The sequence below is a fragment of the Moschus berezovskii genome, chromosome 7 (genome assembly GCF_049115385.1).
Source record: "Moschus berezovskii isolate FMDL1 chromosome 7, NW_MosBer_1.0, whole genome shotgun sequence".
Taxonomy (NCBI): Eukaryota; Metazoa; Chordata; class Mammalia; order Artiodactyla; family Moschidae; genus Moschus; species Moschus berezovskii.
The window spans coordinates 39,629,401-39,701,489 of record NC_142466.1 but is presented as its reverse complement, the minus strand read 5'-3'; the positions used below and the strand labels follow the sequence as shown (position 1 = coordinate 39,701,489).

The 72,089-nt window shown below is 36.7% G+C and overlaps 1 pseudogene; it reads left to right on the top strand.

Annotated features, from left to right (window-relative positions):
• The first annotated feature begins 33,991 nt into the window (after positions 1-33,991).
• Positions 33,992-44,124, top strand: LOC148777309 (protein CFDP2 pseudogene; annotated as a pseudogene).
• The last annotated feature ends 27,965 nt before the right edge of the window (positions 44,125-72,089 follow it).

Sequence of the window (72,089 nt, the reverse complement as noted above, 5' to 3'; positions counted from 1 at the left end):
TCTCAAACCCAAGACAATAAAGATATTCTTCTGTATTTTCTTCTAAAAACTAAAAAGAAGTTTTGCATTTAAGCTTATGATGAGTAATTTTGAGTTACTATCATGAAAATTGTAGGTGTATGTCCACATCCTTTTTTTTCTTTCCATAAATAGTCCAATTATCCCAGCACTTTTTGTTGTAAAGAATATCCTATCTCCCTTAAATTACCTTTGCTTCTTTGACAAATACTAGTTGACTATATTTGTGTTGGTGTATCTCTGGATCTTCATTCTGTTCCATTTAACTTATGTGTCCATTCTCTTGCCAGTACCATTCTGTGTTGTTTATTGTAGCTTTATAGTAAACTTTGAAGTTCAATTGAGTGAGTCCTTTGAATTTCCTTGTCTACTTTAGTTTTGTGTTGTCTTTTCCTTCTTTGTATAAATTTGAGAATCAGTTTATAGGTATCTACTGAACAGCACGCTGGGATTTTGATTTAGATTGCCTTGGAATACATGCATCAAAATGGAAAGGTTTTCCTAAGTTTCCCAGTGTATAAGTACAGAATATTCCTCCATTTAAGTCTTACTTAGTTTCTTTTATTTGTTTTATATTTTTCTGGAAATATATGCATATATTTTACTATTTCCATACTTAAATACTGGGTTAGCCTAAAGGTTAGTTCAGTTTTTTTCCCCATAAGATGATTTTGGCAGTGCTTAGTTGTCTTAAACTTCATTTGAAACAATTTTGCTAGATTGAATTGTGAAAGCTGTCATATTAGTTTGCATTAAGAAAAACTTACAAAACTGGTGAATTTTCACTTGGCCTTTTGAATATTGAAGGTGGCAGAAAAAACATTTTCTATATGTTAGACTTTATCATTTCAAGAAAGGTAAAAATGCAACTCAAATGCAAATGATTACATATTGGGAGAAAAGACACAATAAAATAATTGATAAAATAATCAATAAAATCAAATTGTGATAAATAAAACAAAATAAATATGATTACATGATAGACTTATTTGGAAAGGGACTATTAACTTGAATAGAGCTTCTCAGGTGGTTCAGTGGTAAAGAATCCACTTGTCAGTGCATGAGATACAGGAGATGTGGGTTTGATCACTGGGTCAGGAAGATCTCTGGAGGTGGAAATGACAACCCACTCAATATCCTTGCCTGGAAAATCCCATGGACAGAGCAGCCTGATAAGCTGGAGTTCATGGGATCACAAAAGAGTTGGACACAACTTAGTGACTAAACAACAATTTGCTTGAGTCATTTTAATAAAACCTCTTTGTGAAGGTAATTTATTGAGTAGAAACCTGAGGTATGAGAAGGAACCAGTCAAACAGAGTACTGGAAGAAGAGTACTCTGCTCTAGTCTCAGTTCCCCCCTAATTTGGGATTGAGAGAGAGAATTCAGTTTTCACCCAGGTATGCAATAAACCGTAATGCCATACAGTTGATGTATCAGGCAGGGTTATTTGCAAGGGTTAACAAAATGCATGCTTCCCAGGTGGTTCAGTGGTAAAGAGTCAGCCTGCAATGCAGAAGTACTGCAATGCAGGTTCCACCCCTGAGCTGGGAAAATACCCTGGAGAAGGAAATGGCAGTCCATTCCAGTATTCTTGTCTGAGAAATCCAAGAGCCTGGTGGGCTACAGTCCATGAAATCGCAAAATAGTTGGATACAACTGAGTGACTAAGCAGCAATATTTCATTTTAGGCGCAATGTTGAATCTTATTGTCTTTATTTTCAAAATCCTGTTGTTATTGTTATAGAGAAAAGCAATTAAATTTTGTACAGTAACCTTGTAAATTGCAAATTTGTTGTAATCACTTATAAGCTTCAGGAGTTTTTTGTTGTTGATCCTTTAGGATTTTTAAATTTATATATGATACATCATCTATCAGCAATTTTTTTCCTTTTTATCTTTTATTTTATTTTCTTGTCTAAAGTGTATTGTCTAACACTTACAGTATGACACTGAAAAACACTAGTGAGTGAAGATATACTTGCCTGTTCTTTTTTTTTTTAAATGTATTTATTCTTAATTGGAGGATAATCACTTTACAATACTGCATTGGTTTCTGCCATACATCAACATGAATCAGCCATAGGTATACATAAACCTCCTCCCTCTTGAACTTTCCTCCCACCTCAACTCTGCCCCACCCCTCCAGGCTGTTACAGAGCACTGGGTTTTAGCTCCCTGCTTCATACAGCAAATTCACACTGGCTATCTTTTTTACTTATGGTAATGTATATGTTTCCATGTTACTCTCTCAATTTGCCCCACCCTCTTCTTCCCCAACTGTGTCCACAAGTCTGTCCTCTATGTTTGCATCTCAATTGCTGCCCTTCAATTATATTCATCAGGCCATCTTTACAGATTCCAATATACACGTTAATATATGATATTTGTTTTTCTCTTTCTAACTTACTTCACTCTGTATAATGGGCTCTAGCTTCATCCACTGCATTAGAACCGACTCAAATGTGTTCCTTTTTTTTTTTTTTTTTTTTTACCACACAGATTCAAGCATTTATGTATCTTCTAGAGCCACTTGTACAAACCTCATTGAGAATGTCAGGAAACATCTCCCCGGCAAGACAAAGTCAGAGAGAGAGGCTGTGAAGTGTTGGGGTCACCACACCTCCTAAATCCCTCGGGGTCTTTAGGCTACTGATCTTCTATGGAATATTTACTGAATGCACCTGCCCCATGCAAAGCACAACTGCAGAGCTGGGTTTCGTTTTTATCTTGCTTTTTGATTGTTCTGGCTGTGCTGGGTGTTCGTTGCTGCTCTCGGGCTTTCTCTGCTTGCAGCAGGTGGGGACTCCTCTATGTGGCGCTGCACGAGCTTCTCGTCGCGGTGGCTTCTCTTATCATGGAGCGCAGGCTTAGCAGTTGTGACACACGGGCTCAGTTGCCCCACAGCACGTGGCATCTTCCCAGAGTAGAGATCGAACTCCTGTCCCCTGAAGTGACATGCTGGCAGGTGGAGCTGGACCATCTCCTGGGCAGCGCTGATGACGAGGGCACAGGCTTGTAGCTGAGAGCGTGTGTCTAGTCATCCATCCTGTGGAGCTTAGTGCACGTGCATTGATGTCCTGGGCTCCGACTGATGAGTGTCCACGGAGCAGCCTCTGGGCACCAGGCACTGGCCCTGCCTTCTGGAGGGGCATTCTCCTATTTCTGAGGTTACCGTGTCCTCGCATGCCCTTTAGGTGTTTCATGTGGCTTCTTCCCATACCTGCTGGGCACCCAGACCTCAACTGGGTTTCCCCCTTTTCTTCAGTTCAGTTCAGTCGCTCAGTCATGTCTGACTCTTTGTGACCCCATGAATCACAGCACGCCAGGCCTCCCTGTCCATCACCAACTCCTGGAGTTCACCCAAACTCGTGTGCATCGAGTCAGTGATGCCATCCAGCCATCTCATCCTCTGTCGTCCCCTTCTCCTCCTGCCCCCAATCCCTCCCAGCATCAGGGTCTTTTCCAATGAGTCAACTCTTCACATGAGGTGGCCAAAGTATTGGAGTTTCAGTTTCAGCATCAGTCCTTCCAATGAACACCCAGGACTGGTCTCCTTTAGGATGGACTGGTTGGATTCCCTTGCAGTCCAAGGGACTCTCAAGAGTCTTCTCCAACACCACAGTTCAAAAGCATCAATTCTTCGGCACTCAGCTTTCTTCACAGTCCAACTCTCACATCCATACATGACCACTGGAAAAACCATAGCCTTGACTAGACGGACCTTTGTTGGCAAAGTAATGTCTCTGCTTTTTTTTTTTTTCCAATTTTATTTATTTATTTTTTTCAAGTTGAACAGACTAAATTTCTTTAAACAAACTTACTTATACTCCAGAGTCCTTTAAAAACTTAATAGCATTTATACATTGAAGGTATTTGATTTTCTTGTAACTAGCACTTCCAATGCAACAAGCATTTGAAGCCACAAGCATTTGACCCAACAAGTAAAACTTTCTACAGTTCATAACTTTTATAAATAAAATAAATTAAATGTACAGTGAATAAGTTCTCTGAAATATTTCAATATTTCTGCAGGTTTAGTAACATCGTAAAATACATTTCAACTAACATTCACAAATCTAAAAACCTGTTAGGCATTTTTAGGCGTTTTAAGATGGAAATGAAGACCAATGTTACATCGTAATATGCCAATTACAAATAGTACTTCAAATAGCAAATACTACAGTTTGTCCCAAACTTTAAAAACTATTCATGAACTCAACACTGAACTATTGATGGCTATGAGAATTGTTTCCTAGCCTTTTTGAAAATTTCAACCCATTTACGTTTAAGGTAATTATTGATAAGTACGATCCCGTAGCCATTTTCTTTATTGCTTTGGGTTCAAGTTTATACACTCTTTCTGTGTTTCCTGTCTATAGAAGATCCTTTAGCATTTGTTGGAGAGCTGGTTTGGTGATGCTGAATTCCCTCAGCTTTTGCTTGTCTGTAAAGCTTTTGATTTCTCCTTCATATTTGAATGAGATCCTTGCTGGGTATAGTAATCTGGGCTGTAGGGTATTTTCTTTCATCACTTTAAGTATGTCTTGCCACTCCCTTCTGGCCTGAAGAGTTTCTGTTGAAAGATCAGCTGTTATCCTTATGGGAATCCCCTTATGTGTTATTTGCTGCTTTTCCCTTGCTGCTTTTAAGATTTGTTCTTTGTGTTTGATCTTTGTTAATTTGATTAATATGTGTCTTGGAGTATTTCGCCTTGGGTTTATCCTGTTGGGGACTCTCTGGGTTTCTTGGACTTGGGGGATTATTTCTTTCCCCATTTTAGGGAAGTTTTCAACTATTATCTCCTCAAGTATTCTCTCATGGTCTTTCTTTTTGTCTTCTTCTTCTGGGACTCCTATGATTCGAATGTTGGAGCGTTTAACATTGTCCCAGAGGTCTCTAATATTGTCCTCATTTCTTTTAATTCGTTTTTCTTTTTTCCTCTCTGTTTCATTTATTTCTACAATTCTATCTTCTAGTTCGCTTATCCTGTCTTCTGCCTCTGTTATTCTACTGTTTGTTCCCTCCAGAGTGTTTCTGATCTCATCTATTGCATTATTCATTGTATACTGGCTCTTTTTTATTTCTTCTAAGTCCTTATTAAATCTTTCTTCCATCTTCTCAATCCTTTTCTCCAGCTTATTTATCTGTAACTCCATTTTGCTTTCAAGATTTTGAATCATTTTCACCATCAAAATTTGAAATTCTTTATCAGGTAAATTCCCTATATCTTCTTCTTTTGTTTGTGTTGGTGGGCAATTATCTTGTTCCTTTACTTGCTGGGTATTTCTCTGCCTCTTCATCTTGCTTATATTGCTTTGCTTGGGGTGGCCTTTCCTTCTTCTTGCAGTTTGTGGAGTTCTCTTTATTACGTAGTTTCTTCGCTGTGTGTGGGGTTGGACGGGTGACTTGTCCAGGTTCCCTGGTTAGGGAAGCATGTGTCGGTGTTCTGGTGGGTGGAGCTGGATTTCTTCTCTCTCCTTTAGAAGACAATGGGCTGCTTTTCTGGGAGCCTGATGTCCTCTGCCAGTATTCAGAAGTTGTTTTGTGGACTTTACTCGGCGTTCAAATGTTCTTTTGATGAATTTGTGGGGGAGAAAGTGGTCTTGCCGTCTTATCCCTCCGCCATCTTGTTTCTTCCTCCCCAGAACACTGGATTCTTATATTCCACTTGGTCGTGGAGTATCTCTTCCCAGCTGCTCCAGCAAGGCGCAGCCACTGTACCTTACCTTGGACGAGGGGTATCTCCTCAAGGCCGCGCCTCCTGCTTTGAATGTAGATCAGCTCCTCTCGGCCCCCCAGTGACCAAGCAGCCACCGCCTCCTGAACGTGGTACAGCTCCTCTCGGCCACCGCCCTAACCCTGGGCGCGGGGTAGCTCATCTCAGCCACGATATTGCACGTGGTCAGTTGCGCTGGAGCCGGGCGTCTCCCGCGCCTGCGCCACCGGAGCTGGGCGTCTCCCGCGTCTGCGCCTGCGCCGCCGGAGCCGGGCGTCTCCAAATGTGTTCCTTTTTATGGCTGAGTAATATTCCTCATGTGAAGAGTTGACTCACTGGAAAAGACTCTGATGCTTGAAGGGATTGGGGGCAGGAGGAGAAGGGGACAACAGAGAATGGATGGCATCACCGACTCGATGGACATGAGTTGAGTGAACTCTGGGAGTTGGTGATAGACAGGGAGGCCTGGCTTGCTGTGATTCATGGGATCACAAAGAGTCCGACACGACTGAGTGACTGAACTGAACTGAGTATTCCATTATATATACGTACCACAGCTTTTGTCAAGGATTTTTATATTGTTCATAAGAAATATAGGCAGTAGTAGTTCATTCTTTGTAAATATTTTAATTTTGGAGGTATTGCTGATCTACAATATTGTGTTAATTCCAGGTGTATAGCAATGTGGTTCACTTATACATATATACATTCATTTTTAGATTATTGTCTAATATAGCTCATCACGAATATTCAGTAGATTTCCCTGGGCTATACAGTAGGTTCTTATTATCTATTTTTTATATATTCTCCAGTATTCTGGCCTGAAGAATTTCATAGATTGTATAGTCCATGGGGTTGCAAAGAGTCAGACAGGACTGAGCGACTTTCATTCTTTCTCTTTCACCACTCTTATAATATCTTTATCTGGTATTGGTATTAGGGTAATGCTGGCATCACAGGATAAGTTTCCAAGTATTCCATCAACTTCTATCTCTGGAAGAGATTTTAAAGCATTGTTAACTTATTTTTATTAAACATATATGGGAATACACCAGTGAAACCATCTGAGACTAATGGTTTCTTTATTTCAGAACACTAATTACTTGCATTTTTAAAATTATTATTATTTTATGAAAACTTCATGTGAGATCTACACTTTGAACAAATTTTTATATTATACCTAAAATTTTTTCCACTTTTTATTTTTGTGTGTGTGCTGTTGTTGCCTATGTTTTGTGTGGTATTTATGAATCATTGCCAAGACAAATGCCATGAAATTTTCTCCTATATTTTGTTCAAGAATTTGACAATTTTGGTATTATATTCAAGTCCTTTAACCCACTCTGGAGTTGATTTTTCTGTACATTGTAAGATGGTGGTCCAGTTTTATTCTCTTGTATGTAGATATCTGGTTTTCACAACACCATTTATTTAAAGGACTATCCTTTCTCTGTACTGTTGAAGCTACCTTTGTTTAAGATTAATTGACTGTATATGCGTGGAATTATTTGGGGGTTCTTTATTTAGCTTCATCAATCTAAATGTTTCTCTTTATGCCAGTACCATACTATTTCACTCCTGTGGTTTTGTAACTTATTCTGAAATTAGGAAGTATGATGCCTCTAACTTTGTTCTAATTTCTCCAAATAGTTTTGGGTACTAAGTATCTTTTTGGATCAATATTAGTTTTAAGTATTTGTTTTAATTCCTGTGAAATATGACATTATGCTTTTGATAAGGATTGCATTGAAACTGGATAAGTTTGGGTAGAATGAAGATTTTAGTTGTATGGTTTCTAATACATGGACACAAGATTCCTTTCCAATTTTTTTACACCTTTATTTCATTAATGTTATGAGTCTTCAACATATAAATCTTGCACCTCTTAAATTATTCGTATGTGTTATTTTTAATGGGATTGTTTTCTTAATTTTCTTTCATTTCGTTTTAGTGTGTAGCAATGCAACCAATTTTTAAATGTTGATTTATATACTGCAACTGTACTGAATTCCTTATTAGTCCTAACAATTGTTGTATGTGAAATCTTTAGGGTTTTATAGATATAGGATCATGTTATCTATAAACAGATAATTTTATTCCTTCCTCTGGTTTAGATGTCTTTCACTTTGGATTTGAAAGATTGCTCAGGACTTCCTATACTTGAGTCTTGCCAATATCACTCTGCCAGCAAAATATTGATGTTTAATTCAATTCTTAGTAGGTATAATGAATAGCTGGTCTTCCCAGGTAGCTCAGTGGTAAAGAATCTACCTGCCTTTACAGGAACCACGGGAGAAACAGATTTGATCCCTGGGTTGGGAAGATCCTCTGGAGTAGGAAATGGTAACCCATTCCAGTATGCTTGCCTAGAAAATCCCATGGACTGAGGAGATATGTGGACTACAATCCATATTGTCACAAAGAGTCAAAGAAAACTGAGTGACGAGCATGCAAGCATGGATGTAAAATGAATAGGTGTATTCATTTGATCTATTTTTCCTCATGATATTTGATAATTTGTCTTAAAAGGAATTATTCCATTTTAGTTATGGGCATTGAGTTGTTCAAAGTATTCTGATTTTTTTTTAATGTGATGAATAGTTAAGCTTCCTCTTTCATATCCGATATGAAATTTGTCTTTTTTCATTTTATCTTAGCTAACCTGACTGGAATTTTATCAATTTTGAGCATCTTTTCAAAAATCTAGCTTTTGGATTTGAATACTTTTTTTTTTCACCCTTTTTTGTTCTCAATTTCATTGAATATTGTTGTAATAGCATTTCTTTTCTTCTTGCTTTGCAATTGTTGTTCTTTTACAAGTTTCTAAAATTGAAAATTTAAAGTTAATTTTAATCTCTCTTCTTTTTTAAGATATAAATTTAATTCTATAAATATCCCTGTACGTCTTGTTCCTACTCGATCTCACAAATTTGGATGTGTTGTAATTTAATATTTGTTATTTTCAATGGAATTTAAAAATTCTCTTGAGAATTCTTGATATTTTATGTAGAAGTATGCTATTTAGTTTCTCAAATATTTTTGGATTTTCAAGCTATCTTTTTGCCAATAATTTTTAGTTTATTTCCATTGTCATCTGGGACATAATTATTGGATTTTTTTTTGGCCATTTTGTGTTGTATGGCTCAGAATGTGGTCTTTCTTGGTGCAGGTTACATGTAAGCTTGAGAAGAAAATGTATTCTACTGAAGGTGGGTATAGTATTTATACATATTGATTAGAACAAGAAGAATGATTGTGATATTTAGATTAATTATATCCTTTCTGATTTTTCTACTGCCTTTTGATTTCAGTTTGGGAAATTTCTATTGACATATTCAAACTCACTCTTTCCTTGGTTAAAGTTTGTAATATTTTAATCAGTTATTTAAATTTAATTTATATAAAAATAAAATCTATATTATATATATGATTTTGTTCTGACAATTGCTTTGTCTTTTCAGACTCTCTCTGTGTGTGTGCCTTTTAGAACAATTTGTAATTCTTTTGTGAACACAGTTTTTATTTTGAACTATTAAACCTGTGCAAAAGCCAGAGTAGATACTGCTTTGTCTGTGTGTCCATATTGGAATGATTAAAATTGAATTGTATGTGCTTATGTGTTTGACAGAAGAAAGAATATAAATTAAAAAACATATAATAATACATTTCAAATGGTTTAAGTGATTATATCCAAAAATTTTCTTATTTTTTCACATTTTTATTCCACAAAAAAGTACTCTTTTATTTCCCCAAGTTGCATGTTCATTACTTCATTTTATCCTTAACTAATGAAACAGCAATGGATTCCAACACTAGTTGAAAAAAGGTTTCATTTAGACTTGTTACAAGCAAGAAGGCCAGTCTCCATTGTAATACATTCTTAAGCAAATCTTACAGTTAATTTTGAATATAAATTATTTTTACTTGGTTTCTTCATTTTGAAATCTAGCTAATTCTTATCTGAATCATGATTTGAATTGTAATTGTTTATTTTTTGTCTTACTCTGATGCTCTTCATATATATGGAAGAATAAATTAATTATCTGCTATACATCCAACTAGGAACTGGAAAGTACCATTTTATTTTAAGGATTCCCCATGCTCCTGTAGCTTTCCTAAAGCATTTTTATTTTCACATTTGCAATGAGTCTTACCTTAGTGGGCCACTCAGTAATTGTTTTAAATAGACATAGGCAAACATGCCGGAGAAGGCAATGGCACCCTACTCCAGTACTCTTGCCTGGAAAATCCTATGGACAGAGGAGCCTGGTAGGCTGCAGTCCATCGGGTCGCTAAGAGTTGGACCCAACTGAGTGACTTCACTTTCACTTTTCACTTTCATGCATTGGAGAAGGAAATGGCAACCGACTCCCGTATTCTTGCCTTGAGAATCCCAGGGACAGGGGAGCCTGGTGGGCTGCCGTCTATGGAGTCACACAGAGTCAGACATGACTGAAGCGACTTAGCAGCAGCAGCAGCAGCAGGCATACATGCACACATGCACACACACAAGGAAATAGTATAGCTGATAACAGAGAAATCAGAGTAGTAGAAATTATATTGGTGTATCATTTATATTAGAGTCAAATAATGTTTAAGGTCTCAGTGCTCCTTTAGGGTTTTGCTACACAAAACCACGGTAATATTATAAATGTTAATGATATAGTTTAGTCACTAACAAATATGTAAACAAGTTCAGCATACTTCTTAAGAAATGAAGTAATGTACAGTTAATTCTACATCAAATTGTTCTTTTCTGTGTATTTTGTAATCCATCTTATTCAAAAAAAGATAAGCAACTAATAATAGTACTTAAAATTTAAGATACCCTAAATTAAAGTAAGAAAATGTTATTGAAAACTGTAACTGATAAAATCTAAATTTAGAAACGAACTTTGTGTGTCAAGTATAATAATCAAAACTCTTTGTGTTAATCTATCCACATATTTAAATATTTATATTCTTACTTATTTAATTTTGCTTCACATTTTTTGTTTACTACTGTAAAAGGATGTTTTTAAGGTCAATTAAAGCTATTTGATATAGTTTTTTAAAATAGAAAATTGTTAGTTAATTGAAAACACTAGATAAATATTTATTAGTGAACTTAGATTTGAGGCTTCAGAAGAGCATACTGCTGCTACTGTTTAGTCACTAAGTCATGTTTGACTCTGTGACCCCATGGACTGTAGCCTGCCAGAAAATGAATAAACATCTCTATCTATATTGCTCAACAATGTGCTTGTATGTGTATATTATTATTGGTTTCATTGACATATACTAATACAAAAATATTCATTTCAAAGAGCCATTCTTCCTAATATAATTTACTTTTGAAATAAAACAGAATTTTATTTCTGTTCTATAGATGGACTCCGATTATTAAAATGCAAGAAAGTAAGTATTAAAATTTATTTTAAACTGAATTGAAAATTTCTCTATCATATAATGATACTTAATTTCTCTTATCTACTTTAAAATGATGTATTTCTTTTTACATTATGAGTGAATCTTTTTTCCTCCAAATTCTTTGTATAAATTATGGCATACTCATACATCAAGTATCTACACTTAATTTGTAATCTATGCTGATATTTGAAAACTGGTTTAATACTTAACGGCTTTGCTGAATCAGGAGGAATTTGTTGAGAGGAAGGCTGGTCAGTGATATTTCTTGTTTGTTTTCTAAAAGATGAGCTAAGTGGCTTGAAAATATAGAACACTCCTAACAGTTCAGAGAATCCTTAATTCATCTCTCTAGTGTACAATGAATCTCTTCTTTGAGCAGGTTTATTTCTTTTATCAAACAGGGGTTCACATAATGTATAGCACTGGTATAAAACAATGACCAGGTTGTGATGGATATTTCTGGGCTCAGGAGTCCTCTCAGTGATGAGGAATGGAGAGACCTAGCATAATACAAGTGCATAACACAGACAGACTTTAAAGAAATAATTTCCATTCAGCTTTGAGAATGATTTGGGCCTTTGTTAAGGTACAATGTGATGTAAGCTTTAAAAAGGGTGAATGCTGCTGCTGCTGCTGCTGCTGCTGCTGCTGCTAAGTCACTTCAGTCATGTCTAACTCTGTGCAACCCCATAGACGTCAGTCCACCAGGCTTCTCTGTCCATAGGATTCTCTAGGCAAGAATACTGGAGTGGGTTGCCATTTCCTTCTGAATAAGAAATGTTAAGAAATCTTTCCTAATCTTTCCTGAACACATCAGCATGAAGCCTGCATCAAGATCTACAATCTTTCTTTTCCAGATCTGTGAACATTTTCCCCACTAAAAGGTTGCTTTTCTCAGCTTGTGTGCATATGAATGTTATGATATGAGGAAAGAAAAAAAGAGGAAAACTCAGATACAAACATAAGGATTTAGCCTAATTTTGTGATGTGATGTCACTTTGTCTTTGATTTCTGTCTCTGCTTTGGCCTTAAACTTCATTTACAGTATCTGTGGTTAAGTCTCTAAACTTTTAAAACCTCAATTCTTAACAACAATAACAGCAAAAGAAGAGTCAGTGATGACCTTCAGTGATTGGGGTAATGAAATTTCAGGCTTTAAAATTAATAGATTCTCTCACAAGAGATGAATTTCTGGTGCTTTGGTCAGGTCAATATTACCATGAAAAAAAAAAAAGCTTTCTAATGGTAAATTTATTTCAGGATATCTGTTCCCAATGCAAGCTCAAATATGAAAGGAAAGGGCATTGTGACTCTTCCTATTGACTCACTGGCTTCTCTCGAGTCATACACTTTCTAAAACAGGAGAAACTTGTCAAGTTGATCCATGGTCCATACTTGGCTCACTTCTAAGGTGCTATTAGAAACAAGAAAATTACTCTTAGCTCAAAGACAGACAGAAACCAACAAGAATGTGAATCAAACCCACAAAGTATTGAAAGACAACTAAGGTTTTGGATCAGTAGTTTAGAGACTAGTGGCCATTTCCATGGCTGCCAATTTGGACAAATTGTAGCCTTTTTCAGCAGGCATGCAAAATAAAATGCTGAATGTTTCAACCTTTTCATCAAAAAAAAGGAAAAAAAGGGAAAAAACCTGAGTTGTGGCTATAAATACTTTCCTATTAGAAATGCCATTTAGCTTTACTGACTGAGTAGTAAGAAAATCCCTTTAGATATGTTTCCTCCAGGCTGGAAAAGGGAAGAGATGTATTTACAGATGCTTACTCTCTGAAGGTCATTTAAATTGTCCAGATTATGGTAAAAATTATTTTGAAGACATGACTTAACAAAATACTTGCAAGTTATATATTTGAATTAAATACTTTTAAGATGAAGCAATGATTACAGATGTGCAATTGGTTCATTAAAGCACTTGTCTGAGGAAATTAACCTAAAATAATTAAATGGTATGGATATACTGAAAACATGAAAAAATAAATGATGTTCTCAGAAAATCAAGATGAAGAAACTATTTTTAAATGATAAAACAACTGATAATGTCCCAAAGTCGTCAGAATAGAAATTGCCCTACCTCAGGATCAGAGTGAGGAATCAAATCTCCAGAAACTTGCATTCTGAACACAAAAGTCTACATTAATCAATACCTTTGGTGGGGCCAAAAGCTTCCAGGCAAGAATCCCCAAAAAGCAGAACCAAATAGCTACTTATACCTGTGGAGTGTTAAATTTCAGTTTATCATATGTTGTGCTAAAATCCTTTACATCTGCCAGAGGGTCTGGGAGTCATGGGTGGAGGGAGCCCTGAATGTGTGTACTTTAGAATGTAATCAAATACTAACAAATCTGAAGGGAGAAATTGATAATAATACCAAATAGCGTAGGCGTGCTCAGTTGCTCAATTGTATCCTACTCTTTCTGACACTATAGACAGTAGTCCTCTATGGTCCTCTGTCCATAGGAATCTCCAGGCAAGAATACTGGAGTATGCTACCTCCTCCTCCTCCAGAGGATCTTTCTGACCCAGGGACTGAACCTGCTACTACTGCATTAGCAGGCATATTCTTTACCAATGAGCCACCTGGAAACCACCCCCCCCCCCCAAATAGTAGGGGACTTCAATACTCCCATTTCAACCTTGGATAGATCATCTAGATAGAAAATAAAAAATGAAGTTAGCTTTGAACCATACTTTAGACCAAATAGGGCTTCCGTTGTGGCTCAGACGGTTAAGTGACTGCCTACAATGCGGGAGACCCAGGTTTGATCCCTGGGTCGGGAAGTTCCCCTGGAGAAGGAAATGGCAACTCACTCCAGTATTCTTGCCTGGAAAATTCCATGGACCGAAGAGCCCAGTAGGCTACAGTCCATGGGGTTGCAAAGAGTCAGACACGACTGAGCGACTTCACTTCACTTCACTTCACTTTAGACCAAATGGATCTGCCAGACCTCCATAGAACATTCCATCCGAAAGCAGCAGAATACGCATTCTTCTCAAGAGCACATGGGACATTCTGCAGAAAAGATAATATGTTGCACCATAAATAAAATAACAAGCCTGAGATTATGTCAAGTATCTTTTCCAATTAAAATGGTATGAAAATATAAATCAATAATAGAAAGAAAGTTGGAAAATTCACAAATATGTGGAAATTAAACAATACTCCTAAACAAACAGTCAAAGATGAAATCAAAAGAGAAATTTTTAAAAGTATTGAAACAAATAAAAATGTAAACACAACAGAAAAAAGCAAAATCAGTCTAAGCAGGAAGTTTAGAGGGATAAACGCCGGCATTAACAAGAAAGAAGAGCTGAAAAGAAAAAAAAAAAACAAAACACTTAATTTTACATTGCAACATACTATAAGAAAAGAACAAACTAAGCCCGAAATTGGTAGTCCCTAGGTACTCTTGCCTGGAAAATCCCATGTATGGAGGAGCCTGGTGGGCTGCAGTCCATGGGGTCGCTAGGGATCGGACACGACTGAGCGACTTCACTTTCACTTTTCATTTTCACACATTGGAGAAGGAAATGGCAACCCACTCCAGTGTTCTTGCCTGGAGAATCCCGGGGACGGGGGAGCCTGGTGGGCTTCCGTCCATGGGGTCACAGAGTCGGACACGACTGAAGTGACTTAGCAGCAGCAGCAGGTGGTGCTAGTGTTAAAGAACCTGCCTGCTGGTGCTGGAGACACAAGAGATGCTGTTACATCCCTGGGTCTGAAAGGTTCCCTGGAGGAGGAAAAGGCATCACACTCCAGTATGCTTGCTTAGAAAATTACACGGACAAAGGAGCCTGGTGGGCTTCAGTCCACGGGGCCGCAAAGAGTCCGGACATGACTGAGCACGCACGGGCACACACACACACGCACATACATGCCCGAAATTAGCAGAAGGGAGTAAATAACAAAGAACAGAGAAGATAGAAATGGAATACAAACCCCTAAAAAAATCATTGTAAGTAAGAGTTGTTGTTGTTTCTTTAAAGATAAAACATACAAACTTTTAGATCACCTAACCAAGACAAAAAGAAAGTGAAAGTTAAGTTGCTCAGTCGTGTCCGACTCTTTGCAACCCCATGGACTGTAGCCTACCAGGTTCCACCGTCCATGGGATTTTCCAGGCAAGAATACTGGAGTGGGTTGCCATTTCCTTCTCCAGGACATGCTCCCGACCCAAGGATTAAACCCGGGTCTCCCGCATTGTAGGCAGATGCTTTACCGTCTGAGCCACCAGGGAAGTGGATTCAAATAAATAAAATCACAAATGAATAAAGACACTAACACTGACATGACTGAAATATATTAAGTTCCCCGAAAAATTAAAACCAAATCTGCAATATGTTCCATCAATCCATTATATATATATATATATATATATAAGACTAGCATTTTATATATGTAAGACTTCCCTCCCATGTCTATTGCAGTATTATTTATAATAGCTAAGAAAGGGAAAGAACCTAAGGGAATGTTATTCATCTCTAAGGAGGGATTCCTGCCATTTGCAACAACATGCTTGGAACTTGATTGCATTATGCTAAGTGAAATAAATCAGACAGAGGAAGATAGTTATTCAAATGTGGAATCTAAAAAATGATCTTGTAGAGACACAATAGAATGGTAGCTGACAAGGGCTGGTGGTTGGAGAAAATCTGTAGATGTTGGTCAACGTGTATATACTCCAGTTATAAGACAAATCAGTTTTGAGGATTTAAGTACATTATGGTGATTGTAGTTAGTAAAGCAGTGTTATATACTGGAACTTGCTAACAGTAGTTCTTCAGTATTCCCACCATAAAAAAGAAGTGGTAATTATGTGATGAAAGGGAAATGTTAACTAATGCTCTGGTGGTAATTGTTTTGTGTTATATAAGTATTCAGAATCAACACTTTGTATACACAAAACTTATACAATGCTATTTATCAATTATATCTCAAATCTGGAAAAGGTTTGAAATAGAAACTAAGAAAAATAAATACATTTCTAAAAGAAAAAGTAGCACATTTCCTTGTCTCTTCCCTTAATCTGTTATATCTTTGCTAATAGCAAATCTTAGTACACACATATCTGTACTTATGTGTATGTATTTATATGTACACAATATATATGTACACATTTATTTCTACATTCAAATTAAAGCATAACATATCTTTTTTGTATTCCCTAAATAATCAAATGCGCAATTTACTTGCAACTCTTCCAGCACACAAACTATTTAGAAAAGGAACATATTATAAGCAACACAAAGAAAGAGCTGACATTTTATAACTCCAAGTCAAATTTTGAATTTAATGGGAAAAAGATATCTTCAAAATCAATAAAAATAACCTACTGATATCTCTTCCAATACAACAGGGTTAGCATAGATTTATAATTTCTCTTTTTTACTTGAAGTTTAAGAAAGATTGTACAATTGCCTACAGGAAATTACTCAAGTAAACTGGTGTTTTTGTTTCTCATCATATCAAGTTCATTAAAAGGTTGAAAAATAATACTTCAATACTTTGAAAAGTGAACATGAAAGTCGCTTGGTAGTGTCTGACTCTTTGTGACCCCACGGACTATATAGTCCATGGAATTCTCCAGACCATAATACTGGAGTGGGTAGCCTTTTCCTTCTCCAGGGAATCTTCCCAACCTAGGGATTGAACCCAGGTCTCCTGCATTGTGGGCAGATTCATTACCAGCTGAGCTATGAAGGAAGCCCCTTTGATACTTTATCCTTAGACATTTAGGACCACATATTCAGGATAGGAAATGTAAATATCAGGTTTCAATAAATTGCTTAATACTATTTCTTATTAATTTCTTCAGCTGTTCCTGGTTCATGTGTTACGTTTGGCTGTGTTGAAAGGAATGAAAATAATTATTACTATGATTTCCTCAGAGTTAACCAGTTTAAGAAATTTATGATATATAAATTTTAGCCTATCAGATTTTTAAAAATATATTAAATGTTCCACTTACTCTTCTCCCTTTTAGTTCATAATGAAGGCAATAAATACAATTGTGAAAAGAAGGTAGAGCGTATTTTATATCATATCTATACAAACATAAAGTATATTTTTCAGTTGGATGATATATGGTTAATAGTAAATAACAAATTGAAAATGAGATTAAATTAAATTTCATTGGATAACTATAAAACATTGTATATCATTTTTCAGAATAAATATGTTGTCTATCATGTCCTTGGAACTATGCTATTTATTTGGTAGAGAGTCATGAAAAAAATTTCTGTCCTTGGCCTCACAGAATATGCATTTTAATAAAGATATGGATAGCAAGCAAATAAATATATAGATTAAATTGTGTCCATTTGGTAAAGGAGCAGAACAGTGTGCCTTGAGAGAGTATAATGAATTGTTGAATATGGGACTTAGGAGAGGATCTCTGAGGAGTGGCATTGAAACAAATTTGAAAGATGAAGAGAAGGAAACCAGTGAGTAAACAGGCAATAAGGATAGCATAAGAGGAGCTCGAGATCATTAGAATATTTTCTGGAATTCCTGTGGTGTTGAAGGATGGAAATGGCAAAGAAGAATGAAAATAATAAGATTACAAGTCTTAGAAAGATATATTTTCAAATATGTTATTCCATAGGAAGTAGTTGGAGAAGGAAATGGCAACTGACTTGAGTACTTTTGCCTGGAAAATCCCATGGACCAAGGAGCTTGGTAGGCTACAGCCCATGGGGTCAGGAAGAGTCGGACACAACTGAGCAACTTCACTTTCACTTTTCACTTTCATGCATTGGAGAAGGAAATGGTAACCCACTCCAGTATTCTTGCCTGGAGAATCCCAGGGACAGAGGAGCCTGGTGGACTGCTGTCTATGGGGTCACACAGAGTTGGACACAACTGAAGCGACTTAGCAGCAGCAGCAGCAGAAAGTAGTTAAGACTAGAAACTCAGGGGAATACACAATAAAGCATAACAGATTTTTCAAAGTGCATAGCTGTCTCAAAAAGAGGGAATGAAGGCATAAGAATAAGAAAAGAATAAATAAAGGAAATATGGAAAGGGGAATGAGAGAAGGGAAGGAAGATAACGAAAAAAGAGTATGGAACTAGACGTACAGCTTTAGAGTTTATGCACACAATTCTACATTCCTTTTATTTGTTTAAAATCCAATCATAATACTCTGTGTAAACTTCATAAAATGTCAAGAAGATCTGGAAGAGGAGGAAATGAGCTTGATTATTAGCTGGTACATCCTGTCACAATTACCTGTTGCATCCTAGTTTAAAGTATTCATATATTCTCAGAGAGAGACATCTCTATAGCTGTTTGTCTCTTAATTTTTTACCATAAATCCAATGTCATTTCCTCATATGTATTTGGCTGACTAAGCCCTTTTTATTTTTTCATCATTTTTTCATATACCAATGTATACATATTTATATGTACATTATCTCTGTTCTATATATATCATGTATAATGCATATGTAAACACAAATACATGATTCATATTCATGTAATTTTACATAAAAGAGCACCTCCAAAGTTAGTGGCTTAAAGCCAAAATATTTTATCACTCATGGCTTTGTATGTTAACAGGGCTCAGACACATGATCTTCACTGCTGTTTCCTAAGCCTATTTCAGTCAATAGTTATTGGACTTGAAATCTTCTGAAGGCTCACTTGTGCTGGGTATCTTTGCTCACATGTCTAGTCCTTCAGCTGAGATGGCTAGAAACCTAGCAAGTTAGTCAAATGCTGATTACACTTTCTCTTCATAAGTCCTCTCCCCAGGACTATTTTGGGCTCATTCAAAATTCTGCTTTCTTGTGTTGGGCTTCCTACCTAGTAACCACCTTCCTCAATGGCCTAGAGAGAAGCTGGAAGGTATCTCATGACCTAGACTCAAAAATCTCAGAATATTAATTCTTCCACATTCTTTTGGTCGAGAAAGTCACTAAGTCCAAACTACATTTAAAGGAAGGGCAAGCACAATTCACCTCTATTTGTGAGAAGCAGCATTTTGATACAGAAAAGGAAGAGGTCCATGGTGATCCTCTTTGGAGGAGGAGCTCCTCCTATTGGAGGAGATTTTGCAGCATATAGAACTCAAAATTTGTATGTATGCTGTTTGTTTATAGTCTTCCACCATGTTGTAAGCTTTAGAGAGCAGGGGTGTGTTTTTCCCAGTGACTTGCAGAGTGCTTTATTTTGAATGACTTCTTTAAAATACCTATTTAATAAAAAAATAAATAAAAAATAAAATACCTATTTAATAGGTGCATATCAGTATAGCAATAAAACATTAGTTATTATCAGTGAACATATTTCAACAAAATGTCAAGAGAATTAGAAAGAAAAAGTGGTGAAAGAGATGAGACAAGGAGAAAATTATGTTTCCAAAGTGTTAAATGTCTTTCTTCACCGCATGAACAATTTAGAGACATTTTCAGACTTATGGTGTGAATGTGTTTTTCAATATCTTTGTACTAAGCAGCAACAATAATTCATTCAACTACCTGTAGTAATTTAGCTATAATATGATACCTTAACTCAAGTTTCAAAAAAAAAAAAAGGAAACATTAAAATCATCACAACAAACTAACTCAGTTATTCATAGTAATCATATGGAGAAAAGATAGATTTTTGAACTAAGACATCAAAAATTGTTAGAAAGTTACAGAGGAATAATCACAAAGAAACGAAAGCCACAACTCTTACAACTCTTACTAAGTGACAGACTGTGAATTTGTACATATATATCAATAGCTTTTAAAAATTTGCATGCATTGATAAGGTCTTATAAAGATAATTTAAGAACATTTTCACTGTGATAACATATTAAGTCAAATAATCACTTTCAAGCTCAAGTTTAATTTAAATAAATGTACACATGTTAGAAAATTTGGCAAAAAATATGCTGTGTAATTAATATAAAATATAATATAATGCTATATTTTATGAAATTTTGTTATCATAGATTTTAACACACTTATAAATTGGTTTTATTTATAGAGAAAGAGATGATATTGCAGAAAAATATATTTCTCTCTAAATTGTAAGTACATGAAATCTACCAAGCAGTACACATTCTAGTGTTTATACTGTGAAAACTTTTGAAATAATTTTGCAATTCATAAATACAACATTATACAAATCTTAACTTTAATTGTATGCAACAGGCTTTTCAGATATTTGATATTATAAATGTTTTATTTTTCTAGAATCTGATATATCAAAGCATTTTTCAGAGGAAAAGAATTATAAAATCACAAAAGGGAATATATTAAATTTAAAAATAAATTCATATAAGTAAAGATGATTTTGCATACTGTGACTATACTTCAAAAGTATACACTTAACATTCACTGATGCTTTTGAACTGTGGTGCTAGAGAAGACTCTTGAGAGTCCCTTGGACTGCAAGGAGATCCAACCAGTCCATTCTGAAGGAGATCAACCCTGGGTGTTCATTGGAAGGACTGATGCTAAAGCTGAAACTCCAATACTTTGGCCACCTCATGCGAAGAGTTGATTCACTGGAAAAGACTCTGATGCTGGGAGGGATTGGGGGCAGGAGGAGAAGGGGACGACAGAGAATGAGATGGCTGGATGGCATCACCAATTCTATGGACATGAGTTTAAGTGTACTCCGGGAGTTGGTGATGGAAAGGGAGGCCTGGCGTGCTGTGATTCATGGGGTCGCAAAGAGTCGGACATGACTGAGCGACTGAACTGAACTGAACTGAATCTTACAAAGAATTTAATTAAAACCTGTGTTGTTCTGTCACTAAGTCATATCTGAATCTTTGCTACCCCATGGATTGCAGCACTCCAGAATTCCCTCTCCTTCACTCTCTCCCAGAGTTTGCTCAAACTCATATCCACTGAGTCAGTGATGTCATCCAACCATCTTATCCTCTGTCTGCCCCTTCTCTTCCTTCCCTCAATCTTTCCCAGCATCAGGGTCTTTTCCAGTGAGTCAGCTCTTCACATCAGGTGGCCAAAGTATTGTAGTTTCACCTTCATCATCAGTCCTTCCAATGTATTTTCAGGGTTGCTTTCCTTTAGGATCGAACAGTTAGTCCTCCTTGTTGTCCAGGGGACTCTAAAGAGTCTTTGTCTATCAGTCTTACTTTTTCTGTGCAGACTAGTTCTCCATGATTTTGCATTTACATCATGAATACTTTTCTCTATCATAGACACCACTCACATACATACATATGGACATGTACACTAGCCTCCAATCAGCCTCCAGACATCTACAGAGATTTAATCAATTGTGACCTTGAGAGGCTACACTTATAAAAGTATAATTATAGCTGCTGAAGAACACATATATGTTTAAACCTGGAATATTCTGGAAGAGAAGAGGGAGGGAGGGACCTGTAGGAAAGAATGACACTCAGAAATAATCAGAATGATAATTTAAATTCCAGCAGTATTAATTATAGGCAAATGACTTTGGGAGGGTTGTTAAACCCAATATATAAACACATATATGTATGTGTTAAACACACACACATACGTACGTGTTAAACACACACACACACATATATATACATATATCTCCTAGATTTATTTTTAGGTTTAATAAGTGATACATCTAAAATCACTTAAGAAATTTCCTGGTATGTATAAAGTATATGCTCAGTCACTCAGTCATGTCCAATTTTTTGCGACTCCATTGACTTAGCCCAATAGTCTCAGACATATATATGCAGATTCTAAAGTGTATGTTGCGTGTGCTAAGTTGCTTCAGTCATGTCCAACTCTTTGTGACTCTATGGACATAGCCTTCCAGGTTCCTCTGGCAAGAATACAGGAGTTGATTGCCATTTCTTCCTCCAAGGGATCTTCCTGACCTGGGAATCAAACTCATATCTTCTGCATTGGTAGGTACTTCTTTTCCACTGAGCCACCTGGGAAGCCCTGGCTTGTATAAATTACTAGGTAGATATTAATTATCTATTTTTACCAGAAGAAAGTAAGCATGCCTGGTAAAAGTAGAAGAGATGGGGAATAAAAAGTAATTTAAGCAATACTAGTGAGAATGCAAGTTTGAATACAGAGAAAGTAAAACTCTGATTAAGGGAGTAAAGGGAACTAGAGTATGGCCAAAATACAGGAGTGGAAGATTACAAAGATACCAGAAAATGTAGTAAATGAAGAAGCTCTCTCATCCCACCTTTAACCTCAAATATCAATTTGGATACAAAAGACATAAACAAGCCTCAGTAAAAATGCTGCTCCAATGTAATCTATATAAAGAGTCTATATATTTGCACAGAATTATTGGTTGCAAAAGGAAAGTGAGTGTCAGCTTCATCCTTTTTGAAGAAGAGACCTATTTGTTTATTTTTTATTGGTATTGTAGCTACTAGATCATCATGTTGTTTGTCTTATCTGCAGTCTCCTTTCTGGCCTTGCAATTCAGGCAAATGTAAATCAAAAGCCTTTAGAGTTATGGATACTGATGATTCACAAGGTAATCTTGCAAACACAGCAGGGAAATATACGACTTGCAAATTGCTTAACTGACATCTCTGCTATTATCCTAAAATATTGTTGCAGTAGAACTCATTTTATAATATTTAAGCTTGATTATATTTTAAAACTTTACCTTTCTCGAGATAGATATATTGCCTCCTATTTGCATATTTTTTTAAATGGTATGTGTATTGAAGTGCAGGATATTTTATTTTCGGATGACCAAAAGTTCTTTTCTCGTGAGTTATTCCCACATCAGTTAAACTTCTCCTATAGAATTCTTTTCTAATCCCTTTGCACTGGATTTTCTTACAGTTACAAATTATGATTGAGTTTTGCCTATAGATTAACAATAAAACATTGCTAAAGATTTCAATTTTGAATGTTGTCTATTGAATACAGAATTCATCTTTGGAACTTTCAAACGATTATAATATCTTTAACTAGAGCATTTTTCATCAATCTAATATACTTTCCCTACAGTAGGCATGAAAATATATTTACCAATATTATACAAGGCTCTTTTCACTCAAGTACTTCATTCTGCAAAAAATGTAACTATAGGGCTATATTCTCACAGACTTTTATTAATTAAACCTAGAATTCATAGTGATGGTCATGGTAATTTCAATGCAGATATACTCCTGCTTTAATACATGTTTAAAGAATAAAATTAAAATTATTTTCATATACTAGAAAATATTCCATCCATCTACATCTTGTCAAGTAGATATTACATGGTTTAAGTGGATAGATACTGTTCAAAGCAGAGTACTAGACTAGAAAGAAGATGATTCAATTATAATCTCTTACACAAGAAAAGGGGGGATTAATGAAATTATCTCTAAGAACACCGCTAGTTTTAACTATTTAATGGTGATACTTTAAACCTCATTTATGGATAAATAAGTAAGATTGCATAAATATAAAGTGTAAGTATTTTGAATCTGTAGGTGTGTGCTTTAAATCCTATAAAGTAAAAATTAAATAGGAAAAATAAGAATGCAAGTGGTAAGGAGAAAAATGTTCCCTTGATGTAGAGAATTATTTTTCTTTGAAGGAAAAGATTAATTTAAAATATGAAATTCTCCTTCTCTGCAGACTTTCAACCCAATTTAATTCAGATTTTGTCTGAGCAAGTAAAGAAACCACCTCGATCCACTCATCATTTGGAAGTGACATTAATGTGAATTAGTATTGGAAAAAGAAGGGAGACAAAGGACTTAAATCATATATTCAGAATAAACCAAAGTTATATATCTTAACATCTATCTAGGAATTTTATAGGGCAGTATATAGGAAGGGAAACCATGTTAGAAAATATAGCAATGTAAGAGAAATGAGTTTTCTTGATCACCTAGCATATAAAGTCATTTACCAACATGAAACAGAGATATTTCTTTGGAAGAGGGGACAAAGATAAACGGAGAGAGAGAGAGAGATAATGTTTTATGTAGAATAAGTATTAATTCTCTCTGGCTAGTCTTCTAGCAATAATGTGTCATGTCAATCACAAATTGAAAGATAAATATTAATTTACTCTTATAAGTATCTTTTGGTGGATATTGTCTTATAAACTATCTGTACAGAAAGGATTACATCAAAGTTTTCTGTATTTGACAATATTTTGTATATTTATGATGTTTTGAACTCTAAGATTCATTGCTCCCTTCTTCTTGGGTTTATATTATTAATATTTAGTTTAAACTAATACATAAACAAATTCCTTTGTTCTCTTTTTCTCAAGTTTTCCAATCCTTGGCAATACAGCACATCAAAGTAGAAACTGATTCTAAAGAAGCTGCAACAAATGTAATATATATTTGTACCTCAGGGAAGAATTTTTGAACGTAGCTGCTATATGATCCAGCAATCGCACTCCTGGGCATACACACCGAGGAAACCAGAATTGAAAGAGACACATGTACTCCAATGTTCATTGCAGCACTGTTTATAATAGCCAGGACATGGAAGCAACCTAGATGTCCCTCTGCAGATGAATGGATAAGAAAGCTTTGGCACATATACACAATGGAGTATTTTTCAGCCATCAAAAAGAATGCATTTGAATCAGTTCTAATGAGATGGAGGAAATTGGAGCCAATTATACAGAGTGAAGTAAGCCAGAAAGAAAAACATTAATACAGTATACTAACGCATATATATGGAATTTAGAAAGATGGTAACCTGAACCCTGTATAAGAGACTGCAAAAGAGACATAGGCATATAGAACAGTCTTTGGGACTCTGTGGGAGGGGGTGAAGGTGGGATGATTGGGGAGAATAGCACTGTAGCATGTATATTATCATAAGTGACCAGTCCAGGTTCGACACATGATACAGGATGCTTGGGGCTGGTGCACAGGGATGACATGGAGGGAGGATATGGGGAAGAGGGAGGTGGGAGGGGGGTTCAAGAAAGAGAACACGTGTACACCCAGGGCGGATTCATGTCAATGTATGGCAAAACCAACCAATATATTAATGTAAGGTAATTTGCCTCCAATAAAATAAATTAAAAATAAAATTAAAAAAATTTGAAGATCATTTTATTTTCAAGTATTAATTGTATATTACATGTCATTTTTATGAATCTGCCCTCCTATACACATATACATTTCTAGTGTCAGTTCAGTTCAGTTCAGTTCAGTCGCTCAGTCGTGTATGACTCTCCATGACCCCATGAATCACAGCACGCCAGGCCTCCCTATCCATCACCAAATCCCGGAGTTCACTCAAACTCATGTCCACAGAGTCAGTGATGCCATCCAGCCATCTCATTCTCTGTCGTCCTCTTCTCCTCCCGCCCCCAACCTTTCCCAGCATCAGAGTCTTTTCCAGTGAGTCAACTCATCGCATGAGGTGGCCAAAGTACTGGAGTTTCAGCTTTAGCATCAGTCCTTCCAATGAACACCCAGGATTGATCTCCTTTAGAATAGACTGGTTGGATCTCCTTGCAGTACAAAGGGCTCTCAAGAGTCTTCTCCAACACCACAGTTCAAAAGCATCAATTCTTTGCGATAGTTTTTACAAATAACATATTTGAACACATTCCTTCATCTTTGTAAAACCAAGGAGATTTGTGATAATAAATAGTATGTGTGCTTAGTTGCTCAGTCATATCTGACTCTTTGAGACCCCATGGACTGTAGACTGACAGGTTCCTCTGTCCATGGGATTTTCCAGGCAAGAAGACTAGAATGGGTTGCCATTTCCTCCTCCAGAGGATCTTTCTCACCCAGGGATTGAGCCCATGTCTCCTGCATTGGCAGGCAGATTCTTTACCACTGAGCCATATAAGTCTTAAATTATGAAGTTAAAAATAATGAAACATAACAATAAGCAAAATTTATATACAGATGTTTATAACATCCAATTAAGATCTGAGATCAGGGAACTTAAGTACTTTCCCTAAGCAATGTGGAACCATAATTATGATGTGGCCTAAAGCAGTGGTCCCCAACTTTTTTGGCACCAGGGACCTATTTTGTTCAAGACAGTTTGTCCAGGGACTAGGTGTGGGGGAATAGTTTCAGGATGATTCAAGCACATCACACTATTGTGCACTTTATTTCTACTTTTATTATAACAGCTCCACCTCAAATAATCAGGCATTGGGTCCCAGAGATTGGGGACCCCTGGCCTACAGTTCTTCAAAGTATACATTATCATCATTATTAAGGAGGCTCTCATTTGGTCATAAAATATGTACAAGTATGAGAAGTGAGAGGCAAGAAATGGGTGTTATGAAATTTCATAATTCTTTCTGAAGCTTCCTGTTAACAATTAAGTATAAATGGATAGAAATAAAGCTTTATTTCTTCATCAAAGAAGTCTAGAAAGAAGATACAATTTTAAAAAGTACAGATATTTAATAACAAAAGTAACATGTTGTTCATTCTATTAATCCATATTCTTTGCATTTTTAGATGATTCTTGCTCTCTACACTTTGCCTTTTGTTACTTTACGTAGCAACTGCAAATCTTGCCTTAATGAAATGTGTTAAAATGTTAATATATCAATGGCACTGTCCAACAATGCCCTTAATTGGAGACCTATGGGAAATCTAAATAGGAATATATTGAGGAAGCAGAATGAGAAAACTATAGAAGAGAAAAGCTAAAAGAGGCAAAAAAGTTAGGTTTACTGAATATAGGCAGGACCTGGTGAATAGAAGCATAAACAATGGTACATGTGGATAAGAATCCAAATGTATGTCTGCATAAATTGCTGAATTACATCATTTTATATTAATAAATTTGAGCCCAACTTGAGACAAGAGATGATTTCTTCTGTGAATGCCCAGCAGTCATGTAATATAACTTACAATTGATTATGTATATATTATATATATCTTCCAATATATATTATATATATATATATAAAACTTCAAAGTTATTTTGTTATTGCAGCCTGTTTTCCTTTTAAGCACTGTGTTCAACAAAGATCCTATGTCAATGTTAAACATGTTTTGGACTTAGGCTTTGTCACTCTAAATGTTCTAATGAACAATTCCAAAGTCTCTCTGGATTTCTTGCTCATATCACAGCTTAAAGCAGTTCAGTTTCTCCTTTCCAAGAGGTGACTAAAGGAACCGGTTTCCTTTCAGGCCATCATATGAAACTTTTGGCTCAAAGGATACACTAATGTCTTTCAATCAGTGGATAGAGAAGACGGGAAAAAACAAAGAGACCTGAAAGGATTTTTCAGCTCATCTTTAAGGTTAAAAATAAATTTCATGACACTATCAAGAAGCAAGAAGCAAAGAGATTTTGGAAATACAGTTTAGCTATTTTCTTAGCAATGGAAAAATGGTTAATGCGCGCATACTATGTACGTAATCTGTGCCTTTTCTACCAAAGACCCATTTGTTAATCTTATACACTTACTTTCCCAATGCAATAAGACAAAAAGTCCTGTGAGTCACTCTGTCCAACCTAAATACAGAATCTCCAAGTATTCTGGAAATCTTACCATATGGTATCTGGTTCTGTTAACCTTTAATTAAAAAGAAAGTTATCTTTCTACCCATCCCTGCACATACATATTATATTAGATTGGCAAAAAACTTTGTTCTGGTTTTTCAATGTTATTATGAAAAACCAAAATGAACTTTTTGGCCAAGCCATACATAATTTTTTAAAATTATAAAAGTAAAGATATCATACACAAAACAAAACAATGCTTGGCAATGTAAAATTATTTGCATCAGGCAATGTGAGGTTTCTCTATACTTGTACAGGGGGGAAAGTTCAGTAATTCAAGTTTATAGAAGACTGAGGAGTCCAACTCTTTAGGCTGGGTTGGTAGTTTCCTCTGCAACATAATGCTCTAAAACAGCTTACTAGACTTCTGATCATTTTGTTACCAGTTAGTCACACATGTCAGTTACCACCATGGTAGTTAGTTCTGTCAAACGTAGTCCTCAAATTTATTTTATCCTTTTGATTTTTCTTTCTCCCCATTCTTCAAAATAAATGGTGGCTAGTCTGAAGATACAGACTTAAAATGTAGGTTTATTTTTTAATTTTCCCCCAACGCTGGTTCATTAAACATTCTTTTGGCTTAAAAGATTTTTCGATTTCCCACCTCCCACCTACCATTTGGGTTCTAAAAGAGACTGACTTATCTATCCTTTCAAGGTGGTAATTTCTAAAGTTTTCTGTTCCCTTGCATGTATCTACTTCTCCCTTCAACACATCTCTTTCTTAAGTTACTTTATAAAATACCGTTAATAGTAGTATGAGCTATTTTGATTCTTCCTAGCCTTTCGCTAGCAAGAGCAGCTAACTAGTTAGTAGGCATATAGTCTACCTTCAACATGTAACAGTAGGCAGTATTTACAAGCATGTTTCTACTATATTACATTCCTGACTCCAGTGCAAATATCTTGCCACCCAAATGCTAAGTGAATGATATCTGCAGTCTTTCCTTATTTTTTGTACTGATGCTTGCAATTGATCAGGGTAATTAATTCCACCTGTAGTTTTGGAAGCATAAACACCTCCCTGGCTTAACAAAATATTATTTTCCTGTACATCACAATCAAATACAGGTAACTGGGGTTGACTCAGCAGATGTTCTCTGTTTCATGCATGCAGGATCATTAAAAGGGACACTTCCACAACCCAGAACCTTCAAATTATTTATCTTCTCCATATATCTGGATGACAAGGGCAAAGACAGATGGTGAGAATTGTGGGAGAGGTTTTAAGGGTCAGGCCTTGAAATAGAAAATATTGTTTTGGGCATTATTTCATTGAACAGTCTTGGTCACATAAACTCCTACTTGACTTAAAGATAAAAACTTTCTGTATTCTGAGGAGGAAATTGAAATATTTAGCTCAATTAATAGCATTCTCTCTAGCTCACGAGGGGATCTAAAAGTAGATATGTAAAGTGTCTTTAAAATATAAGTCACTATAACTCAGGATATCAGCTAAATCTAAATTTTAAGTCAGTTACTGACATTTGGTGAATAATAGGATACCAGAATTTTTTTTTCTTAATTGTCTGTATTTTCACAAATAGAATAATGCCTGATGACTCCAATTCTACCAATTAAATTACATGTGCAGTAATAAACAGCTATGGAACAGCCAGTGAATTTGCTCAGTCATGTCTGATTCCCTGGACTGTAGCCTACCAGGCTCCTCCATCCATGGAATTTTCCAGGCAAGAGTACTGGAGTGGGTTGCCATTTCCTTCTCCAGGGGATCTTCCCGACCCAGGGATCTAACCCAGGTCTCCTGCATTGCAGGCAGATGCCTTACCATCTGAGCCACCCGGGAAGCCCATAAATATAAACAGCTATAATATATAATAAAATATTTTATTTAGAATATATACTATATAATTCATTCAGGAATAGACAAACAGAAGAAAACACTAATAAGAAATAACATTCTTAGAAAATAATAAATATATAAACTGTGATGGAAATAACTAAACATTTCCTTTTCACTTTCATCATACTGTAAATCAAGAAAAATATTGAATTAGAAACCAATGGCTTTATTAATAAGTTGTTAACAACATGAATTAGTAGGCATTTTAAATTTTGGTGTCAAACTTTGCTGCAAAAATTTAGAATACTCCTCTCCCCTTATTTTTTTCAAAGCTTTCTGCTAACTTCTACCACCATTTCTGTTAACAAGATAAATCAGTCAGTTCAATTCAGTTGCTCAGTTGTGTCCAACTCTTTCTGACACCAAGGAATGCAGCAGCCCAGGCTCACCTGTCCAATAACTCCTGGAGCATGCTCAAACTTATGTCCATTGAGTAGGTGATGCCATACAATCACGTCATTCTCTGTTGTCCCCCTCTTCTCCTACCTTCAATCTTTCCTAGCATCAGGGTCTTTTCCAATGAGTCAGTTCTTCCCATCAGATGGCCAAAGTATTGGAGTTTCAGCTTCAGGATCAGTCTCTGTCAGCAAAGTAATGTGTCTGCTTGCTTTTTAACATGCTATCTACGCTAATCATAGCTTTTTTTTTTTTTTTTTAGACAAAAGCACTTTAATTGACAGTATACAACTTTCCAAAATATATTTTTGTAAGAAAATGGCAATAAGTAATCATCTTTACAAACAAGTTTTCAGTAAATTCCAGTGTACTTTAGACCCCTGTCCACTAAGACACAGCTCTCCCAGTCTCCTGAGCAAACTCTTTAACAAATGCTAAACAACTCTGTTAAAGAGTCACAGCTTTTGTTCCACGGAGCAAGCATCTTTTAATTTCATGGCTGCAGTCACCAACTGCAGTGATTTTGGAGCACAAGAAAATAAAGTCTGTCACTGTTCCCATTGTTTCCCCATTGATTTGCCATGAAGTGATGGGACCAGATGCCATGATCTTAGTTTTTTGAATGTTGAGTTTTAAGCCAGCTTTTCCAGTCTCCTCTTTCACTTTCATCAAGAAGCTTTTTAGTTCCTCTTTACTTCCTGCCATAAGGGTGGTGTCATCTGGGTATCTGAGGTTGATATTTTTCCTGGCAATCTTGATTCCAACTTGTGTTTCATTCATTTCAGCACTTTGCATGATATACTCTGCATGTAAGTTAAATAAGCAGGGTGACAGTGTACAGCCTTGACGTACTGCTTTCCCAATTTGGAACCAGTCTGATGTTCCATGTCCAGTTTTAACTGTTGCTTTGTGACCTGCATACAGGTTTCTCAGGAGGCAGGTAAGGTGGTCAGGTATTCCCATCTTTGTAAGAATTTTCCAGTTTGTTGTAATACACACAGTCAAAGGCTTTGGCATATTCAGTAAAATAGAAGTAGATGTTTTTGTGGAATTCTCTTGCTTTTTCTATGATCCAAATGATGCTGGTAATTTGATCCCTTTTCTAAATCTGGTGTGAACATCAGGAGATTCACTATTCACATACTGTTGAAGCCTGGGTTGGAGAATTTTGAGTATTACTTTGCTAATGTGTGAGATGACTGCAATTGTGCATTGACCTTTGGGATTGGAATGAAAATTGACCTTTTCCAGTCCTGTGGCCACTGCTGAATTTTCCCAGTTTGCTGGCATATTGAGTGCAGCACTTTCTCAGCATCATCTTTCAGGATTTGAAATGGCTCAACTGAAATTCCATCATTTCCACTAGCTTTGTTTGTAGTGATGCTTCCTAAGGCCCACTTGACTTCACATTCCAGGATGTCTGGCTCTGGGTGAGTGATCATACCATCATGGTTATCTGGATCATGAAGATCTTTTTTGTATAGTTCTCCTGTGTATTCGTGCCTGAAAATCCCATGGACGGAGGAGCCTGGTAGGCTACAGTCAGTCCATGGGATCGCAAAGCACTGGACACAACTGAGCGACTTCACTCACTCTGTGTATTCTTGCCACCTCCTCTTAATATCTTCTGCTTCTGTTAGGTCTATACCATTTTTGTCCTTTATTATGCCCCTCTTTGCATGAAAGTTTCCCTTGGTGTCTCTCATTTTCTTGAAGAGATCTCTTTCCCATTCTATTGTTTCCCTATATTTCTTTGCACAGATCACTGAGGAAGGCTTTCTTATCTCTCCTTGCTGCTCTTTGGAACTCTGCATTCAAATGCGTATATCTTTCCTTTACTGTCTTGCGTTTCATTTCTCTTCTTTCCTCAGCTATTTGTAAGGCCTCCTCAAACAACCATTTTGCCTTTTTGAATTTATATTTCTTGGAGATGGTCTTGATCACCATCTTCTGTACAATGTCACAAACCTCTGTCCATAGTTCTTCACATGCTCTATCAGATCTAATCCCTTGAATCTATTCATTACTTCCACTGTATAATTATAAAGAAATTGATTTAGGTCATACTTGAATGGTCTAGTAGTTTTCTCTGCTTTCTTCAATTTAAGTCTGAATTTGTCAATAAGAAGTTCATGACCTGCACACCTCAGTCAGCTCCTGGTCTTTTTTTTTTTTTTTTTTTTTTTGCTGACTGTATAGAGCGTCTCCATCTTTGGCTGCAAAGAATATAATCAATCTGATTTTGATATTGACCATTTGGTGACGTCTATGCATACAGTCTTCTCTTGGGCTTGGAGTACAAAATGAAGCAGGGAAAAAGCTCAGAGTTTTGCCAAGAGAACGCACTGGTCATAGCAACCACCCTCTTACAACAATAAGATAAATAAAACAATAATAATGGATAGACAAAACACAAAGAATTATTAAAACCAAAGTATAAATTGCATGTACCTTATGTAAGGTGAACTCTCTGTAAATATTGAATATATGAATTTAGAAATTCTTTGAATGCACTCATTTTTAATTATTGTAAGACAAGTCTGTACATCATCCTACTGAGGATGATTACTGTGAGGGATATAAAACTGGTAGGATCCTAAATGAATGACAGCAAGAGGGTTCAACTTTAGAAGATACTATAAATCATAGAAAGAATATGGTACATGTAAACTAAGATCCTTAAGTAGGAAAATTTTAGGAAAAAGTGACAAGGAACCCATATTTAAAAGAGGCTTGTAAAAGAAAACTCAAAGGGCAAGGAAATGAGGAAGCAAAAAGGAAGTCTCAAATAAATATGTTAAGTTGGATAGATGTAGAAAAAGCATATATCAATGTATATAGAAAAAAAATTAAAATGCATAAAATGTCAGAAGACTCTTTTTAAGTGAAAGCATGAATTTTGATTGAAAAAAAAAAAAGTTAGATAAATAAGATAGTCTAAAAGACTAATTTACCTTCTCAACTTCTCCAAATCCATGATATCAAAAAGAAATAAATAATGTTTTTAAATGAAAAGAATGGAGAAATAGAATCAGACATGTAATAACAAAGTGAATGAGGAAATAATTTGTAATCTTAGACAAAAGAGGGGTGTTCCTGGTGGCTCAGATGGTAATGACTGTGCCTGCAATGCAGGAGACCTGTGTTTGATCCCTGGGTCAGGGAGATGCACTGGAAAAGGGAATGACAACCCCCTCCAATATTCTTGCCTGGAGAATCCCATGGACAGAGGAGTCTTGTGCTAATAAAGACATTTTAGAGTCTTATTAGATGGTGCATTTAGTCAGAGTTGTCTAAATAAACAGAACCAACAGAATGAAAGTATATATATATATATATATATGTATGTATGTATGTATGTATGTATATATATGTGAATGAGAATTGTCTCATTAGATTATGGAGGCTGACAAGCCATAAGCTGGCTCACTGGAAATCTATGAGAACTAGTGGTATGGTTTTAGTCTGAAGGCATGAAGATTTGAGATGCAGGAAAAGTTAATTCAGTTCATTCTGTAGAAAAATTTTAACCACGTGCAGAAGCGTGGCAGAGAGGATCTACCCCATGCCCGAGGTCAGGGAGGTGGCCGAAAGGAGCTGTCCCACATCCAAGAGCGGTGGCTGCACGGGCACAGGAGGGCCAAGAGGAAATACTCCACATTCAAGGTCAGGAGGGGCAGCCTTGAGGAGATACCCCTCGTCCAAGGTAAGGTACAGCGGCTGCACTTTGCTGGAGCAGCTGTGAAGAGATTTTCCATGACAAAAGTAAGAGAAACCTTAATAAGGTGGTAGGTTTTGCAAGGGGGCATCAGAGGGCAGACACACTGAAATCATAATCACAGAAAACTAGTTGATCTGATCATATGGACCACAACCCTGTCTAACTCAATGAAATTAAGCCATGCCCTGTGGGGCTACCCAAGACGGACAGGTCATGGTGGAGAGGTCTGACAGAATGTGGTCCACTGGAGAGGGAATGGCAAACCACTTCAATATACTTGCCTTGAGAACCCTATGAACACTATCAAAAGGCAAAATGATAGGATACTGAAAGAGGAATTCCCCAGGTCGGTAGGTGCCCAGTATGCTGCTGGTGATCAGTGGAGAAAAAACTCCAGAAAGAATGAAGTGATGGAGTCAAAGGGAAACAAATACCCAGTTGTGGATGTGACTGGTGATAGAAGCAAGGTCCGATGCTGTAAAGAACAATATTGCATAGGAATCTGGAATGATAGGTCCATGAATCAAGGCAAATTGGAAGTGGTTAAACAAGAGATGACAAGAGTGAACGTCGACATTCTAGGAATCAGTGAACTAAAATGGACTGGAATGGGTGAATTTAACTCAGATGACCATTATATCTACTACTGTGGGCAGGAATCCCTTAGAAGAAATGGAGTAGCCATCATGGTCAACAAAAGAGTGTGAAATGCAGTACTTGGATGCAATCTCAAAAACGATAGAGTGAGCTCTGTTCATTTCCATGGCAAACCATTCAATATTACAGTAATCCAAGTCTATGCCCCAACCAGTAATGCTGAAGAAGCCGAAGTTGAACGGTTCTATGAAGACCTTTTAGAACTAACACCCAAAAATGATGTCCTTTTCATTACACGGGACTGGAATGCAAAAGTAGGAAGTCAAGGAACACCTGGAGTAACAGGCATTTTGACCTTGGAACACGCAATGAAGCAGGGCAAAGGCTAATAGAGTCTTGCCAAGAGAAAGCACTGGTCATAGCAAACACCCTCTTCCAACAACACAAGAGAAGACTCTACACATGGACATCACCAGATGGTCAACACCGAAATCAGATTGATTATATTCTCTGCAGCCAAAGATGGAGAAGTTCTATACAGTCAGCAAAAACAAGACAAGGAATCAAATGTGGCTCAGATCAAGAACTCCTTATTGCCAAATTCAGATTAAATTGAAGAAAGTAGGGAAAACCACTAGACCATTCAGATATGACCTAAATCAAATCCCTTATGATTATACAGTGGAAGTAAGAAATAGATTTAAGGGACTAGATCTGATAGAGTGTCTGATGAACTGTGGATGGAGGTCCGTGACATTGTACAGGAGATAGGGACCAAGACCATCCCCATGGAAAAGAAATGCAAAAAAGCAAAATGACTGTCTGAGGAGGCCAAACAAATAGCTGTGAAAAGCAAAGGAGAAAAGGAAAGATATCAGCATCTGAATGCAGAATTCCAAAGAATAGCAAGGAGATATAAGAAAGCCTTCCTCCGTGAACAATGCGAAGAAATAGAGGAAAACAACAGAATAGAAAAAAAAAAGAGATCTTTTCAAGAAAATTAAAGATATCAAGGGAACATTTCATGCAAAGATGGGCTTGATAAGGGACAGAAATTGTATGGACCTAAAAGAAGCAGAAGATATTAAGAAGAGGTGGCAAAAATACACAGAAGAACTGTACAGAAAAGATCTTTACGACCAAGATAATCACGATGGTGTGATCACTCACCTGGAACCAGACATCTTGGAATGTGAAGTCAAGTGGGCCTTAAAGAGCATCACTACAAACAAAGCTAGTGGAAATGATGCAATTTCAGTTGAGCCATTTCAAATCCTGAAAGATGATGCTGTGAAACTGCTGCACTCAATATGCCAGCAAATTGAGAAAACTCAGCAGTGGCCATAGGACTGGAAAATGTCAGTTTTCCTTCCAATCCCAAAGAAAGGCAATGCCAAAGAATGCTCAAACTATGGCACAATTGCACTCATCCCACACGCTGGTAAAGTCATGCTCAAAATTCTCCAAGCCAGGCTTCAGCAATATGTGAACCGTGAACTTCCAGATGTTCAAGAAGGTTTTAGAAAAGGCAGAGGCACCAGAGATCAAATTGCCAACATCCGCTGGATAATGGAGAAAGCAAGAGAGTTTCAGAAAAACATCTATTGCTGCTTCATTGACTATGCCAAAGCCTTTGACTGTGTCGATTACAATAAACTGTGGAACATTCTGAAAGAGATGGGAATCCCAGACCACCTGACCTGCCTCTTGGGAAACCTATATGTAGGTCAGGAAGCAACAGTTAGAACTGGCCGTGGAACCACAGACTGGTTCCAAATAGGAAAAGGAATATATCAATGTTGTATATTGTCACCCTGCTTATTTAACTTCTATGCAGAGTACATCATGAGGAATGCTGGGCTGGAAGAAGCACAAGCTGGAATCAAGATTGCCAGGAGAAATATCAATAACCTCAGATATGCAGATGACACCACCCTTATGGCAGAAAGTGAAGAGGAACTCAAAAGCCTCTTGAAGAAAGTGAAAGAGGAGAGTGAAAATTTGGCTTGAAGCTCAACATTCAGAAAACAAAGATCGTGGCATCTGGTCCCATCACGTTCTGGGATATAGATGGGGAAAAAGTGGAAACAGTGTCAGACTTTATTTTTTGAGGGTCCGAAATTAATGCAGATGATGATTGCAGCCAGGAAATTAAAAGATGCTTACTCCTTGGAAGGAAAGTTATGACCAACCTAGATAGCATATTAAAAAGCAGAGACATTACTTTGCCAACCAAGGTCCATCTAGTCAAGGCAATGGTTTTTCCCGTGGTCATGTATGGATGTGAGAGTTGGACTGTGAAGAAAGCTGATCGCCGAAGAATCGATGCTTTTGAACTGTGGTGTTGGAGGGAGATCCAACTGCAAGGAGATCCAACCAGTCCATTCTAAAGGAGATCAATCCTGGATGTTCATTGGAGGGACTGATGCTAAAGCTGAAACTGCAATACTTTGGCCACCTCATGCGACGAGTTGACTCACTGGAAAAGACTCTGATGCTGGGAAAGGTTGGGGGCGGGAGGAGAAGGGGACGACGGAGAATGAGATGGCTGGATGGCATCACCGACTCTGTGGACGTGAGTTTGAGTGTACTCCGGGAGTTGGTGATGGACAGGGAGGCCTGGCGTGCTGTGATTCATGGGGTCGCAAGGAGTCGGACACGACTGAGCGACTGAATTGAACTGAACTGAACTGAAGAATGTTTATTTCAAGGGTTAAGTCTTAGAGGTTGGGCTTGACTGGAAACCACATCCTTGAAAGAGATTTATCAGTAAAATATGGACTGTTTTGAACTCTATTTGCCTGATTAGTTTGTCTAACCAGAGCCAGACACAACTGAACAACTAAGCACGCACACACAAAAAAAGCCTGATTAGTTTATCTAACAACTGTCAAAAGATTAAGCAGAAGATTAAACATTTAAGTATTTCAATACATGGTACATTATTGGGGAATCAACACGTAAATAAAAATTGGTAAGTAAAAAGCGAAGCTTTTGGTAATTTGAGTTTTGATCATGGTCATTACACCTTATAGTGGTTTTGTGTACATGCAGTTGTTTTAGATCATTTTCACAAATGTAGCCATTTGACTGAATTGAACCGAACTGAATGTTAAATGCTATAGTCTGGCCAAGAATTGCAAGGGGAGTGCAGCGTGAGTGCTAAGTCACTTCAGTGGTGTCCAACTCTTTGCGACCCCATGGATTACAGCGTGCCAGGCTTCTCTGTCCATGGAATTTTCCAGGCAAGAATACTGGAGTCGGTTGCCATTTCCTCCTCCAGGTGATCTTCCTGACCCAAGGATGGAACCCAAGTCTCTTAAGTCTCCTGTATTGGTAGGCAGGTTCTTTACCACAACACTACCTGGGAAGTAAACAGTCTGTTGTTTTAGAAGGAAGATTATTCTTTTTTTTTTTTTCTCTCTCTGTTTTCCTGTGCTTTTAAACAAGACTTGAAGTCAATAACATTGAGCCTCGGTTCTATATATTTTACAAACATTAGTGAAGTTGTACTCGTGCCTGGAGACTCCCATGGAAGAAGGAGCCTCGTAGGCTGCAGTCCATGGGATCGCTGAGAGTCGGACATGACTGAGCGACTTCACTTTCACTTTTCACTTTCATGCATTGGAGAAGGAAATGGCAACCCACTCCAGTATTCTTGCCTGGAGAATCCCAGGGACGGAGGAGCCTGGTGGGCTGCCATCTATGGGGTCGCACAGAGTCGGACATGACTGAAGTGACTTAGCAGCAGCAGCAGCTTTAAATGATGTTCAGACCTATGGAACCCATATTAAACTGGATGTCAATATTTTATTCTCCTTGATGATGTTTTGATATGTATTCAGAGCAAAAGGAGGCAAGTACAGAGGAGCTGTATATGAACTTATGAGGCTTACTATAAAAGAACATGGATTAAAGTTGATAATTATGTAAGACATGGATATAACTATATTTCAGAGGTTTTGTCACTCTAAGCATTAGCACTTGATTATGTAAATAAACAAATTTTTAAAATGTCAGTATAAACAGTAATTTAGAAAAAATAGTGAATTTTCTAATAAGACAATTTTGACAATCTTCGCTTGGAACACTCTGTCTCTAGTAATGGTTTCCCCTAATTTCAAAGATAAACTGGAATGGTTAGAATATATGATACAATCTTATTGTCAAAATGAGAATGTTGGGAGAATAATGACAAAATTTTAAAAGCTAATTGATTAAGCTGAAGGAATAAAGTGATTATTTTAAGAGAATTATGGCTATTACCAGAACATATTGGGAAGATATGAAAGGATCACTTTATATTTTAAATTTCAGGAAAGACATATATAAAAATACAAGGATCGTCTCCCTGATTTGACAATAGAAAAAGGAAGCAGTACTTTTATGGTCAGAATATGAACAAGGGTCTGTGTGACCTGTAAAATGTAAAAAGCAAGGAAAGAAAGGTAAAATATAAGAATGCACACTGAAATGACTTCTGCATAGGAACTCGAGCCAAGGAAAATATCACAGTGTCTCTTAAAGAACTTCAAATAGAGTCCTTTAAAAGAGCAGTGGAGGAAAACAGCCCTTGCACGTTTGAAACTTCTAATAACTTATTATTGAAAATCTGTATAGCTTTGCAAAATGAAAGACAAGATAATAAATCTGAAGATTTAACACCAGGGCTTCCCTGGTGGTTCAGTTGTTAAATAATTCCCCTCAATGCAGGATACCCAGGTTCTATCCCTGGGTCAGGAAGATCCCCTGGAAAAGGAAATAGCAATTCACTACAGTATTCTTGCCTTGGAAAATCCCATGGACAGAGGCTCCTGGCAGCCTGAATTCTATGGGATCACAAGAGTCAGACACAACTTAGTGACTAAATCAGTTAAAATTTTTAAATACATAAATTAACTATATAAATACATTAAAATATTATATATGCCAAGATAAAAGAAAAATTATCCGTGGACTTTGGATTATGCTTGAACATTTATGGAATGTGAACCCCACAGAAAAGCAGAATGATAAGACTATTAATGGAAAGCTAGGCAGGACAATGATAGATTTCAAACAGAGAGAAGCTATAGGTCTCTTTTGAGAATTCTTTTGGGAACACGTGTAATTCCATTAAAATTAAAGAAACCAAAATGGAACCTATGAACATAAAAATAAATATACTATGACTAGTGGTATTTATCTAAGAAATGTAAGATTGATTTAATTTATGAAAACAAATTTCTGTGGTGCATCATATTATTAGAATAGACACAAAAATGTGATAATATCAGTAAACAAATAAAAGGTACTTGATGAAATCTAACATTTTTCTTGATAAAAACATCTCAGTGATTAAGATTGGAATAGAATTTCCTCAGCTTAATGAAAGACATCTGTGAAAGCCTGTTCAGTTCAGTTCAGTTCAGTTCAGTCGCTCAGTCGTGTCCAACTCTCCGCGAATTCATCATGGTAAAAAAAAATAAATGCTTTCCTCCTAATATCAGGAACAAGATAAGGGTACCCAGTCTTTCTATTTCCATTTACTATTGTACAAGCTACTCTTCCCAGTACAGTAAGCCAAGGAACAAATTCAAGGTTCCAGAATGTAAAAGAAGAAATACAATTATCTATATTCGTAGATGTTTTGGTATTGTATGAAAAAAAGTTCTGAGGGATCCACAAAAACAGTCAACTACTGAGTCATTGTCAGTAAGCTTTGAAACGGTCTTAGTAATAAGTGATTTCAGCAAGGTTGTAGATTGCAAGATGGATATACCAGTTTCATATTTATACATTAATGAAGAATCTAAAATGAAATCTAGAAAAAGTTCATTTACAATAACATTGGAATGAATAAAATACTTAAGAATAAATTTATCAAAAGAAGTTTAAAATTTGTGCACTAAAACTATAAATTTTCTGGCAGAGAGTGCATTCTCTGTAGTGAGAAATAGGAAGGACTCAGTAGTCTTCAGCTACCATCTATGAACTTTGCTTAATACATATATTTTTCTAATTACTTTTAACTCAGTAACATTTGCTATAATGAAATTGGTGGTGGTTTAGTCGCTGAGCCATCTCTGACTCTTGCGAACCCATGGACTGTAAGGCTCCTTTGTTCATGGTATAATGAATTAAGCCATGACTTCTACTTGCTGTTGAATCCTGTGGGCCCACTAGTGAATCACTGGACTTGAAGGTGATCATGAAAACCCATAATGGTAGACATTGATTCCTAAAATCCTTTTTTTTTCCTTTGCTTTAGAAATGCCAATGAATATACAAATATCTCAGAACTTAACCAGGAGTTCAGTTCAGTTCAGTTCAGTTCAGTTCGGTTCAGTCGCTCAGTCGTGTCCGATTCTCCGAAACCCCATGAATCACAGCACGCCAGAGATATATACAGTATAAAGAAAGAGGCCATAATATTTAATCCCAAATAACATGATTTACCTGGAAATAAACATATTTTCACAGCATTCATCTGAAAACTAAAAGATGTTGTAATAGCTAACAGTCTGAAAAAAAATGTGGTCTGTTTAAATATATCCTACATGCTAACTGATTATGAATTAGTTGCTAAAACATTATTTGCTAATTACAACTAATACACATAGAAATATTTATTCATTCTTTGGTTCTTTATATCTTCTTTTAGTAATTAGAAACTTGTACAGAGAGTGCATGAAATACACCCTAAAGCTGTGATATCAAAAAATGAAGAAATAAGTGACAGCATTAGATATTGACTATCAAAAATAGCAGCATAATCAAGTCATGATAGGTAGATCAGAGGGATGATCCTAAATTTGACAGAGGACAGAGGAGAGATGCTGAACTTTGTAAAATTTTTTGCAATTATTTGAACAAATTTCAAGCCATATTTTCTATAAATAAAAATTAACAACTGTAAAAATAGAACAAAGATATTTTAAAGAACAGAGATGAGGTGGATGAAGCTAAAGCCTATCGAACAAAGTGAAGAAAGAAAGAGAAAAATACATATTGTGTATTAACACATGTATATGAAATCTAAAAAAATGGTACTGATGAACCTATATGCAGGGGAGGAATAGAGACACAGATGTAGAGAATGGACTAGTGGAAACAGCAGAGGAACAAAAGGGTGGGATGAATTGAGAAAGTAGCATTGACAAATATACACTACCATGTGTAAAACAGATAGCTAGTGGGAAGCTATATAGCACAGGGAACCCAGCCTGGCTCTCTATGATGCCCTAGAGAGATGGGATGGAGAAGTGGGAGGGAAGGGGTAACATTATTAAATATTTCAGTTCAGTTCAGTCTCTCAGTCGTGTCCAACTCTTTGCAACCCCATGAATCACACCACGCCAGGCCTCCCTGTCCATCACCAACTCCCGGAGTTCACTCAAACTCATGTCCATAGAGTCGGTGATGCCATCCAGCCATCTCATTCTCTGTCGTCCCCTTCTCCTTCTGCCCCCAATCTCTCCCAGCATCAGAGTCTTTTCCAGTGAGTCAACTCGTCTCATGAGGTGGCCTAAGTACTGCAGTTTCAGCTTTAGCATCAGTCCTTCCAATGAACACTTAATAGTAGATTAATAGAACAGTCTCTTCTCCAAATTGCAACAATAGTAAAGAACATTTTAAAGCTCTTGAGAAAAATAGGAACATTGCTAAGACAATTATTCACAAAACTATTAAAGGTTTTTGATTAGACCTGAAACTATGATAAAACACTGAGCAATCAGATTGTTCTCATAAAATAGCTGGTGGAAGCAAATTGACAAATAATATAGCACATCCCTTGGTTATTTACAGCAACACATAATTTACAGCTTAGTTTGCATTTTACATCAGTTTCAGAACTGCTTAGGTTAATTCAATCTGCCTATATTCACAAAATTCAAAAGATCATGATTAACATGGCTAATCTAAAATTTTTCAAATAGAGATATATGTACATATTGGCTATATGTTATTCTAGCATGTCCCCCTAGAAAACAGAGGGATACAAGTTACTAGTATGATGCACAGTGAACTTGTAGTTACTATGGCAGATATTAGCAATATTAAGGTCTGAATGTCTAGTTCTTCTATCTGAACAATTAGCATATATTTGTCACCAGTCTCCTCTGAGTTAAAGCAAAACTTGCTTTGATAGTATGGACAATGTCACAGTTCTTGTCATTACCTCTGTTTCTTTATATTGCTTCTCCAAGAAGCATTTCTTCCAAACCATATCCCTTTCTTTTCACACATGCTAGGAGTTTCAGTTTAAGCCTGTGTAATATTGTACCCACTAGACACACATGGCCGTATAATGGGGACAATGCATCTGAGGAAGTGATTTAACTGTAATTTAGATGTTAAAATTGAAGCATAAAAAATATTTCTTACTGAGAAAATTTTTTATTATTTTTATAATATTAACTTTTACTTTGTTGTATCATGCAAGATATTTTATTGTATTTTGCTAATTGGTGAAAATCTCATTCTAGCATTACATATAAACATAAACCTTTCATCTATTCTGTGCCATCGAATTGATTTTACTTGAATGATTTTTCTAAGCATAAATATAACATGATTATGTGCCTATTTGAATATGTTATACAGATAAAACAATATACAGTGTAATCTGTTTAAGTCATAACTGGTAATTAACTTCAAATAGTTATAGTTTTAGCATAAATTATCTCAGGTTAAAATTAAGTATGAGTAATTTTTAATTTTTTTTCTTTTTTAAAAATTTTATTTTAATTGGAGGCTAATTACTTTACAATATTGTATTGGTTTTGTCATACATTAACATGAATCTGCCTGGGTGTACATGTGTTCCCCATTTTGAATCCCCCTCCCTCCTCCCTCCCCATCCCATCTGTCTGATTCATCCCAGTGTACCAGCCCCAAGCATCCTGTATCATGCATCGAACCTGGACTGGCGATTCATTTCACATATGATAATATACATGTTTCAATGTCATTCTCCCAAATCATCCCACCCTCCTCCTCTCCCACAGAGTCCAAAAGACTGTACTATACATCTGTGTCTCTTTTGCTATCTCGTGTACAGGGTTATCGTTACTATCTTTCTAAATTCCATATATATGCATTAGTACACTGTTTTGATATTTTTCTTTCTGGCTTACTTCACTCTGTATAATAGGCTCCAGTTTCATCCACCTCATTAGAACTGATTCAAATGTATTCTTTTTAATGGCTGAGTAATACTCCATTGTGTAAATGTACCACAGCTTTCTTATCCATTCGTCTGCAGATGGACATCTAGGTTGCTTCCATGTCCTGGCTATTATAAATAGTGCTGTGATGAACATTGGAGTGCATGTGTCTCTTTCAATTCTGGTTTCCTTGGTGTGTGTGCCTAGTAGTGGGATTGCTGGGTCATATGGCAGTTCTATTTCCAGTTTTTTAAGGAATCTCCACACTGTTCTCCATAGTGGTTGTACTAGTTTGCATTCCCACCAACAGTGTAAGGGGGTTCCCTTTTCTCCACACCCTCTCCAGCATTTATTGCTTGTAGACTTTTGGATAGCAGCCATTCTGACTGGTGTGAAATGGTATCTCATTGTGGTTTTGATTTGCATTTCTCTGATAATGAGTGATGTTGAGCATCTTTTCATGTGTTTATTAGTCATCTGTATGTCTTTTTTGGAGAAATGTCTGTTTAGTTCTTTGGCCCATTTTTGATTGGGTCGTTTATTTTTCTGGAATTGAAGGCATATATTTGTTGCAGTATTTCTTGGAGATGCACAAACTAGTTCTATGTTTGGAATACCTCAACAATGTGGGGTCCCCTTGTTTCTCCCCCCGTGGCGCCACAGGGGAGAACAAGGCATCGGCGAGTCCTCGGCCTCGGATGCGGAGCCCGTTTTGCCTCCCTGCGCCGGAGCCGCGGGGAAGAAACCCCAGGGAAAGGGTGAGCTGGCCACCCACCCCGCAGCGCTCCTTGCCCTGAGAAGCACACTCAAACGCAGCGGGGGTTCTGTCAAGGCAGTTCCACTTTATTGTTACAAGCTCTCCGTATATAAAGGCAAGGTGGGGGTTTTGCAAGGGACTTCCTGTGGTCAGCTCCAATCATATTAAAGGTCAGGTAGTCACGTGATGACGTCACAACAGAGGTCTAGGGTGATCACGCACTGTTCATGCAAGGGGAAGTGTTCAGGGACCAATCACAGTTTTTTGTGATTATCTGGGGCCGCACCCTCCTAATATCCATCAGGAGCCATCTTTATGGGTGTGCCTTTGCCATGTGTCTTTTTTCAGCCGTGCACTCTATACAACAAGATACGAATTACATGTTAGAATGAATGGCAATTTTGAAATTTTTGCAGCAGAATAAAACAAAAAGATGGCCTGTGTGAAAAAAAAAAAAAAAAGAGTTTTAAAGACAATAAAGTGAATGTGAAGAGACCTTGGCTGTACATACACAGCACATTTTATGTTTCCTCTAAATAGTCAAAACATAATATCTGAGATTAATCACTTGATATTACAATTTAAACATCCACAAAAAATATTTTAAACATTTTTTATGCAGCATCTTAGCTTAGAGGTTTGGCAAGCTTTAAAGTAGCTTAGATTCTTAAAAAAATAATGAATAAATACAAATATTGATTGTTTTGGTTAGAAATTTTATTAGAAGTTAGTGAAATAAAAAAAGCTATTAAATATATTTTACAGTAACAATCTTCACTTAAGCTACCAAACAATTAGTTCTAGAATATATAGCCTTTTAAAAATATGTAATTTCATATAACTTTCTAAGTACATCAAGGATAAATTTATACAAATTTTGTAAATTATTAAGTATGTTCTGTAGCTTTAGGTGAATATTGCAATGTGAGAGATAATGTGAAATTATGACATTTGGTGTGTTTTGTGTCTAAGGACTTTTAAATTTACTAGTAAACATGTTATTGAAATCAGTAGTATTGAACTCTTGCACAGACTTCTTTTTAAATTTTCATTTATCATAGAATATCAGCTAAATGTGAAAATACTTAGTTGCTATTTCAATGAACTATACTCCAGTCATGTGAGATGTTAATCTTGATTGACTGGAATTTTGAAACAAAAAGCTGATTTTTTCCTTATTGGTTTTCTCCACTCTACTAAATATTAAAAGTATTTCCATTTAGTTTTCTGGAGTAGATTCTGTGGAAAATGTCATGGGTACAGTTGTTAAAACCATTCAGTAGTGAAGAATTTACACAACTGATGAAAGACTAAAAGATATTGAATTCAATGAATGAATTTACTTAGTTATTTTCCATTGCTCCTTGGTGGTAGTATAAATAATTTACACAAATTTAATCTACAAATTACACAAATAAAATTGCACAAATTTAATTAAAAGTCAATATTAGTTGAGTTTTATTTATTTATTTATTTATTTATTTTATTATTTTTTTTTTAGTGTTCAATTTTTATTCTTGATTTTTCACCTTAACATTATTATGCCAAGAACTATGCATATGACATTGAGTATTCGTCAAACCTTGATTTTTTTTGTAGTTGTTTTATTTTTTTTTCCAATTTTATTTATTTATTTTTTTCAAGTTGAACAGACTAAATTTCTTTAAACAAACTTACTTATAGTCCAGAGTCCTTTAAAAACTTAATAGCATTTATACATTGAAGGTATTTGATTTTCTTGTAACTAGCACTTCCAATGCAACAAGCATTTGAAGCCACAAGCATTTGACCCAACAAGTAAAACTTTCTACAGTTCATAACTTTTATAAATAAAATAAATTAAATGTACAGTGAATAAGTTCTCTGAAATATTTCAATATTTCTGCAGGTTTAGTAACATCGTAAAATACATTTCAACTAAAATTCACAAATCTAAAAACCTGTTAGGCATTTTTAGGCGTTTTAAGATGGAAATGAAGACCAATGTTACATCGTAATATGCCAATTACAAATAGTACTTCAAATAGCAAATACTACAGTTTGTCCCAAACTTTAAAAACTATTCATGAACTCAACACTGAACTATTGATGGCTATGAGAATTGTTTCCTAGCCTTTTTGAAAATTTCAACCCATTTACGTTTAAGGTAATTATTGATAAGTACGATCCCGTAGCCATTTTCTTTATTGCTTTGGGTTCAAGTTTATACACTCTTTCTGTGTTTCCTGTCTATAGAAGATCCTTTAGCATTTGTTGGAGAGCTGGTTTGGTGATGCTGAATTCCCTCAGCTTTTGCTTGTCTGTAAAGCTTTTGATTTCTCCTTCATATTTGAATGAGATCCTTGCTGGGTATAGTAATCTGGGCTGTAGGGTATTTTCTTTCATCACTTTAAGTATGTCTTGCCACTCCCTTCTGGCCTGAAGAGTTTCTGTTGAAAGATCAGCTGTTATCCTTATGGGAATCCCCTTATGTGTTATTTGCTGCTTTTCCCTTGCTGCTTTTAAGATTTGTTCTTTGTGTTTGATCTTTGTTAATTTGATTAATATGTGTCTTGGAGTATTTCGCCTTGGGTTTATCCTGTTGGGGACTCTCTGGGTTTCTTGGACTTGGGGGATTATTTCTTTCCCCATTTTAGGGAAGTTTTCAACTATTATCTCCTCAAGTATTCTCTCATGGTCTTTCTTTTTGTCTTCTTCTTCTGGGACTCCTATGATTCGAATGTTGGAGCGTTTAACATTGTCCCAGAGGTCTCTAATATTGTCCTCATTTCTTTTAATTCGTTTTTCTTTTTTCCTCTCTGTTTCATTTATTTCTACAATTCTATCTTCTAGTTCGCTTATCCTGTCTTCTGCCTCTGTTATTCTACTGTTTGTTCCCTCCAGAGTGTTTCTGATCTCATCTATTGCATTATTCATTGTATACTGGCTCTTTTTTATTTCTTCTAAGTCCTTATTAAATCTTTCTTCCATCTTCTCAATCCTTTTCTCCAGGTTATTTATCTGTAACTCCATTTTGCTTTCAAGATTTTGAATCATTTTCACCATCAAAATTTGAAATTCTTTATCAGGTAAATTCCCTATATCTTCTTCTTTTGTTTGTGTTGGTGGGCAATTATCTTGTTCCTTTACTTGCTGGGTATTTCTCTGCCTCTTCATCTTGCTTATATTGCTTTGCTTGGGGTGGCCTTTCCTTCTTCTTGCAGTTTGTGGAGTTCTCTTTATTACGTAGTTTCTTCGCTGTGTGTGGGGTTGGACGGGTGACTTGTCCGGGTTCCCTGGTTAGGGAAGCATGTGTCGGTGTTCTGGTGGGTGGAGCTGGATTTCTTCTCTCTCCTTTAGAAGACAATGGGCTGCTTTTCTGGGAGCCTGATGTCCTCTGCCAGTATTCAGAAGTTGTTTTGTGGACTTTACTCGGCGTTCAAATGTTCTTTTGATGAATTTGTGGGGGAGAAAGTGGTCTTGCCGTCTTATCCCTCCGCCATCTTGTTTCTTCCTCCCCAGAACACTGGATTCTTATATTCCACTTGGTTGTGGAGTATCTCTTTCCAGCTGCTCCAGCAAGGCGCAGCCGCTGTACCTTACCTTGGACGAGGGGTATCTCCTCAAGGCCGCGCCTCCTGCTTTGCATGTAGATCAGCTCATCTCGGCCCTCCGGTGCCCAAGCAGCCACCGCCTCCTGAACGTGGTACAGCTCCTCTCGGCCACCGCCCTAACCCTGGGCGCGGGGTAGCTCATCTCAGCCACGATTCTGCACGTGGTCAGTTGCGCCGGAGCCGGGCGTCTCCCGCGTCTGCGCCGCCGGAGCCGGGCGTCTCCAGCGTCTGCGCCTGCGCCCTAGTTGAGTTTTAAAATGCTTTTTTTCCCTCTATTGCTACCCTATGAACAAATTCTTCAATACGATTTGTATAGATCCATTATATGTGCCTTAGAATACAATAGTTACCTTTCTCTTTCTGACTCACTTCACACTGTATAATAGGTTCTAGGTTCATCCACTTCATCAGAATTGATTCAAATGTGTTCCTTTTTATGGCTGAGTAATATTCCATTGGGTGTATGTACCACAACTTCTTTATCCATTCATCTGTCGATGGGCATCTAGGTTGCTTCCATGTTCTAGGTATTGTGAATTGTGCTACAATGAACACTGAGATCAGTTCAGTTCAGTCGCTTAGTTGTGTCCGACTCTTTGCGACCCCATGAACCACAGCACGCCAGGCCTCCCTGTCCATCAACAATTCCCGTAGTTCACTCAAACTCATGTCCATCAAGTCGGTGATGTCATCCAGCCATCTCATTCTCTGTTGTCCCCGCCTCCTCCTACCCCCAATCCCTCCTAACATCAGACCCTTTTCCGGTGAGTCAACTAGTCGCATGAGGTGGCCAAAGTATTGGAGTTTCAGCTGTAGCATAAGTCCTTCCAATGAACACCCAGGATTGATCTCCTTTAGAATGGACTGGTTGGATTTCCTTACAGTCCAAGGGACTCTCAAGAGTCTTCTCCAACACCACAGTTCAAAAGCATCAATTCTTCGGCGATCAGCTTTCTTCACAGTCCAACTCTCACATCCATACAGGACCACGGGAAAAATCATATCCTTGACGAGACGGACCTTGGTTCACAAAGTAATGTCTCTGCTTTTTAATATGCTATCTAGGCTGGTCATAACTTTCCTTCCAAGGAATAAGCGTCTTTTAATTTCATGGCTGCAATCAGCATCTGCAGTGATTTTAGAGCTCAAAAAAAAAATAAAGTCTGACACTGTTTCCACTGTTTTTCCATCTATTTCCCATGAAGTGATGGGACCAGATGCCATGATCTTTGTTTTCTGAATGTTGAGCTTCAAGCCAACCTTTTCACTCTCCTCTTGCACTTTCATCAAGAGGTCTTTGAGTTCCTCTTATCTTTCTGCCGTAAGGGTGGTGTCATCTGCATAACTGAGGTTATTGATATTTCTCCCAGCAATCTTGATTCCAGCTTGTGCTTCTTCCAGCCCAGCGTTCCTCATGATGTACTCCGCAAAGAAGTTAAATAAGCAGGGTGAAAATATACAACCTTGACGCAGTCCTTTTCCTATTTGGAACCAGTCTGTTGTTCCATGTACTGTTCTGACTGTTGCTTCCTGACCTACACACAGGTTTCTCAAGAGGCAGGTCAGGTGGTCTGGGATTCCCATCTCTTTCAGAATTTTCCACAGTTTATTGTGATCCACGCAGTCAAAGGCTTTGGCATAGTCAATGAAGCAGAAATAGATGTTTTTCTGGAACTCTGTTGCTTTCTCCATGATCCAGCGGATGTTGGCAATTTGATCTCTGGTGCCTCTGCCTTTTCTAAAACCTGCTAAAGACTAGCTTGGAGAATTTTGAGCATGACTTTACTAGCTTGTGAGATGAGTGCAATTGTGCGGTAGTTTGAACAATCTTTGGCATTTCCTTTCTTTGGGATTGGAATGATACATGTGTCTTTTTTGACCCTGGTTTCCTCAGGGTATATGCCTAGGAGTGGGATTGCCGGGTCATATGGCGGTTTTATTCCTAGTCTCTTAAGGAATCTCCATACCATCTTCCATATCAGCTGTATCAATTTACATTCCCGCCAACAGTGGAAAAACTTTCCCTTTTCTCCACACCTTCTTCAGAATTTATTGTTTGTAGACTTTTTGACGATAGCCATTCTAACCAGTGTGAGGTGATATCTCGTTGTAGTTTTAATTTGCATTTCTCTCATAATGAGCGATGTTGAGCCTCTTTTCATGTGTTTGTTTGCCATCTGTATGTCTTTGGAAAAATGTCTGTTTAAGTCTTTTTCTCACTTTTTGATTGGATTGCTTGTTTTTCTGGTATTTATTTGTATGAGCTCCTTGTATATTTTGGAAATTAATCCTTTGTCATTTGTTTCATTTACTATTATTTTCTCCCATTCCAAGGGTTGTCTTTTCACCTTGCTTATAGTTTTCTTTGCTGTGCAAAAGCTTTTAAGTTTAATCAGGTCCCACTTGTTTACTTTTGCTTTTCTTTCTGTGACTCTAGGAGGTGGGTCATAGAGGATCTTCCTTTGATTTATGTCATCGATTGTTCTGCCTATATTTTCCTCTAAGAGTTTTATAGTTTCTGGTCTTACAGTTAGGTCTTTAATCCATTTTGAGTTTATCTTTGTGTATGGTGTTAGGAAGTGTTCTAATTTTATTCTTTTACACGTAGCTGTCCAGTTTTCCCAGCACCATTTATTGAAGAGGCTATCTTTGCCCCATTGTATATTCTTGACTCCTTGGTCAAAAATAATATACCCATAGGTGCATGAGCTTGTTTCTGGGCTTTCTATCTTGTCCAATTAGTCTATATTTCTGTTTTTGTGCCAGTACCATGCTGTCTTGATGTCCATAGCTTTGTAGTATAATCTGAAGTCAGGAAGGTTGATTCCTCCAACTCCATTCTTCTTTCTCAAGACTGCTTTGGGTATTCGGGGTCTTTTGTGTTTCTATATGAATTGTGAAATTTTTTGTTCTACTTCTGTGAAAAATGAAATTGGTAATTTGACAAGGATCACATTGAATTGGTAGATAGCATTTGGTAGTATAGTCATTTTCACAGTATTGATTCTTCCTGTCCAGGAACATGGAATATCTCTCCATTTGTTTATGTCATCTTTGACTTCTTTCATCAGTGTCTTATAATTCTCTGTGTACAGTTCTTTTGTATCCTTAGGTAAGTTTACTCCTAGATATGTTATTAATTTATTGCAATAGTGAACGAAATTGATTCATTAATTTTTCTTTCTGATTTATCTTCTTAGTATATAGAGATGCAAGTGATTTCTGTGTATTGATTTGTATCCTGCAAATTTGCTAAATTCAATGATTAGCTCTAGTAACTTTTTCATTCTATATTTAGGGTTTTCTCTCTTGTCTTTGCTATTCTGTTGTTTTCCTCTATTTCTTTGCATTGTTCACTGAGGAAGGCTTTCTTATCTCTCCTTGCTATTCTTTGGAACTCTGCATTCATATGCTTATATCTTTCCTCTTCTCCTATGCTTTTCGCTTCTCTTCTTTTCACAACTATTTGTAAGGTCTCCTCAGACAGCCATTTTGCCCTTTTGCATTTCTTTTCCATGTGGATGGTCTTGGTCCCTGTCTCCTGTACAATGTCACAAACCTCCATTCATAGTTCATCAGGCACTCTATCTATCAGATCTAGTCCCTTAAATCTATTTCTCACTTCCACTGTATAATCATAAGGTATTTGATTGGGGTCATATCTGAATGGTCTAGTGGTTTTCCCTACTTTCTTCAATTTCAGTCTGAATTTGACAATAAGGAGTTCATGATCTGAGCCACAGTCAGCTGCTGGTCTTGTTTTTGCTAACTGTATAGAGCTTTGGTGCAAAGAATATAATCCATCTTTGGTGCAAAGAATATTCTCCATCTTTGGTGCAAAGAATATAATCAATCTGATTTCCGTGTTGACCATCTGGTGAGGTCCATGTGTAGAGTCTTCTGTTGTGTTGTTGAAAGAGGGTGTTTTCTATGACCAGTGCGTTCTCTTGACAAAACTCTATTAGCCTTTGCCCTGCTTCATTCCGTGCTCCAAGACCAAATTTGCCTGTTACTCCAGGTGTTTCTTGACTTCCTACTTTTGCATTCCAGTCCCCTATAATGAAAAGGACATCCTTTTTGGATGTTAGTTCTAAAAGGTCTTGTAGGTCTTCATAGAACCGTTCAACTTTGGCTTCTTCAGCATTACTTGTTATGGAATAGGCTTGGATTACTGTAATATTGAATGGTTTGCCGTGGAAACGAACAGAGATCATTCTATCGTTTTTGAGATTGCATCCAAGTACTGCATTTCGGACTCTTTTGTTGACCATGATGGCTACTCCATTTCTTCTAAGGGATTCCTGCCCACAGTAGTAGATATAATGGTCATCTGAGTTAAATTCATCCATTCCAGTCCATTTTAGTTCACTGATTCCTAGAATATCTACGTTCACTCTTGCCATCTCCTGTTTGACCACTTCCAATTTGCCTTGAATCATGGACCTAACATTCCAGGTTCCCATGCAATATTGCTCTTTACAGCATCGGACATTGCTTCTATCCCCAGTCACATCCACAACTGGGTATTGGTTTTGCTTTGGCTCCATCCCTTCATTCTTTCTGGAGTTATTTCTCCACTGATCTCCAGTAGCATACTGGGCACCTACCAACCTGGGGAATTCCTCACTCAGTATCTTATCATTTTGCATTTTGATACTGTTCATGGGGTTCTCAAAGTAACTATATTGAAGTGGTTTGTCATTCTCTTCTCCAGTGGACCACATTCTGTCAGATCTCTCCACCATGACCGGCCCGTCTTGGGTGACCCCACATGGCATGGCTTAGTTTCATTGAGTTAGACAGGGCTGTGGTCCATGTGATCAGATCGACTAGTTTTCTGTGATTATGATTTCAGTGTGTCTGCCCTCTGATGCCCCCTCGCAATACCTACTATCTTATTTGGGTTTCTCTTACCTTGGTCATGGGGTATTTCTTCACAGCCTCTCCAGCAAAGTGCAGCCGCTCACCTTACCTTGTACAAGGGTATCTCCTCAAGGCCGCCCCTCCTGACCTTGAACGAGGAGTAACTCCTCCTAGCCCTCCTGCTTCCGTGCAGCCACCGCCTCTTGGATGTGTGGTAGCTCCTCTAGGCCGCCGGCCCTGACCTTGGACATGGGGTAGCTCCTCTTGGCCATGCTTCTGCATTTGGTTGGTTGCGCCGCCGGAGCCGGCTTCTCGGGTCTGCACCGCCAGAGCCAATGGTGAGCTTTGGGCAAGAAACCAAGTGAATTTGGAGAGAAGAAAATTCAGGACAAGGACAACAGTTAAGAGTTGTACTCAAGGATATGGTAGCCATTAAGCACATATGGCAATGGAAGACTTGAAATGTGGTTAGTAGAACTGAATGGAGAAGCCAGTGGCACCCCACTCCAGTACTGTTGCCTGGAAAATCCCATGGACAGAGGAGCCTGGTAGGCTACAGTCCATGGGGTCACTAAGAGTCAGACACGACTGGGCGACTTCACTTTCACTTTTCACTTTCATGCGTTGGAGAAGGAAATGGCAACCCACTTCAGTGTTCTTGCCTGTAGAATACCAGGGACAGAGGGGCCTGGTGGGCTGCCATCTGTGGGGTAGCACAGAGTTGGACACAACTGACGCGACTTAGCAGCAGCAGCAGAGCTGAATATCTAAACTTTTAACCTAATGTATTTATAATTACAATTAAATTATAAAAATTGATACTTGATTTGCTTATTCACAAAACTTTAATTATATTTAGTACCATTTGGTTATGTAAATCTGCTTTTCAACTGTAAATTTTATAAAATGCATATAGATCAAATGTTACCAAAAAATTTTAGCATATAAATTGTGATATACTGTTGTAAAGTACATACCCAATTTCAAATTTAACATAACAACACAAAATATTACATTAATAATTTTATATGATTACAGGTGGAAATGATAATATTTTATTTTTAATTGAGGTAGAACTGATTTTAAGTGATAATATTTTAAATATATTAGGCTAACTAATATATTGTTAAAATTATTTTTACATATTTCCTATGACTTTGTGACATGGATTGGATGCAAGGAATATGTGAGAAAGCTATACTTTGGAGTTAAATGAGACGTTCATATATGAGTAGAGAGTTTGGCAGCTTATGCACATGAAGATGGACTTACACTATAGTTATGGGTAGGTGGAAAATTTAATGGAGAGATGGAGAAAACAGCGAACCTGGAAGAACACTTTAGTTTGTAAGATGAATCGATCTATGAGAGTATTAATGCAACAAGAGATATTTTAGTCAAGCAATTTCTCACCCTGATATTCCTTCCCTACTAGTTTTGCAAGAAAGCAAAAGGGGATTAGAGGTTGGTAATATGCATAAATCATCTATTTTTGTATACTCTCATGGTAGTCGGATACTAGGACTCTACTGGAGTAGAATACAAAAGTGAACCTAAACAAGCTGAGATCGATGACAGCTTTTTTCCAGTATGAGTAATGAGGGGAAAACATAAGGTTTTGGATACTGGGCATTAGCGTAATTAAAGATAAATTCAGTATAATTAAAATAATGACCCATCTCTAGTCTAGATCAAGTTTCATATAAATTGAAACTATATCGTAACCTCCTCAACTTCAGCACCCCAAACTAAAAACACTTTGTCATCTCAGGAAATAAACATTTACAGAATAAAATATTATGGTCCAGGCTTCTCAGTTCATTCTTATAAAATGTCTGGAATGCAGTTTTAAAACATACACACACACACAAGGAACCAGGTGAATGTGTCCAAAACTCAAGAGAAAACACATTATCTTATACTTTTGGATGATTCAGGTATTTTAATTACAAGTCCTTAAAGAAAGTTTTACAGAGTTTAAGTATTTTTAAGAACAATTTTCCTATCACTCTCCTTGTTGTTCAGTCACTAAGTCCAATAAAAAGTTTCTAAGACTTTTTGAAACCCCAATGTACTGCAGCATGCCAAGCCTCCCTATCTTTCACTATCTTCCAGAGTTTGCTCAAACTGATGTCTGTTGAGTCAGTGATGCTATCTAATCATCTCATCCTCTGCCTCTCTCTTCTCCTTTTGTCTTCAGTTTTTCCCAGCATCAGAGTCTTTTCCAATGAGTTGGCTCTTTCCATCAGGTGGCCAAAGTACTGGACATTCAGAATCAACATCATTCCTGCCAGTGAATATTTAGGGTTGATTTCCTTTAGGGTTGACTTGTTTGATCTCCTTGCAGTCCAAGGGATTCTCAAGAGTCTTCTCCAGCACTACAATTCAGATTTTCCAGACAAGAATACTGGGGTAGGGTGCTATTTCTTCCTCCAGAGGACCATCCCGACCCAGGAATCTCTTGTATTTTCTGCATTGGCAGGTGGAATCTTTACCAATAGCATGACCTGGGAAGCCCCATCACTGTCCTTATTCAAACCAAATAAAGTATCCATATTTTCACTCTAAGAAAGCACATATAGCTCACTAAACTATTAGGGTATTAAGGACTGAAATGAAAATGCAGGGAGACTAAGATGATCACTGACAATAACAAGCAAATGGGAGAGGATATATGTATACCTATGACAGATTTATGTTGAGGTTTGACAGAAAACAACAAAGTTATGTAAAGCAATTATCCTTCAGTTAAAAAATAAATAAGTTTAAAAAACATAAGTACAAAAAAATCCACAACCTTCAAGTAACTCTAATTTTTCATAAAATTGTATTTAGAAACTTTTACTAGCAAAAAATAATTGAAGTAGAATTCCTTTATGTATGGATGTGGTATCTCTCAAAGATACTTAAAGAGAAAATAGTTCTAAACTCACATCAACCTTAACTTCTTCTCTTCCTTTTTCATTTTCTCTATCCCCATTAATCCCCTCCAGCTAATCCAGAACATTTTACTAAAGAAAATTTTCAAACATTCCAATTTTTAGCCTCCCAATTTCTCTATGACTTCAATTTATCAGCTGTTGTTGTTGTTGTTGTTTTTTAATTTGAAGATAATGACTTAGATATTTTTATTTTATTCTGTCAATATTGCAAATTCCTTGAAAGAAAGGATAGCATGGAATTTACCTAACAAAAAAAAATTTCCCTATTTCAAAGACTAGGCTCTTTTTCTGGGGAGATAATTATTTCAGTGTGTTTCAGTTCAGTTTAGTCACTCAGTCGTGTCTGACTCTGTGAACCCCATGGACTGCAGCACACCAGGCTTCCCTGTGCATCACCAACTCCCAGAGCTTGCTCAAACTCATGTCCATCAAATTGGTGATGCCATCCAACCATCTCATCCTCTGTGGTCCCCTTCTCCTTCTGCCTTCAATCTTTCCCAACATCAGGGTCTTTCCCAATGAATCAGTTCTTTGCATCAGGTGGCCAAAGTGTTGGAGCTTCAGCTCAATGCTTCCAGTGTATACACTTCCATATTATCCCAGTATCAGTGAGGCATTTTGTGTTTACCATCCATGTTGGAAATCGATTTTCTAGACTTATATTGTACATAGCTTAATTTATACACTTGTCATATTTGACTTTTGAAATTTCACTGAATTAATGTTTTGAATAACCTTGCATATAGTATAATACATATTGTATATCATACACTGATATATATATACATATATATATATGTATATATAAGTATATGTATACAGAGCTTGGTTGGCCAATAAGAAACTATATTTGTCAAGATTTTATACGTTCCATGTTCTGTTCTAAGACTTTTATATACATCAAGTTAATTTAGTATTTATAATAATATAAAGTACAACTTACTGATGTTGTTTTTGCACATGAGAAAACTGAGACTCAGAGAGATCAGACTTCATTAGTACTTATTTGAGAGAACTAGAGAAGAAATAAGGAAATTCTGATAACGGCTTAGTCTAGCATATAAGACACTGAGCCCTAAGTATGAGTCTTAGTTTTCAATTTTCTTCACATACGATAATGTTTACTTTAATATTAAAAACAAATATTACCAAGTATGTCTTGTGAGAAATGAGCAGCTAAGGTGTCCTAGAAAAGATTAATTGAGAATGATAAAAATGATATAAAGTAAAGGAATATAGGTAGTGCTTTTTAAAAGAAGTACAAATTAATAAGAAATAATTAATAATTCTATATTAACCATTTAAATCTATATTAAGGATTTTTTTTACACGTTTTGTTTGCATCCTACACAATCAACTATTTTCTATGTTTGCTAGGGAAAGAGATGTGCGTGCTGTATACAGGTGTTAAACTGAAGCATTAATTGTTATATTTTCTACAAAAATTTCAAGGAGGTTTTATCTAAACTTGTTGACCTTCCTTTCTGTTATCATAATCATTTTGTATTTCTTTCCACCTATTTCACTTAGTAAAGAGCTACAGATATAAATTGCTTCCAAGCTAATGAAAATTAGGTTGGAGCTCTCTTTCCAGTTCCCCTCCCTTAATCATGCATAGTTGCCATGAAATGACAGTTGTTCTGAAATTATTTTTCTAAGGATGTATATGATGGTGGTTTAAAAATTGACTTAAGGATTAATGAAATCCATTGTAAAGCATGCTCAGATAATTTTTGTCCATGTATGAATCTCATTTTCTATTTATAACCCTTAAAAACTGAAATATATTAAACATTAATTATGAAAGTTGTATATATATATTCATACAGATCAACATGTATCAGTATTATGTACATATTAAGCATACATTCAGTTTAAATAAAGTGGGTAAAAGACAATATCCACATATTCAGAAATAAAAGTTGACCTCTATATTTGAAGAACCCTACATTCCTGTTTTTCATGGCTTCTTCTCTTTCTTTCTCCTCCAGGATAATTTCTGAGCTTTTATTAACTATCTAATTGTTTTTAAAAGTTGGCCTCATTCATACAAATCCTTTATAAAAAAATTGTATTTTTTACTTATTTTTGGCTGTGCTGGGTCTTTGTTGCTGGGCACTGTATTTCTCTAGTTGCCAGAGCAGGTCCACTTTCTAGTCGTGGTGTGCAGTCTTCTCATTGTGGTGGCTCTCTTCTTGCAGAGCACAGGCTCTAGGGCACTCGGGGCTCAGTAGCTGTGGCACACAGACTTAGTTACCCTAAGGCATGTGGGATCTTCCTGGATCAGGGATTGAACCCATGTCCCCTGCGTTAGCAGGAGGACTCTTAACTTCTGGACCACCAAGAAAGTCCCCATATAAATCCTTAAGATATTGTTTTATTTTATATATAAATAGGATAGCATTATATATATATATATATATATATATATATATATATATACACAGTTAATATTCCTCCTCTGCTTTTGTGTTTTGAAGTTTCGTATTTGTGGATATGTCTGTGTATATTTCATTTGTTTTCATTGTTGTATAGAATTCCTTTATATTAGTACAGCAAATGATAGATTCCATTGCTCATGGAAACTTGAGTTACTTCCAGTGTTTGCTATCTTGAAGAATGCTGCAGGGCTTCCCCAGCAGTCCAGTGGTTAAGACTCCACCTTCTAATGCAGGGGGCGAGGGTTTGATTCCCTGGTCAAGAAACTGAGGTCCCACGTGCTGTGGGAGGTAGTCAAAAATTAATAGCAACAAAAAGAATGCTGCAATAATCTCTCATCTTATGACTCTCCCACAATTTGGCTATGCTAATTTCTATTAATGTACATTGGTGTGTTTCAGTTTGAGAATATTACAAATCATGATGTTGTGAACATTCATGTAGGAGTCTTTTTGGACTCATATATATTCTCATATATTCTCTTTTCTTGTGTAACTACCTAAGAATGGATGTTTGAGTCATGTGTTAAGTGAATGTTTATAAGAAATGTCCGTTTTTGTTTTTTTTTTTTTTCAAGGAAATGACCGTTTGCATTTCCACCAGCACTATATCTGAGTTCCAACTGTTCTATATCCTGGCCAGTATTTGGTACTAAATCATTGTTACAGTAACCTTCCCACTGTGTGCACAGTAGAATCATATTATGGATATGAGGAGCTGTTTTCTAGTGCAAGTGCTGTTTCCAAGAGCAACTCATGTCGTTCATTCTTTCATATTTATCTATTGCTCCTTTAAGATATTCTTTATGAAGTGTCCAAATATTTACCATATTTTGTGAACATTTTTGTTCTTAACATTGAGCTTTGATAGTAATTTATATATTTTGAGTAAAAGTTTTTATCTGACACATTTGGCAAATATTTACTTCCATTTGTGACTTGGATATTGATTGGGATTACATTGAACACAGTTTAGGCATCATTTCAGTTCAGTTGCTCAGTCGTGTTCGACTCTTTGTGAACCCCATGGACTGCAGCATGACAGGCTTCCCTGTGCATCACCAACTCCTGTTGCTTGCTCAAACTCATGTCCATAGAGTCAGGGATGCCATCCAACCCTCTCATCCTCTGTTGTCCCCTTCTCCTCCTGCCTTCAACCTTTCCCAGCATCGGGGTCTTTTCCAATGAGTCTGTTCTTCGCATCAGGTGGCCAAAGTATTGGAGCTTCAGCTTCAGCATCAGTCCTTCCAATGAATATTCAGGGTTGATTTCCTTTAGCAGTGACTGGTTTGATCTCCTTGCAGTTCAACAACCTCTCAAGAGTCTTCTCCAACACCACAGTTCAAAAGCATCTATTCTTCAGCCCTCAGTTTTCTTTATGTTCCAACTATCATATCCACACAAGACTACTAGAAAAACCATAGCTTTGACTGCATGGACCTTTGTCAGCAAAGTAATGCCTCTTCTTGTTAATATGCCATCTAGGTTGGTCATAGCTTTTCTTCCAAGGAGAAAGCTTCTTTTAGGTATAATTATCATGAAAATCGATTAGACACCCCACATATCATATATTGTACTATCTAGAAGCAGTGCTTCCTGAAAGAGTGCCAGAATGGCCTGATGAAGTTGAAACTGATGATCCATCTTGGAAGGATTCTGCAACACTTAGGTGCCATCCTCCAAGGCATAGTATATGCACTGAATCACATATCATTATTTTGTCTTCAGTGGGAAAACTGTTTGGTCCAGAAAACTGAGTTCACCTCACTTACTATCACTCTCAGTGACTCATGGGAGAAATTGTGTTTAATTGATAGTATTATATGCTTGAGAACTCTCTTCAAACCAGACATGATTATAAGAAATCTTGGAATTACTTATATGCTTGATTGACTTTTATGAGCAAAATCTTCACCAACCCACAGGGAAGATATACATTTAGAGAGAAATAAACCTTAGTTTTATTCAGCCACTGAGAGTTTTGAATAATTTTTTATCACAACATAACTTGTGTGTTATACAGCCTGATAATACATACACTTGGCAATTGCCTACAAATAAATTAATGAATGAAAGGATATGAATGAGTGAATAATGATGACTGAAATAGAGTGGAATGTCTCCTTTCTGAGGTTTTTTATACTGTATTTATATGAGTCTATTGTAAGTTTATCATATTCTTCACACAAATTCTAATCATGCTTGTTTTCTAATTTTCATATTTTTTCTCTCATCCAATATTGCTAGACTAAAATCTAAGAAAAAAAATCAACACTAAGGATATGTTTTTTTTCAGGAATATAACTCTACATCCTTTTTCTATATAAATTACTCCATACTTTGAATGTAATATGATATTATATTTAAGCAAGTTTGTCAACACCAAGATCTAGATTTATTTCTTTCAGATAAGTTTTATTAAAGACATTTATTATAAGTAATTAAAAGTCACAAAATATTCAACATGTTTATTTTTAAAGTATCTTAAAAAACTTTTCCCTATACATAATATATTTAAGTCATTGTTGGTATGGTTTGCTACATAGCACTTGTTTGGGTATAATTTTAATACACTGTTTTCTCACAGAGCTCCCTATGTATTATCTGAAAATAATTTAAAAATACGGCTTTCTTGTCTTGCTAAGTTACACCTATAGATGATGTAGCTAATGAGGTGTCTACTATAATTTTACTAGATGTGTACAGCTAAAGTTAAAGCCACTGTATGACTTATGTAAAGACATTTTAAAAAAATCTTGGGTATTCCAATCAATAGGTATATTAATATATTATTTTCAATGTAAATATATCCATTTAAGTGTACACTAGCTGAAGAGTTTCCATTTTGATCAACAATTAAATGAACTTTGAAATAAAGCCTCTAGATGTATTTACATAATTGAGAACAAACCCATCAAATCCCTGTTTGGAAGATCAGCAGATGAAGCACACAAGTCATTAAAATGCTAAGATTCCAAGTAAATTTAGTATATTTGTGTATAACAACCATTATATTTGTGTCTTTAATTTTAAACAAATTTAATCTGCCATCACAGAAAGAAATAGAGGAACATTAATCCTTTAAATTAAGTAAATAGAGATTGAGGTATTTGACCCAGACAGAAAAGAGACATTATATATTTATGCAGACACAGGGTGAATTAGAGGGAAATAATCTGAGTGAACTCCGGGAGTTGGTGATGGACAGGGAGGCCTGGTGTGCTGTGATTCACGGGGTCGCAAAGTGTCGGACACGACTGAGCGACTGAACTGAACTGAACTGAGTCACTTAGATAATTATAAATTATTGCAATAGGAGGATATTGGAACTATTTCCATTGATATCAAACCGTATATCAAATAATTTGATTTAAATTTAATCAACTTATCAAATATGTTCAAGTTTAGATATATAACCTTAGTGCATCACTCCAACTGCAGCACAGCTTGTTGTTGTTCAGTTGCTAAGTTGTGTCTCACTCTTTGTAACCCCGTGAACTTGCAGCATGTCAGGCTTCCCTGTCCTTCACGATCTTCTGGAGTTTGCTCAAACCCATGTCCATTGAGTTAGTGATGCCATCCAAACATCTCATGCTCTGTTGTCCCCTTCTCCTGCCTTCAGTCTTTCCCAGTATCAGGGTCTTTTCCATCGAGGTGTCTCTTTGCATCAGGTAGCCAAAGTATTGGAGCTTGATCTTCAGCAGCAGTCCTTCAAATGAACATTCAGGGCTGATTTCCTTTAGAATTGATTGGCTTGATTTCCTTCAATCCAAGGGATTCTCAAGGGTCTTCTCCAGCACCACCGTTTGAAAGTACTGCAGCTATCCTGTCCCAATTTATCCAATGCTCACCAATATTGGAATGTTGAATTTTCTACATCTTATTCATATCCTAAGGAATATATTTTTCCATTTTACAATGTGAAGAACGTTATACACTTTTCCCCCAGCCAGATAGCTACCATTTAATGTTTTGTTGTTTTTTTTTACGCTCAGATTTATCTAACATTAGTTCAGTTCAGTTCAGTCTCTCAGTCATGTCCAACTCCTTACAGCCCCATGAAACACAGCACGCCAGGCCTCCCTGTCCATCTCCAACTCCTGGAGTTTACCCAAACTCATGTCCATTGACACTGTGATGCCATCCGATCATCTCATCCTCTGTCGTCCCCTTCTCCTCCTGCCTTCTATCTTTCCCAGCATCAGGGTTGGATGATATGCGCTCCTAAAATAACACCTTATAGTTCACCTTGTGGTAAATGCTTTCTATAAATTTGTTTGGTTAAATGAATAAGACTGCCTTCCTATTGCTCTCATTCTCAGTGAATTGACTCGTTGTTTATTTCAGTCTCAGCAGAGGTATAATGTAACCTTTGAAATAATGGAACCTCCCCTACTGTCAGAGAATACAAATAGTCACCTCCTCTTTCAGGGAAAACAACTACTTTCCTTTTAAAAATATATTTTAATCTCATTTCAAAACAGTTGTATTAATATAACTGTGATATTACCAAATAAAAATATTCAATTTTTTATTGTTGCAGAAGAGAGGTTAGTTTTATAATATTGAAGGTGTAAAAATCAAATTGGTCCCCTTCTTTGTTTTCTTTTTTTTTTTAACCTTTTATTTTGTATTGGGGGATAACTGATTAACAGTATTATGATAGTTTCATGTAAACTGAGAAGGAATTCAACCATACATATACATGTATCCATTCTCCCCTAAACTTCCCTCCCATCCAAGCTGCCACATAACATTGACAGAGTTCCATGTGCTATACAGTAGGTTCTTGTTGGTTATTTTCAATACAGCAGTGTATACAGGCAACCATGAGTTTGTTATCTCAGTCTGTGAGTCTCTTTCTATTTTGAAACTAAGTTAATTTGTATCATTTGTTTTTAGATGCCACATAAAAGTGAAGTCATACAATGTCTTCTTCTGTCTGACTTACTTCACTCAGTATCGCAAGCTCCGCCTTCTTTATTTTTTACCATTAAAAAGAAATATGCATAGGTACAAATCATCACCTAAAGACACAGTCTCAAATTATAAAGTCTAATTATACATCTGTATCTAATGAGTAAAACTATTGGTCTAAATCAGGGTGTAAAGACATATTTAAAAACAAATATAAATAAATATTTGAAGTTCATACATCATACGGATTGTTATTTATAAGAAAAAAAGAGCTTATGTAGATATTTAACTTTTCACAGTATGTTCTTAGTTAAGAGGCATATATTAGGTTGGGGGGAAAGTAATTGCGGTTTCAGACCATGAATTTTAATTCGTTATAACTAGTCTCAAACACATTTTTATTAATCAAACTAGGAACCGTTATAATCAACACATTTTTGTCAGCAAGAGATACGTTTTATTCCTGTAGCATAAAAATCTATGTTTGGGCTTCAACAAACTCTTGGAAAGAAATTTCTGCCTCCTGCTGGTTGTGGAAGCATTTTCCCTGCAAAAAGTTTTTAAGATGCTTCAGTTCAGTTCAGTTCAGTCGCTCAGTCTTGTCTGACTCTTTGCAACCCCATGAATCGCAGCATGCTAGGCCTCCCTGTCCATCATCAACTCCCGGAGTTCATCCAAACTCATGTGCATCGAGTCGGTGATGCCATCCAGTCATCTCATCCTCTGTCATCCCCTTCTTCTCCTGCCCCCAATCCCTCCCAGAATTAGGGTCTTTTCCAATGAGTCAACTCTTCGCATGAGGTGGCCAAAGTATTGGAGTTTCAACCTCAGCATCAGTCCTTCCAACGAACACCCAGGACTGGTCTCCTTCAGGATGGACTGGTTGGATCTCCTTGCAGTCCAAGGGACTCTCAAGACTCTTCTCCAACACCACAGTTCAAAAGCATAAATTCTTTGGCACTCAGCTTTCTTTATAGTCCAACACTCACCTCCATATATGACTACTGGAAAAACCACAGCCTTGACTAGATGGACCTTTGCTGGTAGAGTAATGTCCGTGCTTTTCAATATGCTGCCTAGGTTGGTCATAACTTTCCTTCCAAGTAAGTGTCTTTTAATTTCATGGGTGCAGTCACCATCTGCAGTGATTTTGGAGCCCCCCAAAATAAAATCAGCCACTGTTTCCACTGTTTTCCCATCTATTTGCCATCTATTTGCCATCTATTTGCCATCTAAGAGATGGGACCAGATGCCATGATCTTAGTTTTCTGAATGTTGAACTTTAAGCCAACTTTTTCCTTCTCCTCTTTCACTTTCATCAAGAGGCTCTTTAGTTCTTCTTCACTTTTTGCCATAAGGGTGATGTCATCTGCATATCAGAGGTTATTGATATTTCACACAGCAATCTTGATTCCAGCTTATGCTTCCTCCAGCCTAGCATTTCTCATGATGTACTCTGCATATAAGTTAAATAAGCAGGGTGACAATATACAACCTTGACATACTCCTTTTCCTATTTGGAACCAGTCTGTTGTTCCATGTCCAGTTCTAACTGTTTCTTCCTGAGCTGCATACAGATTTCTCAAGAGGCAGATCAGGTGGTCTGGTATTCCCGTCTCTTAAAGCATTTTCCACAGTTTTACTGTAATCCACACAGTCAAAGGCTTTGGCATAGTCATTAAAGCAGAAATAGATATTTTTCTGGAACTCTTGCTTTTTTGATGATCCAGTGGATGTTGCAATTTGATCTCTGTTTCCTCTGCTTTTTCTAAAACCAGCTTCAACATCTGGAAGTTCATGGTTCATGTATTGTTGAAGCTTGGCTTGGAGAATTTTGAGTATTACTTTGCTAGTGAGTGAGATTAGTGCAATTTGGTGGTAGCTTGAGCATTCTTTGGCATTGCCTTTCGTTGGGATTAGAATGAAAACTGACCTTTTCCAGTCTTGTGGCCAATGCTGAGTTTTCCAAATTTGCTGGCATGTTGAGTGCAGCACTTTCACAGCATCATATTTTAGGATTTGAAACAGCTCAATTGGAATTCCATCACCTCCACTAGCTTTGTTCATAGTGATGCTTCCCAAGGCCCACTTGACTTCACATTCCAGGAGGTATTATTTTTATAGCATGTCACAAAGAGGACATGTATGATAAGATCATAACCTAGTGGGTAACATTTATACAAGACATAGAGGATATAAAAAAGATATAAACTATTTTTAATTGAAGGATGGTTGCTTTACAGAATTTTGTTGTTTTCTGTCAAACCTCAACATGAATCAGCCATAGGTGTACATCTATCCTTTCCCTGTTCAACCTCCCTTCCATCTCTCTCCCCATCCCATCCCTCTAGGTTGCTACAGAGCTCCTGTTTGAGTTTCCTCAGACATATAGGAAATTCCTATTGGCTATCTATTTTACATATGGTAATGTAACTGTCCATGTTATTCTCTCCATACATCTCACCCTATCCCTGTGTTCATAAGTCTGTTCTCTATGTCTAAGAAAAAGACACAATCTTTTAATTAGTAATTCCTATAGGAAAGTAACATGGAATGAAAGCTTAGATGGGAGATGAAAACTAAAATTGCGGAGCATTAACAGTAACGTGTAGGCAGCTTTCTCTCTTCTGTCCTGAGTTTTCTCATCTCATCCATTAAAATGGAGGGGGTAAAGATAATAACTAGTTTTTATGAGTAAAACAGAATGGTCAAAGGAATTGGTGACATAAACAGATACAGTATAACCAAAGAACATTAGGTATAGAATAGCAATTTGTTTAGAAGTATTCAGTGATAAAGTAAATGAAGTATTTTATCAAAATAAAGCTCATTTAATCAAATAGGTTTTTAGTCAGGAGAGTTCTTGAGGATTTATTGGTTTAGCACCCTTCTGACACTTGGCTCTCTATAGAAATCCCCATTTGTTTGCAATGAATAAAAAAGGTATGGAGGCACAAATAACAACACAATAAAAACTGGCTGGAAAATAACAGATCCTGAGATCAGTCTGTTTATTAACACAACTAGAAAGGTTTCTTTTTAAGCATACTGCCATAGGTTAGGTGCACTGGAATAAGTCTTAGAATTAGAGGTTTAAAATGAGTCTTTAAGATGGAGTTTGTCTGCAGCACACTTATTAAGAAGTTCCCTGGGGATCCATATTTGTATCAGGAGAGGAAGGAAGCAGAATTAAGCAGGAGGGTGAGTTGAAGCAAAATTCAAGGAGTGCTCAGCATCTCCATCTCTCTAGTGCAGATGGTTTTCAGTGCTTCCCACCATTATTGTATATTTCAGATTCCTCTCAGCCTCATTTAGCACACCTTCTGGCCTTAAAGTTTTACCTGGTCAGTTGATCCACAGAGTCTGAATCCTACTCTTCATGTTCTTCTCTGGCCAGAAATCCTTTTCTTGTCTTTATTGTCACAACTGGACCAGTCATTTTTGATAGGTGGCCCCAAATTAATTAGGTACTAAAATATAGTAATACATCCATTGTTCCACTAGTTCACAGCAGCATAGTCAGTTACCTATGTCACAGAACTAACTCCTGTTTTTGCCTGGTGGTCCCTTGGCATAGGAACCTCAAGTATCTAAAGAAACAGTTAAAGTGAAACAGTTAACAGTGAAAGTGAAGTTGCTCAGTCATGTCCGACCCCTAGTGACCCCATGGACTACAGCCCACCAGGCTTCTCCGTCCATGGGATTTTCCAGGCAAGAGTACTGGAGTGGCTTGCCATTGCCTTTTCCATACACCATACAAAACCATACAAAACACCATACAAAAAAATAAACTCAAAATGGATTAAAGATCTAAATGTAAGACCAGAAACTATAAAACTCCTAGAGGAGAACATAGGCAAAACACTCTCCAACATAAATCACAGCAGGATCCTCCAAGACCCACCTCCCAGAATATTGGAAATAAAAGCAAATATAAACAAATGGGACCTAATTTAAATTAAAAGCTTCTGCGCAGCAAAGGAAACTATAAGCAAAGTGAAAAGACAGCCTTCAGAATGGGAGAAAATAATAGCAAATGAAACAACTGACAAAGAATCAACCTCCAAAATATACAAGCAGCTCCTTCAGCTCAACTCCAGAAAAATAAACGATCCAATCAAAAAATGGACCAAAGAACTAAACAGACATTTCTCCAGAGAAGACATACAGATGGCTAACAAACACATGAAAAGATGCTCAACATCCCTCATAATCAGAGAAATGCAAATCAAAACCACAATGAGATACCATTTCACACCAGTCAGAATGGTTGCTATCCAAAAGTCTACATGCAATAAATGCTGGAGAGGGTGTGGAGAGAAGGGAATCCTCTTACACTGTTGGTGGGAATGCAAACTAGTACAGCCACTATGGAGAACAGTGTGGAGATTCCTTAAAAAAACTGGAAATAGAACTGCCATATGATCCAGCAATCGCACTCCTGGGCATACACACCGAGGAAACCAGAATTGAAAGAGACACATGTACTCCAATGTTCATCGCAGCACTGTTTATAATAGCAAGGACATGGAAGCAACCTAGATGTCCATCTGCAGACAAATGGATAAGAAAGCTTTGGTACACATATATAATGGAGTATTTTCAGCCATTAAAAAGAATGCATTTGAATCAGTTCTAATGAGGTGGATGATACTGGAGCCTATTATACAGAGTGAAGTAAGCCAGAAAGAAAAACACCAATACAGTATATTAACCCATATGTATGGAATTTAGAAAGATGATAACGATAACCCTGTATACGAGACAGCAAAAGAGACACAGGTGTATAGAACAGTCTTTGGGACTCTGTGGGAGAGGGCGAGGGTGGGATGATCTGGGAGAATTGCATTGAAACATGTATATTATCATATGTGAAATGAATCACCAGTCTTGATTTGACACATGATACAGGATGCTCAGGGCTGGTGCACGGGGATGACCCAGAGGGAGGATAAGGGGAGGAGGGAGATGGGAGGAGGGTTCAGGAAGGGGAACTCATGTACACCCTGGGTGGATTCATGTCAATGTATGGCAAAACCAATCAATATAATAATTTAAAATAATTAGCCTCCAGTGACTCTGAATATTTTCTACTCTATTTGCTTGCTTAGTGATGGATAACTTTATTTTCAAAATTAAGTTCAGTTCAGTTCAGTCACTCAGTCGTGTCCGACTCTCCACAACCCCATGAATCACAGCACGCCAGGCCTCCCTGTCCATCACCAACTCCCGGAGTACACTCAAACTCATGTCCACAGAGTCGGTGATGCCATACAGCCATCTCATTCTCCGTCGTCCCCTTCTCTTCCCGCCCCCAACCTTTCCCAGCATCAGAGTCTTTTCCAGTGAGTCAACTCGTCACATGAGGTGGCCAAAGTATTGCAACTTCAGCTTTAGCATCAGTCCCTCCAATGAACATCCAGGATTGATCTCCTCTAGAATGGACTGGTTGGATCTCCTTGCAGTATAAGGGACTCTCAAGAGTCTTCTCCAACACCACAGTTCAAAAGCATCGATTCTTCGGCGATCAGCTTTCTTCACAGTCCAACTCTCACATGCATACATGACCACGGGAAAAACCATTGCCTTGACTAGACGGACCTTGGTCGGCAAAGTAATGTCTCTGCTTTTTAATATACTATCAAGATTGGTCATAACTTTCCTTCCAAGGAGCAAGCGTCTTTTAATTTCATGGCTGCAGTCAGCATCTGCAGTGATTTTGGAGCCCAAAAAAATAAAGTCTGACACTGTTTCCACTGTTTTTCCATCTATTTCCCATGAAGTGATGGGACCAGATGCCATGATCTTTGTTTTCTGAATATTGAGCTTCAAGCCAACCTTTTCACTCTCCTCTTTCACTTTCATCAAGAGGCTTTTGAGTTCCTCTTCACTTTCTGCCATAAGGGTAGTGTCATCTGCATATCTGAGGTTATTGATGTTTCTCCCAGCAATCTTGATTCCAGCTTGTGCTTCTTCCAGCCCAGCGTTCCTCATGATGTACTCTGCATAGAAGTTAAATAAGCAAGGTGACAATATACAACCTTGACGTACAACTTTTCCTATTTGGAACCAGTCTGTTGTTCCATGTCCAGTTCTAACTGTTGCTTCCTGACCTGCATACAGGTTTCTCAAGAGGCAGGTCAGGTGGTCTGGTATTCCCATCTCTTTCAGAATGTTCCATAGTTTATTGTGATCGACACAGTCAAAGGCTTTGGCATAGTCAATGAAGCAGCAATAGATGTTTTTCTGAAATTCTCTTGCTTTCTCCATGATCCAGCGGATGTTGGCAATTTGATCTCTGGTGCCTCTGCCTTTTCTAAAACCTGCTTGAACATCTGGGAGTTCACGGTTTACATACTGCTGAAGCCTGGCTTGGAGAATTTTGAGCATGACTTTACTAGCGTGTGAGATGAGTGCAATTGTGCAGTAGTTTGAGCATTCTTTGGCATTGCCTTTCTTTGGGACTGGAATGAAGACTGACCTCTTCTAGTCCTGCAGCCACTGCTGAGTTTTCCAAATTTGGTGGCATTTTGAGTGCAGCACTTTCACAGCATCATCTTTCAAGACTTGAAATAGCTCAACTGGAATTCCATCACCACCACTAGCTTTGTTAGTAGTGATGCTTTCTAAGGCCCACTTGTCTTCACATTCCAAGATTTAATTTTCAAAATTAAAGCTCACATAATATGAAAATGTAACACTTTGAAGGAACATGCACTGTTATCAATCAATAGGTTTTAAGGCTTTACTGAAGAGATGATATCTAGCTTGCATGTCAAATGACTGACATATTTTTGCAAAAATGGTTAATATTGATATCTATATAATATCATAGACATTTTGCTACATTAATATTTTTGAAAGTAGTAAGCGATGAGAGAAAGAATAAGCAATGTTACTGAAAGTTTAGTATGTGGTTGAATTTCTAGTGGCTTTATATAATATATAAAGATTTTGTAATTTACTTCGTATTTAGCAGGGACTCATCAAATAATTTTGAAGGAAAAATGGGCATAGCTTTTTATTTTTCTGTACATAATGGTCTAGTACTTTATTACTGTAGTTCATAAGTCAAGTAATGACGGATTTAGCTAGAGGAGTGAAATGAACAGCAAGGCTAGTTATAGGGAAAAAATAGAGGTAGACTGGTAGAGTATCTACTGTGATTCAGTATTTCATGTCTAAGTTATTGGTAAGACAGTCATACCATTAATTAAATACGAAGCAATGAAGACAAAACTTGAAGGGAGAAGAAATTGAGTTTTAATTTGAACATGTAGAATTTTGTGTCAGTTATTGGTGTTGAGTGGTGATTTCAAGCAGGTTTTTGGAAAAACAGGTCTAAAGAAGTTAAAAAAGGAAACTTTCCGTGGCTCAACTCACCATTAAAGCTTTAATGGTTATATAGAGTTACCGTGGGTAGAAAAACTAGACAGACATTATTTAACATTGGAGAAAATATCAGAAGAGATGAAACCCTATAATGTAGATGTCATCAGTCATTTTGGCATGTATAATTAATAATAATTTGAAAAATTATGTGAACCTAATTATTATAAAAACATAAATACATCATGCTAAAAAACATTAAAAAGTGTATTAAAAATAAAACCAGTAATTTATTAAAGTAATATTTCCATAGCTTAGCAGTTCTGCTCTTTTGATCATAACATTATTTCCTGTTAAGAAAAACTGTTATTAAAATCTACCAGGGGATGACTTAGCTGCTTCATAAACTATTTTAACATGCCTATTTTGTCCTTTCCATATATAGATATATATATTTTGTGAAGTGCAATTATGATGTGGTATGATACATCGTTTTTCTAACAAATCATTGTCTTTTAGTAACATTTCCTTTACATTGTCAAATTTCCAATTATTATGTCATATTTAAAACATGTTCTTTATAGTTTTATTTTAGTTTAGGAATTTAGGGTGATGGTGTCAAAAATTCAGGCCACAATTTCTGTAAAATTCAGTACTCATTGAACTTGGAATTTTGCTATTTGTGAATGCTATACTATAAAGTTTATGTTGGATGTTAATTTTAACAACTCCATAAGACACGTATTATTACCTGTCATTGTTTTTCAAGGTAGAATTCAAAGAATTCTGCATTTAGCACTCAGATCTGCTTGTTCCATAGGCTAGATTAAAGATGAAATATCACTGGCCAAAATGTTGCATTCTTTAAATTTCCCGTCATTTGTATTTGAAAGTATGATTCTATTTCCTTCAAATATAGGAAAGGAAAATTTTTGTTTAAAAACTATCTGGGATATTCAAAAGTCTTTACATCTTGATTTTTGAGTGTCATATTAAGCAGGTAATATAGTACTACTTGCAATTTTTAGTTTTAAGTATGTAATTTTCCTATAATGAAACCCTGGGAACAAAAATTCTATCTGATTTGTTGAAGGCAGTTATAATGGCTCTTTCGTTACTATCTTTATACATTTTGTAATCTGTATAATACTTTCTGAATTACTTTTTGGTAGGTAACATGGAAGCTAATTCTGTGTTATGCGGCTATTTCTAAATACAAATTTATCAGCAAGTGATTTTAGCACTTTGAAAAAAAAATTGAGCCATGTTGCTGAAGAAACATTTTATTTTCACTTGTGTTCATTAAATTGGTAATTTTCCTCACTATATCCAAAATATTAAACCATTCAATAATTGCTCAGAAATGACTATATTTTAATTTATTTTTGTTGAAAAATAATTGCTTTACAGAATTTTATTGTTTTATAAGTCATATTTTATCGAAATGCACAGGGTTTAATTGAATTATGTAATTAAGTGATAAAATGTTTCATCTAAATTAAACTGGTTTGTGCGCAAACCCAAAAAAACTTTGGTAAGTCAACAGTTGGTACAGATGTAATAACGAGTAGCCTATTAGCATATGCATTTGCCAGTATGTTTTACAAGTAAGGTTGAGACTGTTAATTAATGTCTAAAATCAGTTTGATGGAAGTCACTTATGAGAGTTTGTATATAATTTCTGATCTTATCAATGGTTCATTAAAATTGGTAGCTTCAAGCTCCTTCAGAGAATTAAGATAAAACCATGGGAGTATAATGTGTTAGTAGAACAAAGAGGTTAAGCAATGAATTGCTGGTGTCATAAATATCCCTAGTGGCAGCATCCAAATGATTATTACTTAAAATCCCAAGGTTAAGTATCCCAGTTTCCTATGGCCTGTTAAGTATAGGCTGTAGCAAACAGAAAAAAAAAAAAAAAAA